We start from the raw sequence: 72,089 nt of genomic DNA on the forward strand, positions 1-72,089 counted from the left end.
ATGCTCCGAACTGTATAATAATTCCCCAGCACCTGTTCGACCAATTTCTTTCTAAGTTATGACACTTCACACACACATTATAATTATCTATGAACGTCCAGTTCTAGACATTTTTCTGCACTCATGACAAAATACAATCAGCAATTTACAAATAAATTTCTTGAATGACTTCTTTGGCGAAGAATAGGGGCTCTGTGAACAACAATATATTATCGGTCGTCGTTCTTACGCTACGTTTTTTTTTTTTTGTTTTTCAGTACTGACACCCATAATGCCCATAGAAACGGCCGATAGTCATCGTCGTCGTCGTCGTCATCTACAGACGCGGAATCAGATATTTCTTGGCGCTATATGCTGGACTTTGCGACCTTTCTGTGAATTCGCCCCGTTGTTTTGCATAAGCGATTGGCGATGTATGCTCATTCAGGCAGGACAAAACCTCGCGTTGTGTGATGCTAAGCTTACAAAGTCAACCCCGAATATACCTGATATTGCACAAAAAAGATATCAAAGCACTTGATACCTGTTCTCAAATAAAGACGGAAGTTAATGCCGACAAAGTAGACACTTTTGTAAATTGTAGCTTGGCGTTAACACCGCCAAGCTGTCTAAAAAATGGGTCCAAATACGAGCGAAATGCATTTGTTAATTAAGCTGAAGAACACGTAACCGTCGGTTTACAGCGAAGCTGACTATGGTTAAGGTCCAGCAGATCATCTTCGGTGACAGACCTATCGTCGACCAACCATTTTTTAGCGTCTGGAAAAAAATGAAGCCGTTCCACTCAATGTGAAGGCTGTCGGAAGCGCTGACCAGTGATTCTCCGTAATGGGCTGTAGCGCCGTTATCAGCTTACTGCTACAATTCAAATTTCCCGCCTTCGCAGCGCTCGCGCGCCCCCTGCCTGAAACTCCGCCAGCGGAAGCTCTGTGCTTTTAGATGCGAAGCATCTCATGGTCGGGGCTATGTCCCTTTCTTGTTGTTGCGCCGTCCACACCCCCACTACGCATGCTCGGCTTGCTAAACACCCGGTGGTGTCTTACGCTTTAATGGCTCCTGGAGCGACAGTGTTGCCGGTGTCTTCCTGGGCCGGCCCGAAACGAGCACGCTTAGCCTTTAAGGGCTCCTGGAGCGGCAGTGTTGCCGGTGTCTTCCTGGGCCGGCACAAGACGAGCACGCTTCACGCGCCTTCGACGTTTCATTGTCGTCGGCAGCGGCGTGCGTCGGCGAGTCTCGGTGGGTCATGATTACAAGCAGCCCACAACCACCCGGGGAACGTGCATCGACCTCATATTCACCACCTTTAGGGTTCATACACTACAACAGCCGTTAACTTTACATTTCACAGACCATAAGGCGGTCATAACCAAAGCGGAACGCCAACCACAGCTCGACCTCACCGACGTTGTACATGATGGTGATAATGCTTAAATAAAAACAAACTCATACCACGTACAACGTCTCTCTCTCTCTCTCTCTCTCTCTCTCTCTCTCTCTCTCTCTCTCTCTCTCTCTCTCTCTCTCTCTCTCTCTCTCTCTCTCTCTCTCTCTCTCTCTCTCTCTCTCTCTCTTTAATGCCTCTCCACTCTAACACCCCCCACCCCCCGCCAATAAAATTACACCATCTTCCCGTAGGGGAACCCTGAGTAGTATGCGAAACAGCCATGGGGTCGACGCAATTTCCCATTTCGTAGTTCCGGTAAGTGAAAAGTGTGGCAGTTACCATGGAAACCAAATGGTAAATATAACGGTAGCTACGTACCTCAACCTAACGGAAACGACGAACTGAAAACTAATGGGCACTTGAATCGACCCCATGGCTGCTTCGCACACTATTCATGGTTCCCTTACGGGAAGATGGTGTAATTTTTTTGTGCTTGCTTTTCCTCCCGCACATGCCGGCGTGGCACTACCACTTTTTTTCGCTTATTATCGTAAAAACAAACCCAACGAGCGTTCCTAACTAAATAAACGTGGGCGCTGTCGGTTAATTACGTATATTTTGCCTCAAATGTACCTGCAGTTTTCTTTGCGCTAAACAATGGAAATATGTATGACAAGCGCCAGTGGTTCACGAGTTTAGAACGCTTATGACTATATAAACCGCTTGGATTTCGAAGCTTTTCGGTTCCGCCGCTACGACAGTCGCTACGACGGAACGCCATGTGACTCTACTTGGGTCCAGCGAGCGAGCTACGACGATTAGGCGAACCCCTAAACTCTCTGCACTTGAGAGAGAGAGACAAACATTTATTATACTGGTGAGCAGGAGGATGTTCGTAGGGCCTCCACCCAGTGAGAGGCATCCACTTGAAGATTCATAAGAAATAAAAACGGTACAAGGTCCATCATTTTTTTATAAAAAAAACGGCTTATACAGCCCCCCAAAACGTCTTCCAAGCAGTGCATTTGTGTTTAGAGGTGAAGTCGACGTTAAGAAGATCGGTGTAAGCTTGGTTTTTGTAAGCTGGCTTTCCGACATACGGTTTGCACTGTGAAGCATTGCTATCTACGGAGAGAGTACATCTCTATTCCGTTTTATGCTCCTCTCTACCGCTGCCTCCTGTTTCCGAAGTCGTGCATACTCCTGGTCCCGCCCGACGTCTCCTGCCAGCCCACATTGCGGAATCTCGCGCGCTCTTCGGCGGCCACCTATGCGGCGCACTAGAGCCTGCGGCGTCATCGGCGTCGCCGCGCTACAATAAAACGTCATTGTTTTATGATAGCAGCGAATCGTGTGTGTCCTAATTTCGGAGCGTAGAGATTGCGTGTCTGTCCAAATCCTAAATACTACAACTAAGCCCCAACATAGCAAATCCAGCTTTGTGCGACTTCACTACACAATGCAAAAGGGCTCTGAATTTTTATTCGGGTTTGTTTAATTTTTTTATTCATTCACCGCTTCTAATAAAAAAACAATTTTGATCTGCGTTTGAATGTTGACTTTAAAAGCTGTATTTCCGTCATTGCTTTCATGGCCATCATTGCTGTCATGCTGTCGTCTCTTGGATCGCATACAATGTATACACCGTGACTATTGGTTCTTTGATGCGATACAGACAGCGCAATGCTTCTACGGATAATAGAAAGACGCACGTATTCACTCACTCCTCTAGTTCGAACCCTGTGGGGTAATGAATCGTCGTTTCGCTATTTTTGCCTTTCACTTTCGATCACGTGACCAGAAAACTTACTTGATGTATGGTGGAATGCGGCGCTTTGGGTTCTTTGTAAAAAAAAAAAAAAAAAAGCTTTTACTTCCGTCCTGCGGGGAAAAATCCTGGTGCGGAAAACTCTGAAGAGCAAAAAAATGTATTTTGTTTTCTGTACACATACCTGCAAAGAGCATACCCAGAAGAAATTCGATGCGAAACTAAACAATATTCCGCCTGAATGTTCTATTGGCAGTATTCACACCGCAAATATTTATTTACACTAATTATGTGAGGGAAGTCATCAACATCATCATCATCATCATCATCGCCAGTCTGTCTGCGCCCACTGCAGGGCCAATGCCTCTCTCTTATGGATCTCCAATTATCTCGGTCCCTGCTAACTGCGACCAATTTATCCCCGCAAACTCATCTGCCCATCTAACCTTCTGCCACTCCCTGCCACGCTTCCCTTCTCTAGGCATCCACTCTGTTACCCTTCTTGCCTTAGCATTACATGCTCTGCCCAAACCCATTTCTTCTGAGTTCTACTAATATGTCCTTAACACACGTTTGTTTCCTGACCCACTCCGCTCTCTTCTTGTACCTTAATGTTATGCCTATCATCTCCCGCTCCATTGCAAGCGTAGTCGTCCTCAATTTAAGTTGAATCCTCTTAGTGAGCCTACAAGTTTCTGCCCCGAAGCTGAGAAGCGGTAAGGTGCAGCTATCATACACTTTCTTCTTCAGGGACAATGGTTGGATGCCGCTCATTATCTGAGAATGCCTACCGAATGCGCTCCACCCCCCCCCCCCCCTCCCCGAGAGGTATACCAACGTTAGCTAGAACTTCCGCATGCTGTGGGCGCAGTTCTTTTTTTATATATTTTACATTCAAAGAGGGATTCAGCCCTACATGAAACAACAGAGAATTGGTGAACTGTTAGAAACCCATCTATGGTGCAATCGCCCCGTCCAAGCCGACTTCAAGGATTATCATTAGTTGTTCTCAGCAGGATGGTACAAGGATCGGTAACGAATAGCTAGTGCTGAGAGATGGCGCCAACTTCGCTGCAAACGAGCAACTGTTTTTTTGAGGTTGAAACGAAAACATGGAAAGCGCTGTCCTAGCGACAGTTATAGAGGGTGAACTTTCTATACGTCTTGGCAGGACCTGAGACCCTTTTTCACGTCAATGCAATTTCAACCCTTTTTCACGTCAATGCAATTTCAACCCAAAACCCTTGCGCAGCCGTCAAACGCGTGATCTGGCACTTAACATCGTATAACGCCCACGCAACAGTTGCTCTGAGGCCCCTCGCCGAAGTGAAGCGCGTTTCTCAATGTAGCACAACGTTAAAATACGACCAGCATCTCAAATACTGCCTGGGCACCACCATGAGCGGTGTGCTTCTTACTCGCCACTCCGAGTACAACACGCGTCGTGCGTACAGCACTCGCATCGTTATCGTGAGTGAATCTCAAAAAGGAAACAAAGGAAGTCTGTACGAAGCAAAAAGCCAAAGCCTCGGCGGCACACCTGCCTCGGTAGCCGGCAAGCAGGCAGGCAGGCAGCCACCACCACCGGTGTTTCGCCGATTACGTTACGGCTTTGAGGCCTGTTTTAACGGAGCCAACCATGCATTCACGGTGGACGGTCTCGCTTCCGCCGTGCGCGATGCCTTCGCTCACGCACGCATCCCGGCGTCTCCTGCCGTGGCCGGACGAGGCCCAGCGGGGCACGCGCCCAACAATGGAGAACGGTCCCCGCACGACTGAAAAAAAGACGGAGGGCTGCTCGCCTTACGAATATAGCGCGGCGCGCGACTGACCGTAAAGGGGGGACGAGCGAGGGGGTAAGATGAAAGAGAGACAGGAGGCGACCGCAAATTCTCACAATTAAAGCCAGATGTTGCCAAGTGCGAGAGAAAGCGCCCACGAAGCAATCACAGTTTCTCCCTTTCCCGAACCATATCTCTCCATCCCGTAGAGCGTAGCGTAATGGCTGCTGGGTGCCGTCCGCTACTGTCGTTGGTTTTGGGGCTGCTCTATTGCGCCTTTGTTATTTGCTTTATTGCGCTTTTGTTATTGGTTCACATCTGAAACCCGTTGGTTCGTCATTCACCAGGCAGAATTGCTGCAGCCTTTCGCTTCTACTTGTTCTTTCGACACGGGGGGTCCACACGATTGCGGGAGTGGTCCTGTCGCTTGGCGTGCTTGCGCGTACCGAAGTTATGTTGCTGCGACACGCGTTGTCTCGTTCGCACGGGCGTGACGTCGATGATGGCAGGGGCGTGGATGGGGAGAGCAGATGCTGGGACGTGGGCGCGACGACGACGAGCGCTCCGGGCCACTTCCTTGTCTTTCAGCGCGAGCTTCGAAAAAAGCGGCGAGAACTGTGGGCCCGGCCATTTGGGCCTTCTTTGTACATGTAAACGAAGGGTGGAGCTGCCTGTAATCAAGACGCGGGGAATCCGAGACGTGTCGCCTTCTTGAAAACATGCAATGGTTTAACGAACCCTTGCGTGCTTCCAACCCAGCCCAGCCCTTCTGAACCTTAAGATCCGGGAGAAAGTGTTGTTCGGAAACGTTTTTAAGTGGGAACAGGGCCCGTTACACACGTGCAGTTGCCACATTTGGGCTCTTGGTGAGTCTTCTACAGATGACATTGGGGCTTGCGTTCTTAGGCAGAAGATTGCAGGATGAGATAAGAAAAAAATGGCAGGCGGTTTGGCAGGATGAACCACTGTATATCGGGCAAAAGCAGCGCGCAATCAACCTTACTTATAAAGCGTTTTGCAATACTACACATCGACTATGTACCGCACTTATTGGGTGACTCTTGTAATACCTTGGGCTGCTGTGCACGCACATAAAATTCAGTGTTCGGAGGACAGACTTCTTGTGGTAGACCCTTCTTGTGCTTGCGCCCTAAGTAATTGATTTGTTGATTCGGGGATTGCTTGTAGCGTGGTCCTGCATGCAGCAAGTTTATGAACAGTTGTCCGAAACATCACTGCGGTTGTGTGTCTCTTTGCTAGACTAACAGCACCAACTGATGGGTGTGCACCGGCTTAGGCCTAAAGTTTCGCGTTCAGGCTTAGGGCGCCAACGGCTACCCGCAGACACCGGCGGCCGCCAGTGGCGAGCAAAACGCTCCATGTGGTTGCCGCTTTAGACCTCAAAGCGTGACGCAAGGTCCAACGTCAGGCTGTCGCGTGCCTGAATCACCCCTTAATTTGCTGTGCATCTACCGTCACGCAAACGAGTTATATACGGGAGGCTTCACTAAACAAGCTTCACGAATTTCCCGCTTAACTGGCAGATGTTGGTTTATAGTGATATCGCACTAAAATGCACATATATCGCGGGTTATTAGGAGTGCGACGCCGGGTATTGTATGTATTCACTTTTTCTCTCAAAGCCGATAAGCCTACGAACAACTGAGAGTGGTCTCTCTTCAAAGAGAGAGAGAGGTAGAGATAGAGATAGAGATAGCGAGAAAGAGAGAGAGAGAGAGAGAGAGAGAGAGAGAGAGAGAGAGAGAGAGAGAGAGAGAGAGAGAGAGAGAGAGAGAGAGAGAGAGAGAGAGAGAGAGAGAGAGAGAGAGAGAGAGATAAACTGACATATTATGAGCGAAATGATACGGGCAGACTGCAACAAGACGTCATCCGCCGCGTGTCGTTACAGAGTCAACTACAGCACAATTACGCAAACTCCTTCCCCAGTAGCGATACAGGCGGTTCACTGACGCACGCATTTTCCTTGCGGTTGATTGCAAAAGCTTAATGAATTTCAGGCTCTCGCCGGTCACGATTCGTCTTGAGGAGTGAACAGATATGAAGAGTCGAGCGCAGTCAGGGGAAGGGGTATTATGTGTTGACAACGTGCCGCCTGTCCACGAGTAACGGTCATTTAGAGGTAGACCCGTCTGCGTTATGTAAGAACATCCGCACGACAACTGAGTCTCGTAGACGACAGTGTCCACATAGGCGACTCGGCATGTCGTGAGGCATTTATGAGTCCTACGCAATCAACAAGAAGGGGAATTCGTGCGTTAGTGAACAGTCGGTACCACCTCTTAGGAAAGGGACCGCAGAGATTGACTCACGTGGGGGATGACATGTTGTTGCGGTCTGCCCATATCATTTTGCTGATAATACATGTTTATTCTTTCTTCACCTTTTTTTACATATACCTTTTTGCCGTAATAAATCGCACTCGGTTGTTCCTCAGCGCTTGTGTAATGGGCATTTTCGTCTTTCGTCACACCTTTGTGACGTTTTCCATCGGAGTAACATGTATACCATTTGTCCTACCCAGCCACTGCTTTTCGTGAACGTTGACATAACAGAAAGCACACCTACCGTATAACAAGAATTAGCCATGAACAAAGCAACTGATTCAGAAACGAGGGGTGGCCTTTTATGCAAACCGGGATAAAATATTACGTGCTATTCAAACGATATGAAATTAAAGATGCGGATTCAATGTCCGATAAGTTTTTGATCGACACAACTCTGGTGACATCCTTGGTTTTCAGGGCATCACTTCTACCAACACTTGCAAAAAAATATTCCTCTGGTTTTTTTAGGTATATTTATTTTATTATTGAACATTTTGATTCATATAACACAGTTAATAAAAGTCATCATGTGATCCAATAGCATACACTCTAAGTCCCCTTGGGATGTCTTCACCACAATTCTCGAGAATGACCAATCTAAGTGACCAAAAGTGAAAATGAGGCGAACGAAGCCGAACACATGGTTTGTCTAAAAAAGAGCATGCGCGCAGGGACAACATGCAACGAGTGCAAGGCGTTGCGTTGGGCAACGTTACTGCGCAGATACCCCTTTCTCACTCACATTCTTTTCTCGGTAACGTCATTCGTCAAATTTTCACACAAAGCTAGTTCGATTGGCCATTCTGGAGCATCATGGTGATGACATTCTAAGGGGACTTCTTAGGGCGTAAAAGCTTTTTAACCATAGAGTTTCAAACTAATATACGCTAGAGGGGACACTGGCGCTAGTGTCTATGCGAGCCACCGAATGACGGCTTCAACCCCCCAGGAGGCGGCCATGCATGAAGGATGCGTGATTTTCGAACTTGGCTTGCCCCAGCCGTTATCTTGACTAGACTCAAATAACTTTTTTTGAAATACAAAAGCGTAGTGTGTGAATTATTAATCGGAAAAAAAATCAAATTGTTCTTCCTGTTAATTTTATACCCAGGTTTAGAAGAATTCTTTTATCAGACAGGAAGATATTTGTAAAGTGTATACATATCGTAGCTTAACGGAGCCGACGATTAGGCCGATTAGACGGCGAAGTGGGTTTTTTTTTTTTTTTTTTTTGCTTGGGAGTCGGCGATGGCGTGCGGCTGAAGCAGGGTGCCTGTACTGTATTCCACAAGTGTTGCTGGAGACATATGGGCCCCGTGAATAGGGAACTATCCTGTCTGGTGCCTGCGCGCACCATCGAATTTTCGAGCTCAGTAAAGTTGATTCTCTCTCTCTCTCCGCAAGTTTGCATGGTCACGGGCGGGGACAGCAATTCTGCGTGCGGTTTGTTCACGCAAATAATTACAGACAGCTGATTACCGGCGAAAAAGGGCAGTCTAGCAGATGACAGTTGCACTTGAGAAATCGTTCTGTGCATGCGACCTACCCTCGCTTGTTTCGCCGCTTTCTACCGTGATAAGGTGCTGACCACGATCAACGTGGTGGTGACCCACCCGCAGGACGAAGCTCCCGCGATATTGTTTTGTGAAGAAAAATTAGACGGCTGTACACATAAATTACCGCTGGTATAGCTAGGTTTTTTTTTTTTTATATGGCTCAGCCGCTACCAAATTCGTGTTGTTCTTGGAAGCGTTGTCATGAACGGGACTATAGGATGGAACAGCGTGCTCGTACCGTTTACCTTATGTGGAATCTTGATTTCGCGTCCGTTTTCAGAAATGCCGTAGAACATGACTAGTTCTAGGGTAGGGGCTACACGGTGAGGCTATTGCCTTCCGCGTCCACTTCATTTCAACCAAGCAGTCTTTGATAATTGCAGCCACTGGAATCGAGCGCTAAAAGCAATTGTGCCCCATAACGAGGCCTAGACGCTTCTGACGCTAAAACGGAAACTGATGGCGCAGAAAAATCCGAAGCCAAGTGCACATAACAACCGCCAAGTTTCAAGTTAAGCCAAGTTCGAAAATCACGAGTCTACGTCGCACAATCAGCTCCAGTTATTAGTATGTTAGTATATGTTAGTATGTTAGTATGTCCAGTATATGTTAGTATGGTAGTATATGTTAGTATGTCCAGTATATTAGTATGAAACTCTATGTTTTTAACAATAAAATTCGTCGCGATATAGAGGGCTCATCCCTTTTGATCGCACTAATGATTATAGAAGTCAGTTGTTGCCTCACTGTCTGGCACTAAATATGACTGTATGAATAACTAAAATGAAGGCGCCATCATCGTAATGGTGCGCGAGTTCCCACGTACGCTACAACGTTTTGGTGGCCCGCTGCTCTCTCTCCCTCTCTGCAATGTTCTTGGACCCCGTGCTGATATCGCTTGGGAGCCTGTTGTGAAGGCGCTTTGACACAATTTGGCCGCCAATGTTGTCTTGAATGCGCAAGGACGATAGGTTCGCCAAATAAGTGGCCGGGAACTGAGTCTAATCTGCTTGCAACAGGGTTGATATGATCAGAGTGGAGTAAAATCCAATTCGCTTGACATATTTAATAAAAACGAATTAATAAAAATAAATTTTAAAATGCACTGACGAGGAAGGCACACAAGCGATAGGAGCCAGCGCTACTCGAAATGGATGTTTGTTTTAAAGAGACCCAGCAACCGTTTCGATAAACGCTTTCACTCTTTCCTTCGCGTCTGGAAGCACTGCGAAAGCTACAGTTATCGCCAGCACGGAGCGGCACTGCGTGATTTGCTCATCGCACCAGATACGCCTTCCGTTTCTACTTTGTCTTTGTGGATTTATTTTTAAAGTTGCTATAGGAAAGCCCTAATTGCTGCAACTGAAGGAAAACCGCCCAACGGACGCTATATGGCCTTAGTGACGTAATTCGAGCCGCCGAAGAACGTCAAGACCGGGAGAGAGAGAAAAAAATTTTGAGCGAGTTTCCAAGGTATCTGATGGGCATAGATCCGTAATGTTTGACTGAGGTACTTTGTTACCCCCAAATCTAAGTACTGGGTATGTTGGGGGACTACATTCTGCAAGCATTTAAGATTTTAAAAAAAGTTGAAAAAATTGTTGCAGGGTCTCTTTAATATGCCGCTGGTGTTCAATGTAATATACTACGCATGCGCGCCTACCCTTAACACTGCCATGCGCAAATATGCACACAGCGATGCACAGCAATAAAGGTCTAACACAAGCCACATTTTTATATTTCCATTTTTATTTTTGTCTTCGTAAGATAACGCAGTACTGGTGCCAATGGTCACGTGACCTTCTAAGCTCTGACGTCATTTTATGCAGACGCGATAAAAGGATAAAATAAAACTTAACTTCGTTTCTTTGACAGGGTCAGGAGATACAAGCTATACTTGAACTAATTTGTCATTAGTTCGCTAAAGCTTATTTAATTGAACTTATTGTGCTTCATTTAGTATAGGAAGAATTAGTTCGGAGCGCCTGTCGTTGTCTCTCCGTGGCACCGTTCATTTCACGCTTAGGCGTATTCAAGCCCAACTTCATCTAGTAGACATCGCCGCAAAAATGCGTTGGCCTTTTTGACCATGTGCTAAGCGAAAGTTAAGCTCCGTTGAGAAAACAGAAACACCTCTACCTCTTTCTGTAGAATTTATAGACATGGTGTCGGGAAATTTTTAGCCTCGGTACTTTTTCGGTGGCATTGAGGGGCTGTGCATGGTCGACAACGTCAACACAACACTTGGTGGCATCCTCGGCCAAGTGAAGGTCACTTGTTCTTTTTTTTTTATTTTGTACTATCAGCGTTTTCGGTAAATAAGTCACCGTAAATAAGATAGCCTTCGATGCCGGCTTCGTTATTTCTATGGTTAGAACTGGTGGTGAGGCACGTTAACAAAATATGATAATTACGCTACTTGAAAGGAACCAGTCTACTATTTACACGTATTTTTCCCTAAGTAAAGCCACCTGCGATTGCATGGCAGTAAGCGAAATGACTAAGGCTATGGCGATCACCGTTTCCAAGCTGGAACAAAAAACGTGGTCGTCAGAAGGCAAAGGAACTACCGTGTCCTGCAATATCCCCCTTCTCCCCATGACTTCAAGGCACCGGACTCATTCTTTTTATTCGTCATTGCGTTCCTTTATGTGTGGCTGTTGATTTGACAGAGACAGCGACGTGATTTCGTTTCTCTGCGAGTGTGGGACAAAACTGGATTTTCAGCAGCACCTTTGCCGATGACTCACAGTAGCGCCCACCAGTTCGGTGACCACCTTGCAGCCAGCCAGCGGAACCGCGAGTGCCTCTCGACCGGAAGTGGCCACATCATTCCACTTCCGCCGCGGTGTGCCAAGCACGGTCCTAAGGGGAACCCGTGCGCAGTCGCCTGAGCCGAGGACGTAATGATGATGCGCCATCCGGTCACACACTCGGTTCTCGAGTCATCCTGGAGAGCTGAGCATAAAAAAGGAAGCCGCAATAGAGTTCACTTTCCCCTCGTTTTTTTTTTTTTTAGTCTCTCTCCCTTTCCTCACGCATGCTGTGGTTATGCTTTCCGAAATCGCAAACAAAAGCTCGTAGAACGAAAGACAGAAAATAAAACAAGAATAAAAACAACGAATTGACATCACTTTCCCCACCTCACTGGCAGTATCACCAGCCATATTCTAGTAGATGAAAGCTGCACTGCGTGGGAGCAAAAAAGAAAAGGTTACCCAGGTAAACAATAATAAAGCACAGGCAACGGAATGGCCTGCCTGAAATGTGCGCGGAGGCGTAAATGTGGGGGCCCGCTCCGTTTCGCCTCTGTGCTACTTACCTTACCCACTGCTTTCTTTTCTTTTTTCCTGTGTCTATTTTTGTTCTCCTCTCATTCTCTTTTGCTGTTTTATTCTTTCTCCCGCAGCGGTGCCCGCGCCGCAGACGGCTGCGGTACGGCGGCTGCCTTTTGTGTTCCAGACTCGGCGCGGTGTGCCCCACGAAGCGCGAATTGTCATTGACCGTGAAAAGTGAATCTGAACGCTGGAGAATTTCCGACTTTCCCGGATTTCGCCGACATTGCCTCGGTTTTTCTCGCCCCGCTGACGGGAGCGCACCCCCATTCGAACGAAGTCACCCGGTCTCTCACGGTCGCCGCACCCTTTGTCGCAGCTCTCGACATGTCCCTGGTTCGTGTCCCAGCGACCAGCGGGCCGCGCGAGGCAGAAAACGCGCCGTTTGCGTGGCTCGAAAGAGGATCTGCTTTGCGAACGAACGCTTAATCGGGTCTTTTTCAGCGCATATTTCTAAAAAAAAAAAAGCGCAAAGAAATGGAAAGCGTTTTCAGGTAAGGTTGCGAGGCAAGCACACGCTACATCCTGAAAGGCAAAACGTTCCGCCCTGTGACAAACGAAGCCACCTGTTCAAACTGGCTCCGCTGTGCCATGGCAGCACAGCGAGACAGATGACACCACATAACACCTAATATTCTCAGGTTACCTTAATTAAAGTATCTTCATCAGATATTCGCCAACTGGCGACAGCTGCCTACTCGCAGAGTCCTGCTTCGTTCGCATCGTCCAAAATTCCTTCATCGGCTCTTATTTATGTATTTATTTTGTTTATTCAGGTACACATAACGCCCTCCGCAGGAAGGTATTGCATAGAGGGGAGCATTCGTATACGTAAAAAAAAAAACAAAGCATGAATGGGTGCTAACGAAATCATAAATTATAAATGTAGAAAAACACAAGCAATCAGAACTTCTCAAACACGGAACTACAAAACGCATGACTACAAAGAGAGAAAAATAAAATCATATGTAAGCAAGCAAAAACACAATTAGGTCGCTTCATTTCTTAACAAGTCTTGAAATTTTGTGCATTCCTAATTACCAGCCAAACTATAGATTTCGTCTTTCTTCGTGTGAAGCCTTTTTTTGGTCTATGTAAAAGACCTACGCGACCCGACGTTGGAGCTACTATAGGGCATCGATGCAGGCCGCTTACCTCTTACGTAAACGCTCTAAAGGCGCCAAACCGCAGTGAAGTTGTAGCATGCGCCTTCCTGAATCCAGTCGCCATTCGCTGCCTCCAACCCAGACTCGCAGGCGCCAACGATTTTGGCCTGTTTGCAGAGTAGATGCCAGCGATGGGGCGGTGAAACGGCTGTAAAAAAATGTCTTCTAAAAATTATAACCCCTTCCCTCTGGAGACAGGGGTGCCCGCGAAGTTTGATCCCAGTGACCGCAAAACGAGAACACTTCTCGCAAAATGAAAAGGCGATGATCCAAATGAAAACGCAAAATAATCGATCGACCAAAACGCAAACCTTTTCATTTCGCTGAGTTTTACCCGAAAGCAAATGTTTGGTAGACGTTATTATAGGTCATTCTTCTGTGATTATCGGGAACGCTTACGCTCTTCCGAACCGCGCACGGCCTACCCATGCCGCGCTAGACGGGAGCGACGGACCACAGTTGCGATATGCCGTGATGCGAGCGACGAGGTTGATTGGCTCCCATTGTTACGTAATATAGTGCGGTACTTGTGCGCGCACACCCGCTCTAGCTGCGAACGGCGAGCGAGAGCTGCGCCCGAGAAGGGGAATCCCCGGGCGGGTTTCAATCTGTCATTCAATCTATAAACTCCAACACAGTCAACACTTTATCCCTGGCCAATCACCCCCCGTCAGTACGTCCCAAACACTTCAAGGGAATCATCACCATCACCACCACCATCACCATCGTCGTTGTCGTCATTAAATTAAGTTGGTTGGTTGGTAGAAAAACGTTTATTCAGAAAAAGGGAGAGGGGGGAGAGAGAGAGAGAGAGAGAGAGAGAGAGAGAGAGAGAGAGAGAGAGAGAGAGAGAGAGAGAGAGAGAGAGAGAGAGAGAGAGAGAGAGAGAGAGAGAGAGAGAGAGAGAACCTTTAATAGGAAAGGATGACCTCTGGTCACGATGGGGGAAAGGAATGGTGAGGGAGGGTAAGAGAAAATAAACAAATGCTAGTCGTTCTCAGTAGACTCAATAACTGGGCCAGTTCTTGGAACCTGCAATTCATGGGCCAATTAATGGTGATCGCAATAGGTTTGTGCACGTTGACCAGTTCTTTCCGGGAGGACCCGGTCAAACAACCCGTGCCAGACCACTTTTAATTGAATACACTGCTATTTCATGTAATAGTTGTGCATCAGTTTGTTGTGGATCGGGATGGGGTTGGGGCGATTTGAATGTACGGTGCGTGGCGAAAGCTGAGCACCACCAAACTAGGTGTGTGAGGTCTGATGGAGTGGCGGTACGGCAGTAAGGACATCGAGGGGGCAGGTGAGGGGTATACCACTTGCGAAGTGTTTCGGGTGTGTACGCTGAATTTGCAATACATTTGTTAATAAAAATTTCGCCTAAGCGGATAGTAGGAGGTAGGCGGATGAGGTAGCCAGCTGGAGTTAGGGCTTTTAGACGGGTGCGTCGGTCCTTCTTGTGCTGGGGAATACGCATCGCTGGGGAGGAAGAGGGGGATCGTGACACCCTTACCCCAGGCACCAGTGGAGGATAAGAGGGGAAACTCTCCTGAGCGGCCACATGGGCAGCCTGGTTGCCTGAAGAAAATGGTTCGTGGCCAGGTACCCAGTCGATGCGGATGTTGGTGCTGTTCCGTTGGAGGAGTTGAATTTGAAACAGAATTTCGTGGATGACAGGGTGGGTGGAATCATACGATCGCAAAGCTGTGAGGGCCTCGTACGAATCTGTGAGTATGCGTATGGGAGGTGGTAGAGGTGGGTCACAGTCAAAGGCGATAGCTGACACTGCGTTGTTAATAGCGTACAGCTCCGCATCGAGGCTGGAAAGGTCTTTGCCAAGTATGGTAGTGTACCCTGAGAGAACAGGTGCCTCAGGGCATGTCCAAGCAAGGCCCGCGCCGTGATGGTTTACGCTTGCGTCTGTGAAAATGTCCAGTTCGTTCTGAAGGCGATCCCTTTGGAGGCGTCGGATTCGCCGCTGTTGCAATGGAGTATTAGTACGCTCTGTAGGTTTGCTATGCGTAGAAGTATCAATTGCTGGTCGCTGCCAGGGTGCTATGGGGACTGGGTAATCGGAAAGTACTGGTGATGTTCTGGCGTCCCACGCTGAAAGGCGTGTCCCTGGTGTGTAAGGGGTCTTTTGAAGTCCGCCTGGGTTTTGGCCTCCTGAATTATGGCTTCAATAGGAGGAAGAGGTACAGCTTTCTCCAGTTTACCAATGGGTGTATGCTTTGGTAAGCCAGTGACTGTCCTGAGGGTCGCCCGATGTAGCACCTGAATGGTTTTGATGTTGGTCTTGTTGAGGTCGTAAGCCGTTGCGCCGTATGTGAGCGGGTCGGGTCGCTTACAACCGTATACTGCCAGAAATTCGTTTTTTTTTTTTTTCAGGTGCGAGTTCTAGACCTAGCTGAGCCAGAGTGAGCTCAAGGCCGCGGCCTGTAGCTCAACAACCTGGCCCTCTAAAGAATCAAAGTAGGCCGCTTCCGTTCAGACCGTGATATCATCGACATATATGGTGAAGCGGGCGCCTGCGTCAATTTCAAGTTGTCGAGCTACTCTGGTCATGCCCAGGTTGAAAAGTAGAGGACCTAAGATCGACCCTTGGGGAACACCACGGTCGAGGAAGTAAGTCGTAGGTTCCCATCCAGGGTGCGAACCGTGAAAGAGTACCGGCCGGCTTTGGAGAAATGCTCTAATCCAATTTTGCGTGCGGGCACTGGGGTAGGCTCGAGCAAGTTCCTCTAGAATGACCGGGTGGCTAACGTTGTCGAACGCCTTTCGCAGATCAACCACCATGAACAGGTCAGGAGTGCCGCGATGGTAGTGAGGGCGGTTAATTACCCTACGCAGAAGCCAGAGGCTATCATGCGTGCCAACATTGGGCCGGAAGCCTGTTTGGGCTGGGTGAAAATACGGTTGGACATATTCCAAATAATATGTGAGCCGATTGTTGATAAGGCACTCAATCAATTTGCAAATAACGGGCGTGAGGGAGATAGGCCTAAGATTTTTGATTTCACTGGAATGCTTGTTGGGTTTGGGGATAGGAAAAATAAGTGTTAGTTAAAGGTGTTCTGGCACTTGTCCGTGCTCCCAGAGGTCATTGATCTGACATAAAAGGTGTTCCAAGGCCTCAGACGGGAGGTTTCGAAGGTGCTGCCACGTGACACCGTCATGACCGGGCGCAGAATAAAGCCGTCCCTGGCGGATTACGATGTGTAATTCGGCCATTGTAAAAGGTAGCTCCAAGTCAGGGTCAGGCTGAGGAATATCAATAATTGGAAGTGGAGAGGGGGGAGAGGTGGAAGCATGGGGAAAGAAGGTACTTACCAGTCGCCGCTCCACTGTTTACGGGTCTGCTCTGAGGGTTAGGGTAGCGAATAAAAACTCCCACCTCCCCTCGCGGGAACCCCTGTGTAGATGCGACGCATAGGCGGAGCGGCGAAGGGAACGCGTTTTATAGCGCGCATAACGTTGAGGGGACTGAGTAAGCCGGTCCCAGTCGATGACGACGTTGGCGTACTTGTAAAGCGGCGTGGACTCTAGGTGTTTGAGCCAAGCGTGGATGTTGCTTCGCCGGAGAACGGCACACCGGTTATATGCGCAGCGCGCCCGAAGGAGAGGAAACCGCGGAAGAGAGAGTACTGCACATGCGCCGGCCCCAGCGCGTCTGCCGCGGCTATGACGCAACGTGCCGCGGCTATGACGCAACACAATCAAACACAATCCACTTTAATCCAATCCAATCCAAATCCAATCCAACCGAATCCAATCCAATCCAATCCAATCCAATCCAATCCAATCCAATCCAATCCAATCCAATCCAATCAAATCAAATCAAATCAAATCAAATCCAATGCCCCTCGCGAGAGAGTGTTCGTTATCGGAGAGGAGAGGGGGTGAGCGGCGGAGAGCGCAGCTCGCGCGGCGAGGAGAATGGCAGAGGGGTGGACAACGCCGACAACGACGACGACGCCGGAGGGACAAGGCGAGTGAATCAGATGATCTGCATCTAAAAGAGGGGTTCGTTTGGCAGTCTTCTGAGTGAGGCTGCGGTGCAGACGCCAAAGCTCCGGTAGACCTCTCGCGTGACTGAGGGTGTCACAGACAGTTGTCCAGTGATATTGGTTCAGCTCTTTTGATAAGCTGTAATAAGTTGGTACTGTTTCCGGATCTTTTGGAGATCTTTCTGGCATTTCCAATTAGATCTGTAGGTGCGAGTGAGCTTATGTACTTTTTTCCAAAGGTTAGCCATGTGGTTGTTCATGTGCGGTGTTTCCGCAGCACATTCGATGTCCACCTGTGCCCGGGTAGATGTTGTGGTGATTAAGGAGCAGAAGTCCCTTAATGAGGTTGGGGGAGATGCATTCATTATAGCCTCCCGAAAGGCAACCCAATCAATGCGCTTCATGGCCTTCCGTCGGCGGATCTTCTTCCCACGGAGACGGATAAGTATTGGGAGATGATCACTGCCCCAAGTTGTAGTCGCTAAAATAGCGTCGCCGCTTATCCCTAGATGCGATATCCTGTTCTAAGTTGTTGATTTCGCTTTCAATTTGCCCATTCTTACCCTCACCCAAAGTTTAAATCGGCAAACACCTTTTGTTTTTCAGGTAAATGAGCGATTTTTCAGTTGGTAAGCCTGACGAAGTGGCGTTTGTCGCCTTCATAGCAATGGGCTCACGAGATCAGGAGTGGCTACAGCAGTATCTGTGTCTGTTAGTTGATGGCGCTTGGAGTAACACGCGGCTATGGACGGAGAATGCGTACATCCGAACGCTTTAAGCGCGGAGTGCGTCGCGTGCGTTTAACTAAAATGGTTTCAAACTACATGCACGTGGACTACGTATACTTGTCAAGTTTGCGTGCGGGAAACTCTGTACGCACGTGAAAATAAAGCTTTATATTACCGATACAGTTCGAGCTTCTGTGGCACGCACATATTTGATGTCCATGTCCCTGACATTAAGCGAGGCTGCACTGAGAAGAAGTTCACAAATATAATCCAGGCTATGCGAAGGGCTATGCGAAGAAACTTCGTTTCAGCTTAAGGTTTCAATAGATTACAACACACGTGAAATTGAGGAAATGGCTGTTCTGATCAGCTGGCACCAAGTTTTCGGCGTATTACCCTTATAACAGCGATAAAGTTCGCAGTTCTTTACTCGCAAACCGAGTGGCCATGCACTCTCGCCATTACTAGTAGTGCGACCGAATAAGAAATATTTTTAAAACATTACCGAAATCCTCCCAAGTCTTGTTACCAAGATTACTACCACTGGGGTAGACCATATGCTTTATCGCGTTATTATGAGAAACAAACCCCGGACGAAAAGGAAGCTAATGCTTTTTTTATACAAGAGAAAACAGTCAATGGAACTACAAGCTATTAGTTTCCTCTCGTAACTGTCGCTACAGCCCAAAAGCATTCATTTCTACGAAGCGAAGGGGAAGAAAAAGCCCAAGAAGCGCAACTTGCTTCCAAAATCGCGATCATTTGCAGGTTTTTCCCCCGAGTGATTATTGGTGCGTTCGCACCAATAATTACGACGAAATTTCGGGTGTTAAGATGGGCCAAAATGGAGCCGTCTTGTTCGCCTCTATCCTTATCCGCATCTGCCGACCCTTAAGCACCCGTTCTCGCCCTCGTCTTTTCTTTCCTCTTTTTCAAGAACAAATTTTCGGGGAGCGCAGCCGCGTCTTCCGTGCAGGCGTCGTCGCTCTCGATACGAGAGCGCGGGACGATTGGCCGGCTCGTTCGACCAGTTCCGTCCCTATGCACGCACGGCGTCGTTAAGTCCTCGCCGGGGCCCACCGTAATGGCGTGTCGGATTAATGGAAAGTCGCCTCGACGAGATCCCCCCGGACCTCGGAGGGGGTGGCTGAACCGCCAGCTTCTCATTCCCGCTAAGCTGCTGTCCCCTACCCTTCCCTCATTCCACTCTCTCCAACATTTCATTAACAACGCCGAGAGATTACAATGCCTACAAACCACGCCTTCTTTATCAAAGACCGGATTGGTTAAATTTTTCGCGGGCACAAGCCTAGATTCAAAACACTTCAGTGCTGTACCCGCGAGTTGGCGAATACCAGGACGTAGAGAACGTGTTAGCAGGGAAGTCAGCAGGCCTTCGCATCATGTTGGTGTGTCGGGCTCACTCGCCACCGCGGCAGGGCAACAAACAGGGTCGCATAAATAAACACAGAGAGACCAGCGCGACCCGATCGTTGAGGGCGTGGCAGGTGTTCGGCAGTGCTGATGCTGCAATTTCGGTCTCTTGTGCCCCTGTCTTGCTCTCCTGTTACCCTCCCTCCCCCCTTTCTCCTTCTTTTCTCGCGCTGGTATGCCTACTAATTACGCCTATTATGTGGCGGCCCTGTCACCCGCCGCCTGCGTGTCGGTCGCGGTGCACTGAATAAGAGACACGCTGTTCCCCGTCCGTCATTAGACGCAATACGCGGGCGCTGATCCCCACGATGAGTTGTTTGGTGTCGTTCCGAAGCGGAGAAGGCTCCGTGTGTCGGCTCTACTTTGCCTGGAGGAAGCGACGTAGCTGGCGGCGCTGTGCCCTGCACTTTTTAGAGCGTTGACTGTTACGGGGAAGACATCGGCTGTTCATCGTGTCCGCGCCACTGAATTTGAAATGATGTCCCCTTTCCCGCGCTCATTGCGCCTTGTAGATGAGCTGGATTTGCGGTCGCACAGCCAAGTCGTATTTCCTCCCATCCGGGGTCCATAGTGCGTCACTATTAGCTTTATAACTTTTCAAGAACTAGCTGTTTTATGGGGATGATGTCGGCTTTCAATCGTGTCCGTTCCACTATCGCCATCATCGACCACGAGATTTGCCTTTAAAGGGTGCTCCGCCGGAAGCAAGTTATGCTGCGGGGAAGGCAGCGAATCAGGGTTACCAGTTAAAGAAACCATCACAGCTCTGGTAGATAATTATAATATTCTATGATAATTCATATAATATTCTATGCCCGATGAGAAAGGCCCTATGAGGCAACGCCACCGCTGATTTCGTAATCGTATTACCCATGTGTAATAGTCGGTGAGTTTATTTCACCCCATTCTTTTCCGTGGGGCCGTTCCGTTGGCGGCGCAGAGAAGCGGAATTTTCAATTTTCGACGTACTACAGGTGCCAAATAGGGTTCGGCTCTAGGCATGCTAATTCGAACTTTATATCGTTACCTCCTCTCTTATGTCTAGTTTGGCCGTGATGCTGCGCTGACGATAAAATGTCGAAAAGCGTACATGTCGAAAAGCGTAAAATGTCTAAAAGCATAACATTTCCTCCGGAAGCAGCGGCACAGAGAAGTGAAAATCTTAATCCACGAACACCGAACTCCGGTATTCGCGTATTCATAATGATCTGCGAACTGCGCAAGAACTGCGAGTCCAATTGCGCAAAAATTTTACCGAAAACGATTGCGTTCCTCACGAAATAAAATCAATGGAGGCAATACGAGATATTCAGAATAGAAAATTTTGACGAAATCCTATCGCATTTTGCAATTTAGAATAAGACAAACTAGAAGAAAGAGACGGACGTTACTAGCATTTTTAATATCATGTGTGTTGTTCGTTGATCGTGGCAAATGTTTTGAGGCACTTCTAGCACTCACACGATTCAGTGAGAGCAAGAAATGCCTCGAAGCGTGCCAACTCTATCTCTATTTTTTGTACTTATCTAGGATAATTTGGAATTATTAAATGAAAATTCTAAATTATTCTAGATGTGTACGAAAAACCGAGATATGGTTAAGACGCTTTGAGGCATTTGGAGGTCAGTGGGGGAGGCCTTCGTCCAACAGTGTACCTGAGTAGGATGACTAGTATGATGATACTGATTATGATGATGATGATGATGATGATGATACAATAATTTACCGCAGTTTGAGTTAAACCCGCGGTATATTGGTTCTTCCGCCATGCCGATATTTCGAGTGAAAAAGGGATAATGATGACGAACAACGTTGTTCGGGCCAACTCTAAAAAAGCAAAGCAGGGAGCGGGAGACCCAGCATAGCTGTATGTTGTCTTCAGTGTTCAGTGGGTCGTGTAAGAAGCGGAGTCAGGCCGGGCGTGCAATGCACGGAACTTACTACATGTGTTACACGAGGAGCAGACGGGCAGCCGCAGCTGACAGGGCGAGAAGGGGATCAAGACAACAAAAAAACTTCAGTTATGAGATTAAAAAATTTGGGGGGGGGGGGGAGCGTGATTCCGATGATGGGTACCTTCATAGTGAATTGCGCTTAGTATACCGACGAAACGTACGCTAACAAGACTGGGACGAGGCGAAATGTTGGGTATACGGGTGGTTGGAACATGGAAGGCTATGGCAGATGTTCTCGTATACCGCAGTGGGCACCAAAGAACTGTTGTTAATGAGGAAATTTATAATACCAGGTTCTTCTTGACTTGAGCTGTATGACGACGGCGACGATGACGACGACGACCATGATGATGATGATGATGATGACGATGGCCGCACTCCTTTCTCGCTTTCTTCCTTGCTAGCTTGCGCAATCAGGCACATTTTTCTACGCACACTACGGCTCTTTCTGTGAGAGGGGCTCGGGAGTAATTTACTTCTGCGGCCAGATTAACGGCAGTAACCAGAGATAAAGATTAAAACCCGGAAGGACGACCCAATGTCAACTTTCTCCTATTCGCAACACGTTCCGCGCAGGTGAGAAAAAATGGGGAGAAATACGATTCCGTGCGTGGTTTTAGTATGGCAGCGTATGCTAATCCCGGGAAAGCCTTGGGGCAAAGTACATTTCGAACGCAGCGACGGAGTTGATCTTGGCCCTTTCATCTTGCGCAACCCGGGATGAACGCGTATCTAGTATACATCTATTCACCTGGGTTCGACTACTCTCATCCGAGGAAACTGCGAGTGACCCGCATCTCGCATGAAGCTAATAAGCGGGTTTTACTAACCGAGCACCAGGGTTAATGTGGTGCTCGGTTACCAGCTCCTCGTGTATCTTTAGACGTGCAACCCCATATAAGGAACTACGTGGGCACTAAAAAAGAAAAGCAAATGTAATCGCAGTACATACATTACGCTTCGAACGCTTACGTTGGTGCATACGACAGGAGCAAGGGCAATAAAAGCTGGAGAATCAATTCCGGCGGAATTAAGGAGGGAAGGAATAAAGGTAAAGGAAAGGCAGGAATGTCCACCAGGCTGTGGCCAAGTTTGCTATCCTACACGTGGAGAAGGAGAACGATGGGAAAAAAAAGATGGAAACTATAAATGAAAGGAGGACGGCGGGATTAAAAAGTAATGGCTGCTAGGGCACACCGTTATACCGAGCAGAAAAGGAACAAAGCAAAAGATAGCTCGTACTTTTCTTTCTTCGAAAGAATGATAGCGGAGAATATGATGCCAGGTAGTGGGTGCGTTCGTGTTCACGGGAGCACGCAATATTGATAGCGAGATATCAATCATTGTACAGTACTATATCTTTAACTGCAGCAACCGGCAAGCCGGTCAAATTATTACAGCAGGCGATTAGGCTGGTGCGAGCCAGCCATGGCTTCACTATCCGCGGTGGTGGTGGAGACTCCACCACCGCGATCACTGAAGCCGGTGCCTGGTTCATCTAGTTAGTTACGTGGTAGTTGCTACGCTGCTGGATGGCGCCACCAACAGGAATGTTTCTGGAAGGAATTATGACGCTTTTCTTCGCATTTTAAGAAAAATGACAAGATGTAAGGAGAGAGGACTTGCCGCCATAATTATTTATTTTCAAACAGACGAACCACCACCTGTCGAACAAAAGTAAAAATACCCATTGAAAAGCCTAATTTTTCGGTTCAAGCGATAAGGAATGTAACTTTGGGTATCCCTTTAAGATACTCTTGTGACAGAAGCGCGAGGGGCATCCTTAAGATGGCAAGTGCGCTTAGGCATGGCGTTGGTATGCCTTGGGAGGGCAAGCGCCGCTCAAAGTAACCATGCCAGGCCTATAGCCTACAAATTATGCTATCTCCCCCCACCCCAACCTTCCCTCCAACCCCATCGGGTGTCTTTGGATCGGGCCCTAGTGTGAACACGGTGTACCCGAGGCACAAGTGAACTGATGCTTCTGTTTGAAGGGGTGCTTAACTAACTGTCCAAGTGATAACGAGTGCTGTGATTCCGCTGCTTAGAAAGTGAGCCTGCTTGCGATCATAGCGGTTGTCTCTAAAAGCAATTCGCTTCCTCGATAAGTTCTTACACACCTACCCGAAAACCAAAAAAAAAAAAAAAAAAGGTTACTCGCTGCTCTCTTTCTGGTCTTGTGACGTCGTCACAGATGACATCGGCCGAAGTTCATCGAAGTATTTTTTTTCATTTAATTTTAATATTTTTGGTCGAAATTCGACACTTACGTCCAGTGGCCCGATTTATTTTTGCTTGGTTCACGAGGTAGCTGTACTTAACCTCATTATTCCGCTCCGTCACTATCACTGCAAACATTAATCCCTAAAGCTCTACTTCATTAGAGAAATGTGCATCGGAAATGCGTCCTGAAGGAAAAGGAAGCAGAAAAATCTCATTTCCTCGAAGGGGGGGGGGGGGGGGCGGAGACGGCACTTAGACTGCCGTCCAAACTCTCCTCTGAGACTCATGCGAATTGCGCGATGCCGCGAGGAGACCCCGGTGAAGACACACATACACACACGCACCTGATTGTTACCCAAATCACGAAAGGACGCAGCAGTACAAGAACGCGCGGGGGAGAAAGATAGCCGCTAGAAACAAAAGGAGGCGATTGGAGTAAGAGAGACCGCGTGCTTCTCTTCTGCACGCGGCAACCGTCGCGCCGCTCGGTCCAGTCGTCCTTGGGCCAGACCAGCGCTGCGACCCTCGGTGCCACGCCGGGTTTTCCCAGCACTCGCGCGCGTGCGGGCCTGACATCAGCCGCCCAGAATAAATGCGACTCGAAGACAGCCTCGTTACGAGAGTGGGCCTTCGACTTACAGAGAGGGAGCGGGGGAAAGGAGTTCACGTGCTCTCACAGATTCCAGCCGCCTTACTAAGCCGACGGCAGTGCGACCAAAGCGCTTGAGTGTCGTCACAACGAATTAATTCCGCTCGCGCGATCGCGCGCAGGCGTGTACGTGGTGTATGGGAGCGCGCGGCTAGAATACATTTTTTTATCCGGCCCTTTTGAGAACAAACGCTGCCGGCGTTTGGGGAGACGTGGATAATTGGCTTTCTGTGCGTGCCACCAGGCTTGCGTGAAACGAGACCGGAAAGAAGAGTTGTCAGAAGTCGGGGGCTTTGCCAGGGGTATTTATGAATGCGCAGCGCTCGTCTTTGAAGACTGGGGCCTAGTTGTGAAATACAGGCAGCGCAGTGAAACAGAAGAAGCTTTGAAAAACCTTCTTCGTGGTTACTGGAGGGAAAGAGACAGGGGGTTTAGTGATAGGTGTACAGGTCGATCGGATGACGGGGCTACGGGTTTTTTTTTACACAACACTCAGATACGAATAATGACGATAATGTAGTTGAGGGGGACTCGAGGGCACGGCTGCAGGCTCCGCGAAAACATTGTCTCATTTCCTCCAACGGGGATGCGCTGCTGGCTTCTTTTCTCACGCTTATCACTTTCCAAGAGTGAGAATTGGGTTGGGGTCAGTTCGAGTAAGAATAAAACTTGTACACGTTGTCATAACTGGCAGTGAAGCTTTGGCGAAAGGGGGTTTCGGATTGCGTACAGCTGCATTCCACGCCCCTTGTTTACACACAGAGTATATCCAGATACCCATTGGCTATTTTCAGAGGAAAAGATTCTATGTCCCTGGCCTTCTCTGTCATCCGTTCAAAAGGCGATTAAGGAACTCCTACGCTTTCTACGGGCGACCAATTTAGACTGAAAGCCTTCAGTGGCAATCAGTGAACGTGAACGTTTAGTGCTTCAGCGCTGGGCATACCTGTCTGCTCCAATTTTCCTTCATTCCTTCCTTTCTCTTTTTTGCCTATGTTCCCTTTCCCCCGTGCAGGATAGCAAACTCGGCTCTAGCCAGGTTAACTTTCCTGCCTTTCTTCTACATCCTTCCTTCCTTCCTTCCTTCCTTCCTTCCTTCCTTCCTTCCTTCTATTGGCGGATCCAGAGTGGGGGTCCGGAGGTCTTTCTGAATTTATACACCCCAGAAGATGACCCCTCAGGTCACACAAAAAATCTACTTTATGATGTTTTTCTATTTCTTGTACTTTTGGTTTTCCGAAATTTCGGTGAATTAAGAGGACTACTTTCCTTCACCTCCTCCTCATCATCATTATTATCATCATCCCTGATAGAAGCTGACCCCCACCCCCTCTTCAGAAAAAACCTGAATCCACCCCTGCAGATACCTACTTAACAGGGAGAGACAGGAATTTGACATAATCTGTGATGAAATCACACTCATGAGCGACATCAGACGCCCGTAGTATTGCTTTACGAGGGATGCCAGGGCTCATTTTAGTAAATATTTTGCCGTACCACCAAGCGAACCAGACTACTGCTTTTTACAGCGGAGTTATAGGCCAACTCCCTTTTTTTGTGTTTATTTATTTTTTGTTTTGTGTCCGCGCGTTCGTGGGACCAGATAACTAACTCGTCAGCTCCCGGACCAGTGTGCGCACACCCTCTTCCTTCAGTCCCCTATTCGCCTTCGGTGCTTCATATTGCGATGCAAGATGGCGTGTATTGGCCTACAAAATTTCTTACCTGAAGCGTATTTGTGTTTAGAAATGAAGCCGTCTAAAAGAAGATTGCTGTAACCTTGAAAGATCAAGCTTACACTAATCTATTTGGAGAATATTTATAACAAAGTTTTCAATATTTCGTAAAAAATCGGAAATACATTTTTACTGTATTTGTAATCTATTTATAAAATACGAAGCCCATTTCAAGAGTACCTCAAGTGTACTCGTGCGTATTTCGAACATTGCTTTTCGTTACGGGCTTCGTAAGCTGGCTTTCTCACATGATGTCGCGCAGTGAGGCCTACTCAAATAGAAAAGAAATAGGTTGTGATGCACGCGAACGTGGCGGCAGGAGACCGTCGATGACGATCGGGCCGCGGCAGCCAAGGGTGAGCGCGATGCCCGTCTGGAGCCTTCATACCGCAAGGCAGAAAGTGCAAGACGTCGGTGTGGATACAATCCCGCTTAACGCTACCCCGGTGCGACGGCGCTGTCTGAGCGGGAGTTTCTGGCCAACCTATCCGGCGTCTCTGTGCGGTGTGTGATCGTTTGTAGCTTTCCTGGAAGCCTCAGTCCCGCTACAACGGTAATCCACAAACAACACCACTGGCCATCCTCCTTCACAGAGCGGAATGTAACTGAATAGTCTTTTTTTTTTTTTTTTGCTGACGTGGGTTGCCAGTATGATTTTAATAAGTACCTCTAAACACCCTTTTTTCTTCTTTTTTTGCTTCATGCCAAAGCTATTCTTAATGTGGATGTAAAAATAAAATAAAGGTGTGGCCAAGAAAGTGGGTGTAAGTACCTTGCAATACCCTAACAACAGCCACGTCACACTTCACTCAGTACGGTGTAATCATCGTCTCCAAGTACGTGAGGGATATAATGTTTTTCGGTACAGCCTTTCAAACAGAATGCGGATGGTTGGAAACTATAGGAGCTCATAGTTGCAAGCCATCGCCATTTTGTTTGAAAAGGCCTTACCACGTATGTTTAGGGTGAAAACCAAAAATATTTAGGCTATACCCTTTAGTTTGGAGTTTCACACCACCAAAAGTCTTTAATCGAGCTTCGTGAGCTTTCCGAGAAACCTTCAAATCCTCAAATGAAATCATTCGGAAGTGACAATGCTGGGAATGTTTTTGTTATGAATCACTATTATGGGTACCAGATGCGTAAAATGCTTTCAGGTTGATCTTTCAGAAACCGCAAATTACCGTGTGTTTAAAGTATCAATGCGCAAGAATTTGCGGATTTAATCAAATAGCAATATTCGATGAAAACTTGGCTTCAATTATTGAATCAAATACCAGATATATTCTGCCTATCTTATCACATATTTGTCGCAATACTGTGTTTTTTTTTGGGAATGGTGATATACTTTGACCTGAAAGAGCGCTTACTAAAAAAATAATAGAATGCTGATTATTGCAATTTATTACACTGGCGTGATTAATTTGCAGATGCCAAGTTTTGGGGGCTACAGCGTGTTAAGCGCCAGGATACAGCATGCCGGTCGCTGCAAACCCGAATATTCGCAGTACACGCCGAACACCTGCTCAAAACATGAAAGTCGAATCTATCTGACACAAAATTTCTGAAACGGGCACGAATGAAATAGAGCGCAAAAATATATTCAAATGCAATATTTCGAGTTTCCTCCGAACGCTGCTGCTGAATAATAACATCGTTGAAAGGGCCGTTGCCGCCCTCTGCCCTGAACGATCCAAGAGAACTGGAGCTGATATAATTAGTTTGCCCGTAACATGCCGCCCCAACTCGGTTACTGGGAAACGGGCGTACGTTATCGGGGCAACCGGTTTTCTTGGGGGCAGCCGGTAGGCATGCATCGAGCGGATGCTGTCCCTGTTGGGCAATCCGGCGCCGATTTTGAAACTGTTGTAGGATTACTATGTGACACAATGTAACAAATGTCCGGTAAGATTGGCCCACAATGGTGGAAAAGCCGGGGACATTATGGTTGCGTACCTCGATCGGGGAAACACTTGGTGGAGCCCGAAAGGAAATACATCGCGCCTGGATGGTGTACGCAGCGTGGGTGGTACACACACTTCATCAAGGATTGCCTGCACTCTTTTACGACCACGCACGAGAAACAGAGTGTCAGTTAATTATCGGCTCACAGCTACTTGCTGACGTTTGTTCCGTGAAAAACTCTCCCGCCAATTCGTGCGTGCTCTTTTTGTATGTGAAATCTTCTTATTAGGTTACTCGCCAAACTATTCCTGACCCGTCACGGGCAGTCCTCACGGAGGATGGAAAGGAGAAAGTGGTAATGGAATGGAAAACGTTTTTTATTATCGCATTGAGTGCTACCGTGGGCGGTGAAAGGGCATCCTAGTCTCGTATTCCATGCTGTGCTGCGGCGGCCCGGGCACGCGTCACAAGAGACTCCCAGTCCCAATCCGCGAGATGGCCACTGCGCAGCAAGCTCTTCCACTGCGCAAGGGTGTGTGGGGGTAAGATTTAATTTAAAAATCTTACCATGATGGTGGTGGAGTGGCCAGAGAAGACTGGATTATAATGGCTTGGTTGGCTTGTATTGGATTACAATATAAGGTTAAAAATACCGTGCCTATTCAATACAAACGTCGGTAAGCGAATTCCGCAATTATTATGGATTTGCTAAATCGCTTGCTTAGCAAATGGTTTGCAGGAGATAACGTTCAGCCGTAAACCTTGAAAAATGTAACACCGCAAGCGAAACATAGCGTTTCGGCGTACTTTCCACGTGTGCAAGACAACTACCCCGCAAGCCATGTGACATTAGCCATTACTTTGTAGTGGTTCAGCCCCTTAGGTATGAGCCGAGCTAACTTCGTTGAGCAACCTTCCAATGCTGGAAACATTTCCGGGCTACTTATACAAATTTGCGGTTAGCATTTATGTTTTTATTTCCCTCCCGCATGGGAACTGAGTTGCCCACACTCCCCATTCCACCTTTCCCTACGTTATTCAACCCACTCGTGATGTGAACACGGATAACCAATCCGTGTGCCAAGGAACAGCGTTGCAGTACGGTGTGCTCCCAAGCACACAAATGCCCGCCCATTTCTTTTTCATTTACAGTCAGTGTACGTTATGCTGTTGCATGTGGTTCCCCAGCGAACGAGCAACACCGTCGGAATCGCTTGTGTGAGTCCGAAAAAGATGGGCCTTGAACATTGTCCATTCCTTGGACTGTGACTCAATCATGTGAAGGCGGCACTGTGGAAAAAAGTACTCCTTGGCTTTCCTCATGGCCTCAGCGCAAGTTGGAGGACTCGGACTTCAGCGCGTTTTACAAGGAAGCTGTGTATGGCTGACGTTCCGTGTATTTTTCTTGTCTGTCAGGCAAAAGCAAAGTGCGTCTTCTCTTGCCCCGTTTTCTCCGGCTCCGCGAGGTGGTGCTAGTCATGCATTCTGGAGCAAAGTTGTGAGGCTTCCCGCGTTTTTGAAATGCGAGGCGTTCGACAGAGGGAGCAGGTGGAGTGTATTCGTTCGTTTGTTTGTTTGTTTGTTTGTTTGTTTGTTTGTTTGTTTGTTTGTTTGTTTGTTCGTTTGTTCGTTCGTTCGTTCGTTCGTTCGTTCGTTCGTTCGTTCGTTCGTTCGTTCGTTCGTTCGTTCGTTCGTTCGTTTGTTTGTTTGCTTGCTTGCGGCATTTTACTTGGTTCCTAACTTGCGTTCACTTGAAAGGTTTCTAAAAACTTTGCCGCTATGCGATTCGCATCGGCTGTGTGCACTCTCGCATCACCCTCTTTATGTCGTAGTTGCGATCGCTTGCAAACACACTTTCCTTTCCTTCCGGTCCCCCGCGGTAAAGGCTACCTCGCCGGGTGGCGGGCGCGTCGAAACGACATGCCTGTCTAGTTTGGCTACTAGGGGAGCAGCGGTAGTCGTTAACGCCAATGTATATAAAAACAAAAAGGCAAGGCAATAAATGTGTGTCCGCACCTTCCGCCACGATGACCACCGATCGAGACATTAGATAAGTTCGAGCTTTGTTCAAAATTCTGTGCAACCTCAGATTCTCTGATCATCTTCACAGTGGAGAATAGCTCATGATTTTTTATATGCATATCCGGAGACCGTTGTAGACCGTATAATCCTTTTATGCACAGCGATTAATTTATTTGTTTGCTTTCACCCGCCGAGGTGGCTCAGTGGCTATGGCGTTGTGCTGCTGAGTACGAGGATACGGGTTCGATTACTGGCCGCGTCTGCCGTTTTTATGGTGGAGGCAAAAAGCGAAAACGGCCGTGTGTTCGAGATTTCGGTGCACTTTAAAGTTCCCTAGGTGGTCAAAATTAATTCGGAGCCCTCCACTACGGCGCGCCTTATCGCCTGTGCAGCGTCGGCACGTTAAACCCAATAATTAATCAATCAGTTTTTTTTTTGGTTTCACAGTGTCGTTCTAATTGGCGATATATGTATATATTGTAGTGTTACACTCCTTACTCCTACCCAACCTTATTTGTTTTTCGTTCCCGCGTTTGCACTAGCACATCATTCATCACCACCTGACATGGCAAGCCCTGCTGTTGGTAGGGTTGACTGCTTCAAGTTCCACCAAAGCTTGTTTTCTCCCTGTCGCTGTAAGTTGTATCACCTGGGGTGGATGGCGTGCGATTTGTTATTATGGCGGTGGTTTTCGTTCAAAACACTTGATGAATTATGTGCGACGCTAAAACAAACAAAGCCATATTTTTCAGAAGGTGAAAGCCAGATTGGAATTTACCACTGCAAGCTGTAGTGTATATAGTGTATTGTGCACCCTGACCATGAGTAATACGGAAAGTTCATAATGCTGTCAGTCCTTCCCATGAGTAGAAACGCAGCCACCTCACAACATATAATATATGTCTGCTAAAATTGGCGACTGCGGCGTCCAAATGTCGTAAAGTGCAATGGAACAACAGTAATTTATGGCACCACTAAAAACAAAAGCTCGAGTGCGGTTGGAGAACATAAACAAGCCCAGAATGGGGCAAAACAGGACGCGTACGCTCTGCGCTCCTCTCATAATGTTAGCGGTTCCACATGTGGCAGCCGTATACGTGGTCTTAATTGGATGGCACACTCGCTAGGTACGGCAAAAACAGGCCCCATTTGCCCCCCCCCCCCCCCCCCCCCATCATTTCACTCTACTTTCACATACGTTTTCTGTGCGTTGCATGTGTAAAAGTACGCCGTCAAGCGAAGCTATGCGGTACGCGACATACCGCACAGCAGGCGGCGTCGAAGTTAACAAAGAAAAAAAAATGACGGCAGCAGCGGCAAACCTGTTCATGACGACATCTGTCCCACGCGTGCCTCGGCTTCCAAGCACCGGTATGAATTGTGTGCTTGGGTGTACGGGGATACTCGGCAGCGTTTCATGCCCATGAATTGTACGGTTCGAATAATATATAATATAACAACTGTTGTAGGCGCATCGTTTCCGACGCAAGCAATCCGCTGTGTTTTCCAGCAGTGTCGTTCATTGCGCGTAATGAAACGCCGTAACGGGAAGGACCGGTTAACTGTTGCTGTGGCAGCCGGTAATAGTTATGGAGGGCGCTGGCAAATGCGTCAGCATCTTTTGCCGAGTACCCCACAGCCCCAGCCGTATAACGCCCTGGAAGGGCACGAAAATGCGCAATTGGCGAAGTTAACACGTGTAATCGTTATGGTAGTGTAATTTATCTAACTGGAAGAAAAATTAAAAAGAAAAATCACAGGGCCCCTCGAGCTGGGAGACCGGGGCACTCCTCAAGGCGGCGTACTGTCTCCCTTTTTGTTCCATCTGGTCACTTCTCAATATAGAGGGGGTTGAACACACCATCTACGCTGATGATGTTACCCTGTGGGGTACCGGGGGTAGTGATGGCGAATTGGAAGCTCTATTGCAAGAAGCTGTCAGGGCCGCAGAGCTCTACCTCGTCCGTGCGGGTCGTAAATGTTCGTCAAAAAAGTCGGAGTTGCTTTTCTATAGCCAATCCAGACCAGGGTGCAAGCCCAGGGGTTGGGAGCAGGACAGGAGGCCCAACATCGCGCTTTTTGACATGAACGGCAATCGCATTCCGGAGGTCAATTCCATTAGAGTTCTGGGCTTAATTATCGAAGGAAACGGATCTAATACCTTAATGTTACAGAAGATTACCGGGGAAGTGGAAAACGCGTTACGAACGCTTGAAGTTTGAAGTTTATTAGGAAGTCTCCAAATAAGTTTACGCATTCTCAACAGGAACAGAGGTATAAGCGAGGAGTGCCCCGTCAGGCTTTGTGTGGCCACGCTTTCGTCCTGTGCCACATTTCTTACGTCGCGGCTATGCTCAATTGGAAGAAAACCGAAGAGAAACACCTCGACACCATCTTTCGTCGGTTTTTTTAAGTAGCTTTTGAACTTCCCATCAATGCATCGACGGATCTCCTACTGAACCTAGAGGTTCACAATACGTTAGCAGAAATCGCAGAAGCCCAGCAGACCGCGCAGGTAGTTCGACTGTCAGGCACTAGAGCAGACAGAGACATTCTGGTCACTCTGGGCATCTTTACTGAACAGGATGAGGACAGTGTCAGGCACATAAGCCCAGAAATCAGAGACTCGATCGTGGTCCGTCCTTTCCCCAGAAACGTCCACCCTGTCTTTAATCAAGGGAGGGGACTGTCTCGAGCCAAGGCACTTGTAGCTGCGGCTCTGGAGAGCCCTACGCAGTCAGCTTTTGTAGATGCTGCTCAGATAAATGGAAGACAGGCCTTCTCAATAGCGGTCATCGATGCTCAAGAGCGGATGTACAACTCACTTTCCGTGTTTACCAAGAAACCGGAGGTTGCTGGGCAAATGGCCATTGCACTTGCTCTGCTTGATCCTCGACATAAAATTATTTATAGCGGCTCTAGGGCTGCCACTCGAGCCTTCGCCATAGGAGTGGTTGATGCCAAAGTCTCCAAGTTATTGGATGGGTACATTAGTACTCATTTCATAGTCTGGTTTCCAGCCCACATGGGCGACCTAAGTGGAGGACAGCGGAACTTCAATGAATCCACACACGAGGCGGCGCGAGGACTCATCAGTCGCGCCCCGTCCCAACCACCCCCATCCCCCCAAAGGGCTTTTAAGGATCAACTTCAGACCTACAACGAGCTCAACAAGCACTTCCACTTAAATCAACGTGAATTTGAGCTCCCAAAAAAAGAGTTCAACAGGGCGCAGTCATTCACTCTCCGCATGCTACAAACGGACTCGTACGCCAATCCTTGAAGGATGAGCCACATCGACCCGGGCTACGACGGAACTGCTACGTGTTCAAAGTGTGATAGGCGTGTGAACTTGGGTCACGTGCCGTGTGGTTGTGCTACGCAAGCCCGCTACCTTGAGGATAAGGTCAAGTGGCACAGTGCTCTCAGGAGCAGCGAAGTTCAAGATCAACTCTGGGCTGTTCAGAGGACCCGCGTGGCGGCGGGGAGTCTCGGGCTCCCCGTCCCGACGTGGGAGAGGCCCCCTGTCAGGTGTCCTTCAGGACCATTTTTGGAAATAATGTTTTACCACCACCACCACAAAAATATTACAGATTAAAAATATCAAAATGAACTAAGTCAAAAATGTGAACCAGGCATGCAGCTGGGCACGAGGGTTTGCGAGCACATATCTCCGCTGTTTCCCCCACACCGACGCCTTTTTTTCGATAACCAGAAAAAAACAATGCGCGCCAATCCACCCTGTGAAGGTGGTTGGAAAGCGAAGCTCTAAATGACTGCCCCAACGATTACCCATGCGACGTCACTTGAATTCATACGTGTGGCTCAACAAAGAGTGAAACCAGAGACAAGTGAAATGCGCTTAAACACACCCTTTATTATTTCAAAGAGATATTCTTTGCTAAGGTCAAATCAATGCATGATCCATGAATGGCGGTTGGTTGAGTTTTATTGGTGAAGCACATGAGTAGAAACTCTTTTTTTATAAAATGAAAGGAAGCTCAAACACGGCGTTAGACGATCCCACTTACCCTCAGTCTTTGTCACCGCAGAGAGAGACGAAGGAGAAGTGAGATGACATGCGTTGGTGTGAGCTTCCTTCAATTTTTACGAACTCCTAGCGTATGCGCAAGGCGCGCACACGGCCGCTACACGTGTGATGGGCGGAGCGTACAGCGGTGCGAGATGTCGCGTGACGCTATCAAGTGGCATTCAGCGAGAACGCTGGGGGTAAACCCGCAGATGGGCTCAGTGAGTGCCCCTTCTGTCTACCCCGTCTCCGCATGGGCTCGTAGCTCAAGCGGTAAGACAACGGGCTTTCGCTCCGTTCAGGTTCGATTCCTGGCGGTGCCAGTAACTTCTTTTATTTGTTCGCGGGAGTTGTCATTTCTGTTGACACCAACGGTCGCGACAGAACCCTTCAAAACTTTCACCCCACCTGGGTTCCCCGCTTCTCTGCACAAACTCACAAGAGATTCTTAGGTACTCTTAATAAAACACCTAACCATCACCAGTCTGGCACCCAAAACACTGCGTCTGCCACCGTGCACCGCGCTGACCGCAGTGCCACTCAGCAATCAAAGCTCGTCTCTACCGCCTGATTTCGTTTTGCCCCAATCTCAGCCCCCAAAGATCCTACTGTATCCATACACCCTAACTCCGCGGGCACTCTCAACCTTCGCCTACTGCACTGTTCGGATTCTCAAGCGGCCTTGCTAGAGCGGTTACTTAGAACGAGCAATCTGCTCTCCTCCTCCAAACCCGATGCCCACAAGACTCCTCCGCCTCCCAAAAGGCTCACAATACCAAGACCATATTAATTCCATAGCCCACCTCGTCTTACCGCATACATTAACCTGCTTCCCCAAACAGTCCTAGAGCCCGCCTTGCCTCAAATGAAGGCTTTTCTCCCTATATTAAACAACGCCATCACAAGACGAAGACAAAAAAAAATGTTGAAAACAAACCGAAACACTAAAAATATCGTAAAAATCACCAACGTGTAACGCGCTTCATTTGCACTAAAAGGCATAATTTGTGATTTTAACAATGTAGTCCTTATACAGCGTAAATAAACCCGCCTCGCAAAATGGTGCTCACCTTATGCGATTTCAATAAACATGGGAAGAAGGCATGCCCAACAATGTTCGACAAGTAGTGCAGTTAAAATCTCCACACCCAAGCGAAGGGCACAAGTCTTACGATGAACTTTGAAAGAGGGCCGAGGTAAACGCGAAAAAGTCATTGAAAAAAATAAAAAAACAGCACTCACTAGTCGAGAAAAGCGGGACACCATAAATAAAGAAAAAGGCGTGGAAGAGGCTGGTTCCGTATGAATTAGGAGTAAGATAAGGGGCGTGGAGGCAGTGTGAATAAGATTCGGCGGAAATGAGACAGCGCGAGTTATAAATAATATCTACGGCTAACCTAGGAAAAAGCTATCGTTATTTATGCAGCGGTCATTTTTATAGATACGTTGGAGTTGTCCCATTTGATATCGATCGATAAAGGAAGCCCTCGAAATTCCTGAGGCACCGATTTGTACGGCTGTGAGTCTCTCTGTCCGTACCAGCAGTGACGCACTTAGTACTCTAAACGCGTCGTCCTCATGGGCTTGTACACGCCTTTACGAGGGCGACCACTCGTAGGGACGCCAGCACCCCGAAATTAAATAGACATGGGGCGGAGATATCGGCGTCTACCTCTCCTACTAGCTTTGCCAGACAATTTTAAGATAAATGGTCCGTGAAACTGTTCGCGAAAATTCCCGCAACTCTGGCTCGATAGGGGACATCGTCAATTGAAAATCGGGTTTGCCATCCAATTTCCCCTCAACCGATCGAACTCTCAGGGGTTGCGGCCAAATAGGGTTAGATGTTATTGCGAGGGACGCACCTGTCCCTGCAGGTTATCTGCTTGACAGCTGTCCGAATGGATAAGATATCGTCTTCTCTTCAGACTGTTTTGGCCGCGGGCGAAGTCCGCACTAGCCGTCTGAGTATGCGAGGCGAAGTACTCTGACAAAGTTCCGTTTTGGTGGACTGTGCTTTCGTTCTTTACATCTTGCGCGAACGTAATACCCATATCCTTCAAATGAGGAGGCACCCATTGATGGATGTCTCTTCATTGATTGATGATGATTGATTGATTGAAATATTGATTGAAATACGGCTCCGGGAGCCACTTCTTCCTCCACACAACTCAAACCGTTCGTATAATACCTTTAAGTCTGCCTTTTGCACCTACAGTTGCAAGAAATCCAAACTGTCAAGAACTCCGATCAAAGACACTTGATAACGATCATGCTTACTACGATACAACACTCGATTTCAAGATAAACGTATTTCAAACGGAAATGACTGCTTGCTTGTGAAGACTTCGTTTTCTGTGGTTTTCTAACCCTTGCTCATCAAGAGGCCGTATCACATTCTGGTTTAGAATGAGTATCATTGTGGGCTGCTAAACATGTAATGAAAATTTCATTGTTCATTTTATTGAGAGCCACCGGCACCTGTTCTATACTCGTACTGTGCGGGCAATGAAAACCAGGACGACAAACAGGAAACTGAAATTGAAAACAAGAAAAAAATGAAAAAAAAAGAGAATAATGAATCAAAAAGAAGGAGTATGAGTGAAGCACGAAATGAAAAAAAAAAACAGAGCCCCAAATAAGGAAGGAAACGAACGAAAAACAATCGAAAGTAGAAATAGAGGCGAGGAAACGAACAAAAAACAATCGAAAAGTAGAAATAGAGGCAAGGAAACGAACTAAAAACAATTGAAAAGTAGAAATAGAGGCAACACTAGTGGGAGGAAGAAGAACGGAAGAAAAAAAAGACGCGTAGAGAGAAGGAAGGTATAAAGAAAAAATAACAAGGCCGAATTGAGGAAGCAAAGAAAGACAGGAATAAGTATAAAAACCACTTATTTTGTTATTGTCATGAAAGGGCATTTAGAAAGCCGGTAAAAATTATACTCTTTCTGTCACCCCGCCTCTAGTCTAACTTTTTCTGTGTGCGTAATGTGCATGCGTGTTTAGTTCAAATTGTAGTTTGGTTAGATCAAGTCGCACCTGGCTATAAGGCGCTCCATTGTGGAGGTTATGGACCAATTTAGAACATTTATGGTTTTTTTGTGCGCACGGAGATTTTAGGTGTCCGCTGCCATAAAAAAGCGCGAAAAATGTTGCGGAGCTCTTCCCAAATTTGGCGGAAGCTGTCAAAAAACACCGTTATATTAGACGTCGTATGTACTGCACTGCTCCCGCGAGAGCCATTCGATAATCACTTCAGCTTCCCCTTGCGTATGGCAGGGCGCCATATTGATCCATCTTTCCCAATCATCCAACCATGCCGCTTGCCCTTTCGGCGTGTACTTCACGTGCCTTCATCGCTTTATTTCGCCTCTTTTCGGCGACAGGATCAATTGTAGTTCCTCATCTAGTGCAGCTTCACTGCAATGCACTGACGCAACCAGTGTTGACGTCACGCCTGTTGACGTCACCCAAAGTGACTACTTAACGTCTGGTTACGTTTTGTCTGGTAATTGCAGTGACGTCACTTCCCATTCTATTTTCTTCTTTGCCGGTTAATGTTTGCTTAGGCTACCCCAACCCCGCCTACGCCCATAAGAGAAACATTTGCGAACGAGTGGCATTGCAGCGTGTGCTCAGTAACGTGGCTTGATGTGGCCTCCTGCACATCTCTGAGTGTCTGGAGACGAACAGGCCTGTCAGTTAGGCACTCATCAATATTAACAGGCATCAACAGACCCTCATCAACATTGGTGGCCACTGTTAGCTGTACTCAGTTTCCGGACGTGCGGCGAGGACGACACACGAGATTTCCAGTCAGCTACGTTGCTGTACACAACAGCCACAACCGCCGGTTATCGAACTTGTGTCGTCATTCAGGGCCGCACGGAGTCTTAGCTACTGAGTTACCAGGATAAAGAAAAGCTTTATTTTGTTTTGTCGCGTACTAACAACGTAAAGAAAGAAGTTCCTCTGAACATGCAAAACAACTTGTCAAATAACCCGAAACCTCCTAGCTTACTTGTTTATTTCCAACCACGCACGAACCTTTGGCCTGATTGACGCTTTCCTTGAAAGTGATTGACTCCAAAAGAGCTGAATTCCTAAGCTATCAGCCACTCTACAAGTTTTCCCACCACGAAAATATGTTCTTGTGTGACGCAAGCGTTTACCGATTCTCTGCAGCGATCTGAGCGCGAATCCAGAAACTTGTGGAAACGCGTGCTCGAACTCGGCAAATCGCGGCGCCCTTTTAATAATAAAGCACCAAGTGGCCAATTAAGCAAAACGGCCCCTAAACCCACGTGACTGGGACGCGTTATAGTGCACGCTTCGCATTAATAGAACACAAAGACAAAGAACCGCTCTGCTAAGCAATGACTGGGCAATCGCAGAGCTACGTGGAAACCGGAGACTGCGGAGGTGGAGTCATCGTCATCAACACGCCCCCTGCTGGGTTCACAGAGCTAAGCAACACACGCCAGCAAGCCAGGCTGCTTTTCGCGGCCGCACGTTTGTCAGCAATATCGTCCAAATTAATCCGGTATACAGCCAGCATGCTAACGCACCAACTCTAAAAATATCCTTTTCAAGTTAAATTGCCAAACTCGAAAACATTACTCGCAGCTCAATACACGGAGGAGCCCTCCGTAGCGTTCACTTGGACATTAATGTTTTCCCATTCAACACTCGTAAGTGCTTAGATTTACTCAGCTTTATTTTACTGTGTGGTGTGTCTCGAGGGCGCGCACTTTACGGTGTGGTAATAGCGTTTGTTTTCTCGAGCACCCGGTCGACGTTCGTGGCACGTGTTCGGCTGCTATCGGGAGAAATCGCTCGTGTTTGACGGCCTCCACTTATCCTGGAGAGGCGTTGTGGGGACAAAGGTTGGGATCGCGAGCGTTGCTCGCAGTGCGCGCGTCGTAACTCTCGTTTAGCAGTCGCCGGTCAACCGACCTGATAGCGAGAGAGCCGAATGAAGGCTCCACTGACGCATAGGGCCTTCGAACAAGACATTATGCGCACGTTATGTAACCTATACAGTTAAACGAAATTTAAGTCGGGCGCTTAAATCTTCACTCACAACCTATTACTGTTTGTCATGCAAAGTTTCCAAAGTCATTCGGGAAGATTGTTTATTCTAGAAAGAAGTTCATGTCTCGCGAGTCTAAGGAAACAAAAATTTATAACCCGACCGTTCCAACCAACGTTCACCGTAGCACCAAGATTGCTGTGCGCCCTCAGTGTTTCGGTGTTCGTATTTTAATGGACATAGTACAAGGGATATCGCCTTCAATGTCCTATCATGCTCACTCATACAAACGTTGACGTATATCGCGATATACTAATTGTCGTGAACGGTTTATGTTCACTCTCTATGCGGGATCATATACCTTTAAAGGACGCGCCTTCTTTGAATCGCCGCAGTTGTGTGTTAGATAATCAGTCCGCAGATTTATCTGTAGGTGTGCGGTAGTGTAATTCTACAGTCCTACTAAAGGTTGTTTTGTTGCAGCTTACGTTCCTGGATTCTCGTTCATACTGAAATTATTGTTTTCCTAAGTTGCTACCGTCAATCGACCACAAATAAAATGGGGTTGATTTTCTTCTGTGCAGCCACAGTCCAAAGGGGCACGTTTAAAAGAGTAACTTGCACTCTAACTGGATTCAGAACGTAGTCTTTCGGATACACTAAAGCGTGAATTCATGCGGCTTGATTCGCGCCCCTTTTCAGCTGAATTTCCAGGTATTGCTGGCGTGGAAGATTGAAGGAGTGATGAATCGTATATCGCAAGGGAATTGCAGTTAACAGGGGTCTCGGAAGCAGCATTGCATGTTTAAGTATGTCCGATCTTAGAGATCACTTCACGGAATATAGCAGAGAGAGCTCATGAAAGCGCTGGTGACCGAGAAAAGAGGAGGGAGAAAGATGAAACTGCCGTCAGGAGCGGCCAAGAGCGCGGAGAGCGCCTGAGAGGTGGGGCACGAAGCGCAGGAAGCGGAGAGCCTTGGTTGCATAGCTATCCAGGGAGATTGTTGGCACGTTGCTCAAAGCTTCTGTCTGCGGCGGCGGCGGCGGGAGCGGCGGCGGTGGCATGGCCAGTGAACAAGCGGCCGAGAAGGCCGAGCCGGTCGAACGCTTTCGAGCCGCACACCTTGTAGGCAAGAATGCTCGAAAGAAGTACGGATGCCCACCGGCGTATCACCAGCAAGCGATTAGCTGGAACAACCATGTATTTGCTCTAACGTGCTCGTTATCATTTCAATACGTTGCTCGACTGCTGGTCTTCACTGTTACGCTTTACTGCTAAAACTACCAGAGTGAACGCCAGGCAATGATTTAGTGCTGTAAGGCTTTCCCTTTAGCTTGCGGGTGTTGCTTCGTACCCTCTCGCTCACTCTTTCCATCATCTCTCCGCCTCTCTCCAACATTGCGGCCCCCTCCCTCCTTTGTCAGAAGGAAATTCCAAGGAACCTGAATTCGTCAGGGGAGCTGCCTGCCTGCACCCCCCTCCTCTTCCCTTCTGCCTCGCCCCCGGCTCCGTTCATCTCAACATGTAGCCCTCGGCACCGCCGCCGTCGTCAGCCAAGAGAGGCGTATCATAAGAGGGGAAAATTGCAACCTCCGCCGCCCGTCGGCTATTGAGCCCCCCGTGAGCGAAATCCGCCGCCAAGGAGAAAAGGAAAACGCCCGATGAGACAAAAAGAAAAAGATGAGGAAGGAAGAGGAACAAACATTCAAAACGAGACCAAAACAAGAGACAGAGAAAAGGGGGTGTGTGTGTGTGCGAAGACGCGGGGGAAGGAGGTGGGGGGCGGGGGGGAGAGAAGAGAATGAGGCGAAATGACCACCTTGACATCTCAGCAGCTCTCTAGACGATCGCTCCTCACTGGAAGCAAGCACTGCGTCCTGTGTCTATATAGCGCAGGATGACAGTCCGTTTTCAGCGAGGTGCAGCACGACGCCAACTTTCGCTGCTGTTTTGTGTTTAGAGAGAGAGGGTGGGAGTCTGCGACATGTACCACTCTCTTTCACTCTTCTTCGTCACTTCATTTTCTTTTTCTTCGATATCTGTCCCTTCAGCTCGGCCATGATCTCGTTCGCATTGTTTTAAAGCCATCTTTTTCCACCACCGGCCGGCGCACCCTGGACTTCAGCCGGCTTCTCGCATCGCGATTTCGATATCCGGCGTGACCCTTGTGAGCGAATGCCGCCGACTTCGTTGCCGTCTCGTCGGCGAGCTCTCTGGGAGGAGTGCCGGCTCGATGCCCGTACGGGGCCTTGTCCATTGACAGCGGAGTCTCCTTATCTTTGCGTGGCGGTCAACGGGAGACGAGTGCGAGGCTATTAGAAGTTCGTGTTTGCGCTCTCTCCGAGCGTGGGCGTGACGCCAGCTGGGCGGCAGCGTTGCCGGTAACCCTTCCTGGGGGCTTCTGAGGCATAAAAAACCGAACTGACACGCGTGCTCACATTGTTCTAGGCCGACTATCAGCTACCGCGATCACAAGTGACCGCGGGATACAAGCAATACTAACAACGAGGCTTTGTTTCTCCTCAAAGTATGACGTTCTTTTACGTTTGTACGGACTGTGCGGATACCATCAGGCGAGCAAAGTGCGAAGGATTACGCTCATCAATACTGTCAGACTGTTAGGCATCGCGATTTGTATTCTGTTTTTAAATTTGGTGTACCACCTAGTATGAAAAAAGTGGCGCGGCGTGCAGATTTGGCTCGCCAGAAAAACACATTGGGGTAAGCGGGACACAATGAAGCCGCCATGTCGTGAATTCGCGAGCTTGTGGGACCATTCATTTTGTGCCCGCAAAAAAATCTACAGTGCGCGCGAAGCTCTTAATCCATCTAAATAAGAAACCGACACCGCCCAATTAAATCAATGTGGTAATCAGAGTGAGTGCATGAGTGTAAGTTAGCGTATTGTTTGCTGAGGCTTACATAAACGTGCCTGGAATTATTGCCCAAATTGCTCCAGTGTAGCGACACAATGCGGTGTCCTAAGCTGAGAAAGTCAGCACTTTCCGCCGATTTTTTCGTCTCGTAAGAACTCGCGCAGGAGACGAGACGCATCTTTCCTTTTGGAATGGGGCCACACCTACTGAAGTACTTGGAGATCACGAAAGAAGCCTCTGGAAATCACGAAGCCTCTGGAGACCACGAAAGAAGTCGCCCACTCCGACCGTGCTCCGGACTGTTCCTAAGAAAGTCGCCGACATCACCCCGTACAAAAAGCGAGGGTTACATATACGAGATAAGGCAAACCCAACCTCGAAGAACCAAGCTGGTGTCCGTACTGAGGCTGTACTTACACGCCCTTCACTGCGTGAAGACATGAAGCGGGCACTTGTCAGGACATACAGTGTCGATGCAATGGACGACAGAGCTGTTTAAAAGTTGACGCATACCAACTGTTTCAGAAGCCGTTGGTGGCTGCGCAGTCCTCCTACTAACCTTGTAGATGGTGAGGCTTCCGACGGACCATGGGCAAGAGAAGTAATTAGCCAATTCCCAGTTGGCAATGCATACCCGATAATGCGGGGGCGCTCAGTGTGGAGGCACAAATTTCACCGCTTAATAGAACTCACCTGTTAACATTCCTGTAGGTTTTACGACGTCATGACCCACGAACTCAAAAGCCATCGTGGACCAATGCGAAAAGTTTTACAAATACATATGAATGTTCACAACGACCTAGTTTGCTTATTTTGTATAAATGTCACTGTGTACTGAAATAAAAAAAAAATCTCGCTTGCTACGCAGCCTGCGCCATGCATCTATTGAATACTAGATAAACCAAAACATGTTTTATGATTTTTTTCTCGTAGTAAAGAAGTGGCATATTTCTAAAAGAAGCAAACGATGTCATTAGGAACATATCTGTATTTGTACAGCTTTTCGTATTCGTGCACTGTGCTTTCTAAGCCAGTGAGTCATCAATTAGTAAGTCTCACAGGTACGTAATCAGGGGAGTCCCCCTGAAGTTATTTGTGCAGAGAAAATAAAAGTTCGGCTTTTGTGTCCGGATGGGCAGCTCGACTTCGCTAATTAAGGATGCATTACACGAGGGTCATGTAAGCAATGAAAGACGTCCATAAACGTGCAGGCAACTGTACAATCTCGCTCCTCAGTAATGTAAAGCGTGAAGTTGGGAGTGCGATTGCGGTACCCGATTCGTGCGGTCCGTCGACGCATTATGCTGTCGTCTCAATGAAAGGACACCAGTCAGGATTGGAATTAAGACCAGGCTCCTCGCGCGGGACAGTGGTTTCTCCATCCTATTCTCACCTTCCTGAGAAGTGAAGGGAGCGAACGAATCAGTAAAGGTGCTCCTTCTTCCGTCCCTTCAATTGTGAGAGCAGTTTTTCCCTTATACGAACTTAAGCTCCCTTATACGAACAATTTGAGCTGCTAGGTGAGGTTACGGCGTGCGTACTGAGAAATGCGTATTTGAGTGCGCTGGAGAAATAACAACGACTACACAATATATTACTATTGATGTTCTCTATAAAACTGCACTGACAAAAAAGATCAAAAAAGTCTCAGCGTTACTGGGGTGCGTTTTGCAAACCATTAAGATAGGATCACGCGACATGACGACTACATCACTGTGACCAGGGGCCAATTTTTCTCGCCAGACTTAACTGCAAGCAGCTTAGTTATTGGGCAAGAATTCTTGTTAAAGATAACTTAGAACAGCTCGAAACTGCAGGGAGAAAAACGATGCACTTAAACAATGGGCGTAATCAAGCTACAAGGATTGAGCCAACAAGCGTGACTGAATGACGCCACATGCTTAAAGAACGCGGAGGAGTTGGGCACGCAGGGCAACAGAATGGAGAAGCAATGGGGAGAAGCAGCAGGAAGAGGTAATAGCAAATACAACAGACCGATAGACGATGCGATTAGATAAACAAGTTTGCACCAAGAAAAGCAACATATGTGACACGACACAAGGACCGCTGGAGAACAGCCTGGCTCTGCAATGGCCAAACAAAAGCTGCGGCCGCTGACGACTGTTACTTTCCTTGAAATGGCCGGCACGGTGTGCTTTCCCATTGCAGACGGGCGTGTTTGGACGCAATCGTTTACTCGTGTTTGGCGAGCGCTGATGTCGCGTGTTTATATATATATATATATATATATATATATATATATATATATATATATATATATATATATATATATATATATATATATATATATATATATATATATATATATATATATATATATATATATATATATATATATATATATATATATATATATATATATATATATATATATATATATATATATATGTATATATATATATATATATATATATATATATATATATATATATATATATATATATATATATATATATAGTCTTAGGCTATCTTCAGACTACCGACGTAACAGCCATATCGTGAGCTATGGACCTAAAAAAACGGCGTGTCACGCAGTTCGGTTGGCTGAGACGGGCACTGACGTCATTTTTTAAACATATTATGACAGATTCGGCATAATTCTGAACCCGGCCTTAAGATATGCGATGAACTCCTTACCCCCATCGTCGTCACCAGCCTCTTACTGTTATATTATGCGCAAGCGCAGGAAACTGCAACCGTAAACAAAATGGCCGAGTATTGGCTTGCTTAGCTCCAAATGTCGCCGAAAGGCGTAGTCATGTACGAGACATGCCGTGCAACACCCTCTCCGCTCTCCTCCTACTACTCCTCATGCTCTTCCGCTCCTCAGCCTCCCGTTCCTACCGCGATGAATGCAAGCAAAGTTTGCTCGATTGAATTCAGTTTTCCCAAGTTTGCACTTCTCGCTTGACATCTTTTGGGACCTTAAGTTTCTGTTCTGGGATGTTCTTCGACACCGCTTTCATCCGCTTTCCTCCTCATCCTCTCTCCGCTATCACCGACCTTCATCTCCTCTGCGCTCTGTGTTCGCTCTCTTTCACCCTCTCTTCTGCCTCCCGTTCGCTAGGCTACGATATCGCATCCAGGACGTCGTCGAGCTCGAGTATGCACTCTTCGCTAGCGCTATAATGATCTAGCGACAGTGACGTACGCAGATGCCTCCTTCTCGTCCCGAGACCCTTGCGGGGTCACAGTAGTTCTTCCTATTGCCCACCCGCTCTTACAGGGAAGATACTCGGGCGTTTTTTCCGCCCTGCCGCTCTGGAGGCCCAGACAATAACCGACGCAATCCTATCCTTAGTCACTCCTGGTAACCATGTGATCCTCAGTGACAGTCAGAATGCTCTTCGCTTGTTCCAGCAGCGGTTGCTTCCCATTGATATGCTGCGTGCACTCCACACTCATCTGGTAGAACACACCGGTACTATAGATACGCGTTGGACTGGGTTCCTGGACACGCAGACGTCCCGGCAAATGAGCTGCAGGTGCATCAGCTCTCCCGTTCTCCGTCCCGACCGGGAGGCCCGTCGGAGACCTTAATTTCTTTCCACCAGCCCACGCAGGCGCCAGACTCTGCGACAGTTAGTCAGGGAAAGGTACACTATTCCTTCTTTTTCTCCCCTGTTACCCCAGGCAGATGCCTGTCTCATCCTTGAAGCGCAAACGGACAGCCTTCAACCCTCACACGTACTATTATAAGGCCATCGAAGCCCTGCACGGGGCTCTCAGTGTTCCGGCTTTCTCAGTGCGCCGGATATACTTTGGGTCTGTTTCGGGTCGCAACAATCACTTTGAATCCATCTTAAATCCCTTTCTCCCTCTTTCTCTTTTCTCCAAAACTCGCTCGCTGTTCTGGAGGGAAAGGATCGGGCGGCCTGGTGGGGAGCTGTGGTAGCTGACATTCGTCAGGTCCTCCTGTCTGTGTAGCTAAAACTTTTCGAACTTTCGAGCTACCTTTACTGTAGCTAACTTAACAACGACGCAGCTGAACCGCAGGAACGAGCTGTTAACGTATTTTGCAATTGCCGGGCGAAAACGAATCTTGCGAACGTGGTCAACGAGTAAAGAAGTGCAGTCTGGTTGGGTGATAAATTCACGCACTTTCAGATGGCGATACAACTTGTGAAACATTCGTTATATGAAAGTGGAACTGCAGTAAAGTTTCGTGCGCTGCCTTGGAGTTTGAATATGTTGCCCAACTACTGCTGGTTTCACAATTCATGACCGATATAATTGTTTCTTTACTACCAAATAGTTTGGCAGGAGCACATGAGCCAAAAGCGAGAGAGCCGGTAGCAACGGTTATGGTATAATGCGCTGTAAAATAAAAGGCCGCTGCAGAAGCAGTTTCTTTTGACGAGCCATCTGTGAAGATGAGACATCCATTAAGATTGGCGTGAAGTGCTTGTGGAGTTGGTACATTGCGAGTAACGTTAAATACTTCGGCAGCACGGGATCCATATGGTGATTTCTTGACAATGTCGGGGATGGTAAGACCAGCACAAGGGGGCTGCGGTCGCGTGCGCGGAGGATACGTTAAGTCCTCAGTTAAAAATTTCGACGCTGGTCGTGTTCTTATGAGTCCTTACCACACCCGTGAGCATGCCTGACCTTTTAAGCAGTTTATTGAGATGCGGCGGTTGTTTGGTTGCAAGCCTTAAAAAGCCTGCAGGTCCCCGGAGAACGTGAAACTTGGGCATAAGGCTCTGTCGCTTCAGTTACAATCACTAGAAACCTGATTTTAGGCAAATGCTTATTTTGTTTCTTGCGCTTCTATTGTGCCACTTTTATACATAAGCATGAATGAGAGGTTAAGGAGGGTTTTTATGATGATTTTGTAGTGGCTACAGATGTCCATTTTGGCGTTCCTGTCAAAGTGCCTATAAGTGCCTATAGATGGCCATTTTTGGAACAGGCGCCTATATGAACAGTATCCACAAACTGCACTCGCAAGCCTCAACTTTCTCTTGCGAGTGCCGTTTGAGATCGTTATGCATGTTACCGAGCAGCTAGCATTGACAACTAAGAATTTTATTGGGTTCGACTTAGTCCTCTAGTTCAACCAACTCCCGGAAAACAACCTCTAACAGCAGTGTAATGGGACGCTGTGACAAGAGACCCAATGTGGAATCCAAAAATCTGGAGAAGGTGGTAGTTGCCATTGTTTCCACAATTTTTTCACAGTGATTCTTAGGCACCTTCCGCGCGCGCTCCAAACAAATTTCTTCAAACACGTGCAGTAAAATCCTTGTTTTTAGAAGCATAATAAAATCCAACTCTATATTCAAAGCGACGGTTGAGCATCTAAAACGCCTCTGTGACCAGATCATTCGTACATTGCAAAGTCAACGGCGAATCATCACTGCGGAGCCGCATTTTCGTACGCCTTAAAATTCACGCTGCCGGTGGGCTCTAAGAGACGATTTTCCATTAAAGAACAGTTCGGCTGCTGAGCCCTTTTTGAAAATGCTCTTTAAATGTGTAATAGTGAATTTGCCCATGTTGGGACGTCTTGCCTTAACAATTCGGATAATATCAACGTACATGAGAAAACTTCGAGTTGTAACTAACAGCCCTCGTGTCAAATGGCATGCTTATTTCTTAATAAATTGTCGCCGCTTGATTTTATTATTTGTGTCTGTTTTTTTTCTTGTGTAGTAATTAAATTACGGCAGGCAGACATAAAGTGGCGATTTTTTCATCAGTATTCGCAGCTCTCAAGTATTTTTTTCCTGCCTGTTTCACTATATGCGACGCCCGAGTAAGCGAAGTGGCTATTCAACACGAATGTGAGCAGTACGCTTGTTAAGTTCGGGCAACGGATAGGATCGTGATTAGTCGAGGAATTTTATGAGGAAAAACAACGGCTATATGCAACCATTGGCGCCTTTGTGCCGTCATAAACGATAACGTTTTTTTTAATTGCCTATCATAGATATAGATCGCTCACATCTTTGTTTGCAATGGTCTGCATTCATGTAAAAATTTATAGTGCCTATATTTATGACGCTGGAGGCCCAAAACGATGTTTCACCTGCCTACTTTAGGCGCCTAAAACGTGCTTTTTAATGCCTAAAAATCCGGTTTCTAATCATCACCAGATATCGGATTACTGGGGTTACTTTCTTGGGAATTTAGTAACCCGGTGGCAACAAAAATAAAATCGCCTGGTGCCACCAGAGCATATGAAGCTTCATGTCTGACATCCCCCCCCCCTCACCCCTTTGATCCAAGTACATACCGCAGCAAGTTGGCGGTACGGTTGACCCGTATGTTAAAGACAGAATGCACAGCAGCATCAAGACGAGAGAAGGTTATTTATTTATTTATTTATTTATTTATTTATTTATTTATTTATTTATTTATTTATTTATTTATTCGTGTTTTAGCGTTTACAAAACATTATTTGTAACTTTAGTTCTTACAACAGCCACGTTAATGCAGGTCGCTTTTGTTGATGCCTATCATACACACTTCGGTTCTGCGGAAATGGACGCCAAAGGAAAGGTTGGTGCGTACTGGAGACACAGGCGAAAGAATTGTTTTCTATGACCTAGACAGATGAGTTTAGCCTTCGGGTGAAAGGGAGGGCAGCTGATTCTTCCTTTTATGCACTCATGTCCCTTTTGTTAAAAAGGTAGTGGTTACGTCAACCCTTTTCCAAGCGATCCTTGTAGTTCAGTCTACTCTCGACCAGAAGTCCAATCGGCATATATAAATTTGTATAATACAGGGATCCACAACAACGCCAAATGAATAGGGCTTGGAATATTTCCTTGAGGGACGCTTTGCTTAAGTGCATGAGGAGTGTCGATCACTGGAGGTTGCCCAAAAAAAGATGTGCCAGTTAAGAAGGAAATCTGAAATCCAGCAAAACACATACCCGTGTATTCCGAGACAATGAAGGTCGAACACAAGATGCGCATGGCTAACGATGGGAAATCCCGGGCGAATCTCCAAGAATGCGGGGACGGTTATAATTCCCAGTCATTCATCGTGCTCAATTGTCGTGACGAGGTCCAGAATAGGGAACTCAGCGCTACGGTGAAAACACCTGACATTTTTTTTCTGGTAGTTGACTGCCAGCTTCGAAACACTATACTGCCGGCGGTGCTGGACCGTCTGTTCTATCACTTGACTGATACAGTTGATCACGCTCACCAGGCGAAATGATGTCACAGAGATGGCAAGCTCTTTTGGCTTAACAATGGCTGCAACTTTCGAAATCTCCATGAATCTCATACCGTTCCTAATTACCAACTGTAGTTATGTATAGTACGCAATGTCTCAAAGCCCTGATACCCAAGGTTACGCAAGTTGTCGTAGACAACCCCATGTGGCCTTGAGGAACTCTGTATTCGCACTTCGTGTGGCACCGACTTCAGATACTCGATTGTGAAAGCCACGTGTGGAGTGGTGGGGCAGGAGTTAAAAAGCTCGTGTCCGGTTAGTGGCTAGACGTTCTTTCTGTTTTGATATGAAGTTGAAGAGGCAAGCTCACCTAACCGTGATAATAAATTCACGACTAGCCATCCATAGCTTCAGCTTTCGTGCTTGCAACTTGTACAGCAGAATAGAATGAATAACTGTGTTTATCAATAGTTACATCTACAATACGGCCGCCATTTTGGTGCGACTCCAGAACGTTGGTGCCCACTGCAATTAATGTTAAGTAATTCCTTCAAGGAACATGTTGGCTGCTTCCGCCCATGCTAGTGCGAAGAAACGTTCCCATCTTAGAGGAATCGGGTGACAGTTCTTTCTTATATGGTCACTGCCACAACCTCGGCATCAAGGATGCTTGACTCGCCGAAAGTAAAATTGCAAAAACAGTGGTCGTTTAACTGAACGACCATTCTTCTTCTAGAGTACTGCAACGAAAAGCTCTTCATTCTGTACTGCTACGTAAGAGCGGAAGCTGAACGGGAAGAGTTCATACAGTCACTTCTCTCACGGGTTTGACTTCCACGAGTGGCATGATCATCCTGCAAAACAGTGGTCGTTTAACTGAACGACCATTCTTCTTCTAGAGTACTGCAACGAAAAGCTCTTCATTCTGTACTGCTACGTAAGAGCGGAAGCTGAACGGGAAGAGTTCATACAGTCACTTCTCTCACGGGTTTGACTTCCACGAGTGGCATGATCATCCTGCAAAACATCGGGCATTGAAGGCGTCGTTTCACCATGTTTCGTGGTTCTTACGTCAGTAAAGGTAGGGATTTTCGGTTTGGTAAAGACGAGGAGACATAATAAGATGTGCTGCGCTAGTCTTGCAAGCAGATCATCTTTCCACTGCCGCCTGAAATGTTCCTACGGACGCGCTCGCCTTTGCTGGGCAACGCTTTGAATCTCCCGAAGTAACGCTTGTGGACAAATAAGACTTGGGGCCTTTGGGCTTTGACGCATTGGGCGTCAAGCACCAGGCGACTTGATAAAATACTTGGCTATTAAACGTGTTGATAAGTAACACACTTGAAGCACTCACAAGATCGGTAAAAGTAGCAGGAGTGACGACCTACGCGTGCGGCATCTTCGCATTCATTTTTGCCTGCGTTTTCGTTACCAAGATATTCGATGGGAAGGGCCCAGGATATATCAGACGCGATGTGAACGCCTCAGTGCTGATACGAGTCAACCGATTTGAGGGGCAGTTTATTAAGATCTGCCATATTTTATACTCAGTTCTATTATCCACTAATCACTTTTAGTATGCGAGACTAGTATGATTGGACTAAATAATGGTAGCATTGTTCTTTAACGCCTCTGGAATTGCACAGTACTCCAAAAGAAAATGAAACTACAAAGAAGGGTACAGGTGAATGCAAATTAGAAATAAGAGCTACACAATCACCGAGCCCTGAGGTACAACGCAGTTGGGAGTTGAGGTGTAGCTTTTCGCTGCAAGAAATTGTGTAATGGTTAATAGTAAAATAATCGATATATTTTGGTACATTCCAACCAAGGTTTTCTGCCGTGGTTTAAAACCATAAATGTCACTCATTTGCATTAAGAAAGCGCCATACATACTGCTTCCCTGTTTTGTCTTTGTCTCTAGCTTTCATTGTTTCTCACCGAAGGCAGAAACATGACTGCTGATTTGAAAAGTCCGCACTTCGGCGCTAGCTGAGCAGTGACTTTCCGTAAGGTAACCACCATGAGCGCTTAATCTGCTGTACGATTATGTCTGGATGCCCCCTGCACTGTACAAAGGCGGCTGTGAGCGCACCGCGCATGCCTGCAGTGCACGCTATGAATTCGATAAACGAGTGCCGATTTCTTGACAAGTTATCGCCCAGTGCCTGATGCACCGTGCCGGCGTTTACGGAGCCCGCATTGATGCGTCGCCTCCAGTACAAGCAGAAAAGAAAAATAATTGCAAAGGGTGAAGCGGCGGTGAACCTCCTTTTTTATCCACAACCGGATTGGCCGGATACAAAATCTGTCCCTGACGTGTTGTGATCTTCGCCACTTCAACAAGCCGTTATCTTCACGAGGAATTTGTTATACTGTTACCCTAGTTTCCCTCTTTTTTATGGGGTCGGGGGCTTAACACACTGTAAAGATGAGTTGGGTGTTGATAACCCATGCAGGGTGGGAATGAACACTTAAATACGTAGATTGTATTACATGAACAAAGGCGTCGACGTTCACGCGACCTTTCGTGCAAAAAATGGCGCACCACGATACTATGATGTGTAGAACGGCGCTGCTACTCGGACGGCAAACATCAGAGCAGGGCAGCTTGTTGTGGTTTGAACTCATCATATCTTGATGCACCGAATACGGTGCACCCTGAGCCGATAGGCGTTCACATCGGTGCTTGTTTCAAAACAGACCCACCATATTTACTTTTTCTCTCGCCATCCCTTCCCTTGTCGCTCCGATAAACTCTGCCAAAGATTAGAATTCAACGCACCTGACACACGGCTGATGGAGCGCGGAGTATTGGAGCACATCCCTACGCCTTTGCTCAAGCAAACTGAGTGTACTTGTTTTGGGTGTTTTCCTCCGTACCTTGGCCTGACCACGCGCTTGCAATAGCTTTCCAACTTCAGCCGCCACCCGTTGCTTCCCCGTGGGCGCCGACCTCGAACCGTAGCCCTTGCGTTTATCGCGGGCTGTGGATTCGCACAATAATCGAAAGTCTCAGGACGCAAGGTTCAACAGTGTGTTGATGCTCTACGGTCCAAGGGCCATCGGAATTATCTTCCGCTTGGCCTGCTGCAAGGACGATAAAAAACGTTCGCACCTCTTCGCCGTCGTGTACAAAGGGCGTCAAGGTGCGGCTATCGGGCGCCTCCGAGAATACACAAGGCCCGCGCGTTCCTCCTGGCTGCTTGTCCATTTCTGGCCGCATTTACCGAATGAGTGCCACGTTCCGCCATTAAGGGCTACCGGCAAGTAGATATTACGAGACAAGGTGATACCACGTGTGGGCCTTTCGACTCCTTGAAATGTGTTGTGCCAACAGGGTCACGATCTTTAACCTCCCGCGTCGCGGCGATTCAAGCGGCCCGATGCGCGTCGGTTTCATCCTAATCGTCAGCTGCTCTGAGGAAGGTCCAAGTCTGGTGGGCGATAAACAATGAGTGAGTCTTGTGTAACAAAGGGCGCCCCGGTACAGCCGAGGCCTCTGTAGGATGACGCACGCGCTGGAATAAGCACGCAACAAAAAAATGGGAGGGAGGAAGGTGAGAAACATCTCGCTTGCTGAACGTGCAGCTTGGACTGCGTGAAACAACATGGAGGTAAACTGTGACCGGGTGGTGCGCAGATATATAGGTTCTAGCCTTGAACGATAGTGCCGACGTTGCAAGTCTTTTATCAGAGAGACATAATGGCCGTAAAGCAGTTAAAAGTAGTGCTTTAATACATGCAGCTTAAAGCGAATCGTGTCATCTTCATTCCTCGAAGAGATTCTATAGCTGGGACGACTATTACATTTCCTTTATTACCATATAAATTTCCTTTATTTACATTTCCTTTATTTCCTTCAATGCCTGTTGTTTTCCAGAATGACCATGTCACTCCTCGAAGTCAAACCCGTGAGAGAAGTCAGTCTATGAAATTTTCCCGGTCAGTTTCCGCTCTGACGTAGCAATAAAGAATGAAGAGGTTTTCGTTGCTGTACACCACAAGAAGAATGGCCGTTTAGTTAATCTTTCGGCCAGTTTCCTTGCACCTTTGTTCTTGCCAGTGTCCTCGCATAATGTCCTGGCGGGTCAAACATCATTGATGCCGAGGTTGTGGCAGTGAGGCAGTGACTATATAAGAAAAAACTGTCACCCGATTCCTCCAAGATGGGAACGTTTCGTCTCACTCCTCAACGGCGGAAGCAGCCAACAGCTTCCTTGAAGGGATTACTTAACATTAATTGCAGTGGGCACCAACGTTCTGGAGTCGCACCGAAATGTCGGCCGTATTGCAGATGTAACTAGTGACAAGCACATTTATTCATTCTATTTTTCTGTACAAGTTACAAGCACAAAGCTGTCTGGCTAGTCTGCAATTTATTACCACGCCCAGGTGAGGTTGCCTCTTCACCTCCATATCAAAACAGAAAGAACGTCTAGCCACTAATCAGACACGAGCTTTTTAACATCAGCCCCACCACTCTATACGTGGCTTTCACAATCGAGAATCCGAACTCGGAGCCACACGAAGTGCGAATACAGAGTTCTTCGTGTCCACATGGGGTTGTCTACTATACTTGCGGAACCTTGGGTATCAGGGCTTTGAGACATTGCTTACAATACATAACTACAGTTGGTAGGCACGAACGGTGTCAGCTATAGCAGTTTTAAGACTAATATTATTCAGTGCTCACATGCAATTTGCATGAGTGGCTATTATTACATGCGGGTTTAGATTATTTGCTTTTTAAAGCAAGAAGTGGCCGCACATCTCTTTTCTACGTAGATGTTCAAAAGATGTCTGGAAACTTATGTCAGTGAATAAAAGCAAGGTCCGTTCGAATTTTTTTCTATTGCTGTCGGCAAGCAAAATTAAGGGGTGTAGAGATAAAAACTATAGCAAGCAGCCTAACGCTCCCGTGCTTATGCTTTTGAACTTCACCTGTCTGTTAATGCGAAAGCAATCAGCTATTCTGAGCAGACAGGAAGATCACGCGGTGTCCGTTGGCATCAGCTGATTTCGACGGAGCTACCTTCTGATGTTAGGGATTTCGGATGGTTGCGTGGCTGGCAAGTTCTTCCCACGTGTGACCGTCTGGCGAGATTCGGCATTGTGCGTTCCTCCCAGTGCCCGCACTGCGGGCACACTGAAACATTGGAACATGTCTTGTTTCAGTGTCGTGTAGCGGTAACGTTTTGGACTGTGCTAAACAGGTTATTTGGTCTTACACTTAGAATGAGCACACGTTCAAATGACACGTTGGTGAATTTCCTGATGTGTGCTGGTTCATTTGTATTATGGCGAAATCGTGGTGCCGCGTGTCTTCGTGCCCGACCGCAACGGGCGATGTTTCCACTGCTGTGGCATGTACGGTCAATGCTTATGAATCACTTAGACAATGAGTTGGCAGTTCTAGGTAAAGAAGCCTTCTTGTTACGCTGGTCCACGCGTTTCATAGCGGTCAGGAATAACATCCTGAGCATCACTATTGTGCCGTACTGACTTTCAACGAGTTTCTGAACTCTTTCTTTGAACACATGTGAACTTTTTGTGCATTGATTTTAGAGAAGCTTAATTGTTTCACCACCATAGACAATTTTTGTGCAAAGTGTAGGCTGCCCGGAGTACTTGGAAACTGATTAGATTTTTGTTTTTTGTTTTTCGGGCAGCGCTGTTACCACTAGTCGCTGCGAGCTGATATGTGGTTTTATAATAAATTCTCTTCTCACATGAGTCTGCATATTTACTGGAATATTGTGAATGCGACGTTTCGTCTCTTATTACGAAGTGTTCCTTGTGTTGTTAAAGTCAGGCTTAATCTTGAAGAGGCCGTCAAGAGTTTGTGCGGTTTATACTTCCAAGTACCTCACCCCTGCATGATCGAAATGGCTAGACATCCACTACTTTTCTGGATAAATGTAGGAATATATCACAGTTTTCTGTAGTAAACGGGTATATTAAGATTATCATCCACACCTGGGAAATTCGGGATATGCGTCAGGTCTGGCGTCATAGATGAAGCGGAAGCTTAAAGAAGTATTGCAGGCAAAGAGCAAGACGGCGTCATTCAAAATACTGCCTTGTCCCGGAAACAATTATGTCAATTTTGATCACAACTTCACGTAAATAGTCCAGATGTTGAGGAAAATCAGACGACGCAGTGGCAATTTACCAACAACTTTTTCAATGAAACCTTATGACGTAACACAAGTTTGTTAATGCAATCGGCTGCCACCAGTCAAAGCCTCCGCCAAGACATGACTGTGCGCCCGTAGTGGTGCCTCTAGTTCCATCCTGAATGGTGAAGCGTAGTTCGCACACCCATGCATCTGTTTGAGTGTGCGCCCTATTGCTCCCCTGCTGCCGTTGTGAAGCGGGAAATTTGAGTATTTCAGCATTTCCATCTTTTTTTCCTGTAAAAAACATCTTTTGGGGATAAAATGAAAGTGACTAAGTTACCAAAACTCAGCTCTTTCCTTGTAAGCAAAATTGTAATTTGTCTTGTGGCCCCTTTAAGCCACAACACTAGCCATAAGGCACTCCAGAAGAGTTTCCAGTGGCATGACAGGTGCTTACGTACCTTTATTATTTGCCTAAGTATGCATCAAAGTGAACCTTTATCAAGATTAATTCCCATTTTTTAAATCTCCCAGCACGTACCGTCTCGCTTCAGAACACACAAAATCACCGTGGGACGGCATTCTTAAGTGAGTACCTCGCGATTGCGCTTTGTGGCGGTTGGGATAGCTGCTATACAATGGCCGCATGAAAATTCAATCTCGAGTTTCACGAGTGACTCCACGAACTTAGCACGGTGGAGTGAGAACTACGGTAACTTAGAATATCTAAGCATGCGGGCGTTATGCAGAATATCTCAACACGTAAACACTTCTCTGCACATTTATGAAATTAAAACAGTTGTTTTGCAACAGTGACGTAACGCAGGCAAAACTCCCCGTGTTCTTAGCGTTGCCTTGTTTCTCTCAGCTTACAACCTTCATGACTTCCATTATCTTTCACGGAAGCGTATTGATTAAAACAGCAGAGTTAGGAAAGTGGCATCCTCGGAATGTCGCTTTACTCCAATGGCTTTCAAGATATAGTGACTTTGAGAGCTGCGGGGTGTTACTTGCACAACTGTGGTTGCGGGGTTTTGGACACGTTTAGGGTACAGGAAGTAAGGACGGAAAAAGAACCCAACAGAGAAGGAGGGAGGGAGGGAGGGGTAGCAAAATAGCGTCCGGTTGGCTATCTGGTTCATGGCGAGGAAAAAAACTCATTTCAAAAAGAAATAAAGAGTGAACGCGCACACAAAAAAAAATAGAAAGGCCAGGCAATGAGAGGCCAAGGACAGAAGAAATAAAAGGAAGATGGCTGAAGAAAAAAACGTCACTAGTGGCGAAAGCAGGGCGCCGTCCACTGGCAGACACTACCACGAGTCATTGTTGGGCTGGCACTGTTAAACAAGAGGCGACAGCCCTGTCCATTTCTTGTATGTGTTGTCCCTTCTCGTGCTAAGTTTATTAGCCTAAGGCCGGGTTCAGACTGTTGCGGCAACTTTCGTAATAACTTTAAAGAATGACGTCATTTCGTTTGATTGATTGTAGGGTTTAACGCGCCGACGCAACGCAGGCGATGAGGCGCGCCGTAGTGGAGGGCTCCGGATTAATTTTGACCACCTGGGGATCTTTAACGTGCGCCGAAATCTCGTACACACGGGCGTTTTTGCTTTTCGCCTCCATCAGAAAAGCGGCCGCCGCGGCCGGGAATCGAACCCGCGACCTCGTGCTCAGCAGCGCAACGCCTTAGCCACTGAGCCACCGCGGCGGGTAATGACGTCATTTCACGTCTCAGCCAACCAAACTGTGTGACATGCTGTTTTTGTTACGTCCATAGATCACGATATGGCTTTTGCGTCGGTAGTCTGAACGTACTTACAATGTCGCAACGATCTTTGGTGCAAACGTGAGTATTAAAACATTCAGTATCCCTGAGAAGAGGGAGAGAGAGAAAAAACCATTTTTTATTCCCGGTTAGGAAGCCCAGCGAAGCTGGAGTTCTGGTTGGGGTTTAGTTATATTCGACGTTTGCTATGTTGAATTTCAAAGGAAAGGGCGAGATCTCTACGTCATAGACTAAGGACACACACGATTGGTTGTAGGGACAGTGGTGTTTTACTATAGCGCGGCTGATCCAGTCACGGCGTAGGCTCTAGTGCACCGCTCAGTTGGACGCCAAAGAGCGCGCGGCATTGCGGTATGTCAGGGGGGAGGGAGACGCCATGCGTGAGGACAAATATACACGGCTGGGGAAAGAGGCAGTGTATAAGGGGGTCTGCAACCATGTTCTGCCCCGAAAGCAGAGCTTCGGGCCGCACTCCAGCGTCTCGGGCTGCCCTGTCCCACCCTGATGGACCTGCTTTTCCCAACGGGCTCAAACTCCATCCTGCTGGAAGCCTTCCGACTTGTCCTGGCCTTCCTCGAGGAGACCGACGTCATCAAACGACTGTAGCCAAATGCCTGCCGGCCAGCCTTACACACTCCTTATCTCTTTCTTTCTCTCTCTCCCTCATTCTCTGTCCCCATTTGTTCTTCCTATCCCCTTTCATTCCCCTTCTCCCTTCCCCCGGACTGGGTTGTATGCTGGTGAACTCCCAAATGAGTTCCAAATATCCCCAGTCCACTTCTTATTCACTTTCTGCATCAATAAAGCACTCACTCACTCACTCACTCACTCACTCACTCACTCACTCACTCACTCACTCACTCACTCACTCACTCACTCACTCACTCACTCACTCACTCACTCACTCACTCACTCACTCACTCACTCGCTCACTCACTCACTCACTCCCTCACTCACTCACTCACTCACTCACTCACTCACTCTCTGAAACCATGTTCCTTGCGTAGATGATAATGCTTCAATTGTGCGACACACAATGTGGGAAAGACAGCTTGCAAAAACCAAGCTTACACCGAACACATTAAAGTAGGGCTTCGCCCCCAAACACAAATGCATTACTAGAGAGACATTCTGTCAGGGCAAAACAAGCTGCCTTATATCAAAATATAGAACCCTAGAACCTGCTTTTTATGAATTTGTTTTTTCATACGAAGAAAATTGTTGGTCTACGCTCGGTTTGCCGCCCGAGACGATCTGTTGGGTCTTTGCCAGAGAACGCCTCGTTTTAAAAGTTTAAGTGCGGCTTCGCTTGTACCAGTGCATGGCACAAACACTGAAAGGAAGCAAAGCGTGGCTATAAATTTTTTCCAAAATTTTCTATCTCTTTTCGTGCAACTTATGTTTTCTTTTTGCCCTTTTTCTGATTTATTCATTTTGATGAAACTTTACCTCACAGCCTCTTCAGACTACACAGCTTTCTGTTCAATCGCGAGTACCATTTCCAGTTTTTTCTTCCTTATACACAACATAAAGACTCGAAATCGTCGTGCATTTCCTCTTTAGTTACATCTATATGCGTTCATGCACGGCGCAAGCCTATTAACTGACACAGCTCCCCCAGTCTGGGCTTCTGTCTTTCGGAGCGATGTTGACAGCAGACATACAGGCGTAATTGCCGGCTTCCGCGGTGAGTCCCCGGCAAGCTTGCCTCGCCGTACACACCCACCGACGAGCTAAGTGATATTCAATAACAGTCCCGAGCCGGCAGTGGCTGTCCTTGCTCACGACGCTCAAGGATTGCAGCGGAAAAAGCGCGCGAAAGCGCGCTGATCCCTGAAAGCGCGCGTGAAATAGCCCTTCATAGAACCGCGCTTTCTCCGCGCAGTGTTTCGTGTCTGGAGCCAGAAAAAGGGCCTGCGTCCGACGGTTATACAACAATCATGAACCCCTAGGATTATCTGTTATATAGTATACGAGCTGTAATCTCGAAAGCCAGGGGCGAACCTCCAATTTTCTTAAGAAGGGACGAGAGACGATCCATAATTGCATCGCGACGCGGGTGCGTTTATTCTTGATGCGTACCTCGGAGGATCGGATGAACCGGCGTAATCAAATCAGTCGTCCCAGGAGAAGCACGGGGCCGACTATTGTAACGGACGCGTGCACGCTCTCTCTCTCTCTCTCTCTCTCTCTCTCTGTCTTTCGAGACGCGTACTCTGTCATTTCGCAAGGGAAGATTCTGTGGAAGCGACTACTAATATCCCTTCTTCCGGGTTAACAGGTACTTGAAAGACAAAAGAAAAATTATATTGGCCAACTCACTTCTACACGATCGACCGACACAACACCCCTGAGGAAACAAACTTGAGAAAGCGCGAGCCGATACGGAGAATGAATCAGCATCTGTGGAGTAAAACGAATGGCTAAGTTTCACGGTGGTTCCTTAAAGGGCACAGAAGATATATCGCACGCTTCATTCGAGCCCCACGATCCCACCTTTGTCCGTTCTGTCTGAGCGCTTGATCGAAGAGATCTAAAAGACGTTCGTCGGAAAAGGGATTTCTCAACGCCTTGGATAGCTTTAGGACCACCCTCCCAGTCAATTATGCGTTTCGTCGTGGGCCGCATACGTCTTGTGAAACCCGAGTAGCCGTCTCTCGTGCGCGTTGCTGGTACCACAATCGTGGAATCTTATTGATCGATGCGACTGAGCTGCACGCGTGTGCGGACGCTTAAATGGCGTCTCTTAAGTGCTTATGCTTGTACCTCCGTTATCTCTATGCCACCTTTCACCAAGATTATTCGTGGAGCTTTGGCTAGCAAGATGCGCTCCGCTTTCCTTACGGCTTGATTTTGTTTTCTAGTCAGGAAAGCTTGAGTTTTTACTATCTTCTCAAAGATATACGGTATTAAGAGCACTGGTTATTTTTACTTCTAAACGTTCTTGTGCTCTGTTGTTTCTTTTTTTTTCTGTAACATATATATTCCGAAGCATCAAACCTTAAGAAATATTTTGGAAGCACTGTTTTCCTGTAATAATACAAGTCTTTCGTTGTGGCTGCAGTTATAATGTGTTTCCACAAAAGATACACTAAGTGAACGGCACAATTTTTGCAAAAAATGATGTTCTACTTTATAGAAGTGGACAAGCGTTTCACGTAACCAAGTTGAACAAGGTTCTCGATGCATATGTGAACAACATTTTTTATATGACTTATAGATCACGTTGGAGCAGTGTTCCAAGCAAACACTTGAAAAAGGTTTCTAGATCTGTGGTTCTAGAAAATAGTTCTAGATATAAATCTAGTTTCGAATTGATGGGGGACTTGTGCCTGAACCGCCGTATTTAATTTCTTCAGTTATTGTCATTAGAATTGGCATACGTGTCTGGTTCATTACCTACGTTTGTAATATTCAATCAGCTTCTATTCGCAAAAATTATTTGCAATTATATCAGAATTTTTATTCGTTTACACGTCCGGTTTATAAGTTCTAATTTAAAAAAAAAAAACTTAACGAACTCCTTCCCATCTGAAGCAGAGATGCCCCGAAGCTTGACCTCAGTGAAAACGAAAGCGACCAACACCGAAACGCAGTGACCGCAAAACGAAAACGAACGCCCTTCTCCCAAAAGCAAAACGCAATGATCGGAACGAATACCCAAAGATATCGGTCAAACACAATAAAACCATTTGAATTCGCTGAGCTTTAGTCGTACGCAAATGTTTGGTATACGTTATTGTAGATCCTTCTTCTGCTATTATCAGGGACGTTTGCGTTCTTCAATGGCAGCCCGCCCTTCCGCGGAGCGAGGCATGTGCGGCCTGCCCATGCCGCGCTAGAGGGTGAACTCCCCGACGAGAGCGAGTAACCGCAACTGCGGTGTGGCGTGATTCAAGCGATGACGCTCATTGGCTCCCACTGTGGCGGGATATAACGCGACACTTGTGCGCACGCGCCCTCGCCAGCTGCGAACGGAGAGTTCCAACCATCGATCTGTAAGGTCCAACAGGGGCACAGTCAACCCTTTATCCCTGGCCAATACCCCCCGAGTGGGTGCGGGCCAAACACTACAAGGGCATCATCATCACCCTCGCCATCGTCATCGTCGTCGTCCTCGTCAGAAGAGCCCGTGGATAAAGTTGGCTTTGACGCAAGGTGTTCCGGCGTAGCCACCACCGACGGCGCAGGTTAGCCAATACAAGCTTCACTTAAAAAAAAAAAAAAACCGCAGAACCGGCGCTTTAAACTCGCATTCTGTTGCCATCTCGAAGAAACAATTGCAGGTTGGCGATTACTTCCAGCTCTTAAATCAAAAGATATAGGGTCTCTAAACTTTGTAGTTGAATGATAAAAATCTTGCCTTTAGGCTGATTTCATAAAAAGCTACGATGCTGAAGAATAAAAATTTAACGTTACGTTTTCTGTTGTTGAACTGAGAATTTTTAACGTTCTTAAACATAGGTGCGCCTTAGATCATTGATCGCTTTGAGACGTTAACGGGGGGAAATAAATATTAAACTAAGCGTGTGTGTTTAGACTGCACACAGTTGAAAAACAAACGAAGAAGACGTACGCCATTGTAGGCTCCCATCCAGGCTCATCGCTCACTGCAGAGACGACAGTTTACCCGGCGCGATACGACGCTACTTGAAAAATTATGATTCATCGTGTCAATTACGCGGGATTGCCGTGTCCTATCAGAAATCCAACATCAACAAAGTCCCGTGGTTCTGCACAAAGATCCTTGATAAAGGACGTCTTAAATGACCGATGGAGCTACATATTAGAGGCAGCACCGGATTCTTGGAGTATAGTCTTGCTTGATAATAGCTACAAGAAAAAAAAATCGCGGGAAACAATTAACGTCCGGGCCCCTCCGCAATCTGCAGGCTTCATTGCGAAAGGGTGCAGCCCAGCTCGGCAATCTCGTTGTTTCCCAAGCAGAGCCCACCGTGCGATCTCAGTTGGTGCTTACGCGGCTGAACGGCTCCCTATTGTATACGCTCGCTCGCCACGTGCTTTTCTAACCTTGTCCCTGACGCTGATTCGTTTCGGCACACTACGCGCCATCGCACCCCATTTGAAGTCCCGTTAGCTTGCCCAAGCCTACCGGCATTACAGGCAGTCGCTTTCGGATCTTGTGACAACTGTGCGCTCCTAATCGCCCGCTCCCTATCAACTTACGCAAACGAGACGCGTTTGGCATCGGCGGAGATGAGGGAGCGCGGAGAAAAGGCCGCAAGATAATTGCTCCTGTCGGTTTTCCATCTTGATGAAACACGATGAGGTTAGAAGACAATTAGTGTGTGCGAATGGCTGTTGCGTTCGGGGTGCCGGGCTTGCTTACGACGACGAGCATGACTGGTAAAAAAAAAAGGGAATAGTAGTTTCTCTCCTTCAGCGTTCTTTTACGCCTCACTGGGTTTCTTTGGTATGACGTTGGTCGTTCGTCAAGGCTTTACTTTATGTCCACTGCTTTTACAAAGCTACGATAATTAGTTACCCATGCGAGTGTCTTCCTCCGTCTATTTTCATCCGGACCACTCCGTTTTCCATCAAGGGTTTTGTAACGACGATACAGACGTCAGTAAGACTGATTTACGCAACGTTGCTTTCTGCTGCAACTCCTCCATGATAAGGGCAAACACTGATGAATTCAAAGTAAGTCCTCAGCTCATGCATTTGTCTAGGCAATATATACGCGCTGAGCATAAATCTGAGTATCATATTGGCATACGAATGCGCGTATGAGATCTTCGTCAACATGATCAACTACATGTTAACGTAAGGATTCGGCAATCCTCCCCGTGTTTCAGGTACCTTGATTTAACTTCATGGGCAAATAAGAATACTTTCCTCTGAAAACTGATTTTCCATCATTATTTAAAGAAAATTTCAGCCCCCTTTAGACCCTAGCCATTCTATTGCATTTGTCTGCATAGGCTCTCGAACTAGTTCATCATTAGTTTGTTTAATTTACATCACTCATCGGAACCCGATATCCGGCACAGCTTCAACAAAAATCAACATGTCGATACCATGCTTGCCTTAACATTTAAAGGTTCTTGTTCCTTTTTAAATGAAGTTTTGATTCATCAGCCTCAGAATAAGTAGTTTATTTCATCGCCTGCGCATTGCTTTACTCCGCAAGATTTTTTTGCCCAGCAAGATTTTTATTGATTAGTTCCACAAAGACATGACGATTGCGCAGGCATTAAATGGATTTCCGGCTACCGTCTGATCCCCGCTCCGGTGCGCACCAAGATGTATACTCAAGGAAGGCAAACTGGCATTTTCTGGCCTATTTTCTCTCCATTTCTTTTTCCGGAGTGTTGTCCGCATTTCGTTTTTACATTCTGAATTCCCCTTTATGTTTCCGTGAAGCCGCTTCTACAGCATGACTAAATTTTTACTCTTCGGGTATTCGTGACTCTGTCGCCGCTACAGCGTCGTACATTTTGCCCGTCTGGGGCTGTTACACATTCACCTTGTTCGCTGTCCTTACACGCTGCATAATGACTCACAAGCTTGACCTACAAAACACACTAACGAAATAAATAAAAATTGTTTACAGAAGAACAGCGAAATGCTGTGGTAACGGCGAAAGCGGTCACGCTGCCGTTGGAAGCCTTTTCGAACCTTCTCGACCCCTTCAGAAAACCCGTTGAGTTTTTCTCTGCATTACATTTTGTGGGGAGCCCATTGCGTTTTACACCAAGGAGCCCCGTCTGCAGTTTGGAGATGTTGCGCTGCCGTACGGCAAAACTTAATTCTGCAGGGGGCTGAAAGCAACGAACCGGAATTTCGTCTTCCAAGTTTTTGTCCACGTTTCGCGCAGCTATGTGTTCCATGGCCAAGTACGAACTTGCCCAACAAAGCATTCTTTCTGCAGACGGAAGGTTGGCTTCAATCCGCGATAGTCCGTATATTTTCTGGCGAAACTTTGACAGAAAACGGAAGAGAAGCAAAAAACCGGACACGCCGCTGACTTACAACTGAATTTTTGCGAAATGAGAACACAGATATATGCAAAAACGATCTCCAAGTAGCCGAAGGATAAGGATTATAATGTTTCACTACGCAGAAATTGTTTTTCTTGTCTTCTGTTTTGAGTCAAAGTTCGAGCTGCTTTCCTCCAGAGTCTTTCTGCAGACACTGCGGAGTGCGCACGAGACCGACTTCCTCAGAACCGTTCATCAGCGTCGCTATGACACCTGAGAGAAACCGCCCAAAAAGACATGTCGCATTCGTATAACATCAGCATCAAGTTGCAGCCGAGTCAGTCTAATGCCACTCAACCTGAGGAGACGTTAGACGCCGAGGAGCAACTCAACGGCGCCAGCGGGTCCGCCAAGCCCTTTTGTGTTCAAGCACCCTCCAGGCGGCCAAGGGTGCCCCCGGCGCTTTTCGCCGAGCGCACTTTTGTTGCCGTACTGCAAGCGGCAGAAGTGGCAGAAGTTCTCACGAGGTCCTTCCGAAGGAGGCAAGGGACAAACCGGAGCGGTCGCAACTCGTTTCACAGCTCCGTGGCTTCTCGAGGGCCGTTTTGCTCGGCTCTCGCTTTATTGCCTGTCCCCGCTGTTCCTCTCTCGCTCACATTCACCGTTTCTTTCTTTCTTTACTTCTTTCTTTCTGTCTGTCTTCCTTTTTCCTAACGCGCACGCGCGCCGTTCCCAGGCGACTTCGAATACGCGCACTCGTAAACGGCCGGGTCGTTCCCACCGTAGCTACAGAACTGCGACAGCAGTACGGGAGATGCCAGTGGTCTTGCTTGACCTCGTAGGTTTGTCCACGCGTTGTCATTTCAAGTAATGAAGCCGAATGCTTTCACGGACCTCGGGGAGTTTTGATTTGTGCGTCCATTGAGTAATCAGAATTCATCCGAGTCTCTGCTTGATGTGTGCTACATGCATGCTAAATTTCTTTTGAATATCTTTGGAGCGAATCTTGTGGAATTCCGCTCCGCATTTGCTGCGCATGTCGAAGTGTCATCCTAATATTAAAGAAAAGCACTGGAAGCCCTGAAATACAAATGAAGTTGGGCCTAAGTTTCTTACAAAAATGAAACCCAAGATATGTATAGCGTGGGAACTTATTCATGCCGTTTTGTGGTTTCATTTGAGGCAAAGTGTATGAACCAAGCATGTTCTTCTGGCTCTCAGACTTCACTATAGACTTCACGAATGAAGCAGCCCAAAATGTTATTTTTTAAGCAATATTTTACGGTTGAGTGGTTATATTTCCCAAGTCCAGGAGTCGGAGCGCTTGTGCTGAATTCCCGGTAATCAGAAATTGGGCATAATTTTCAAATTCGGGCTAAAAACACCAAATGTTTTACAAAAATTTACAAATAAGTTGAATGTTACTAAAGACATTTTATATCCAGTGTTGATACTTACGTACAGTAAAGTTCTGCTACATGGCGTTTTGAATGCATCATCATTTATTACGATCTCACTAGCCATTTACAGTTCCGTCTGTCAAATGTTTGTCAAATCAATACGCAAAACTCCTCTGATGATCAGTAATGTACTCGCATCCGTATCTCGCCTTCATGGCTCAGGTAACGGGGGAGACGGTGAAAAGTGAGAACGACGTTTGGTCGGAATGGGCAAGCTCGCTGTGAGGGAGAGGGTTGGCATCATAGCTATAGGTGACCGGAAAAAAGCGCAAAGGCTAATGGGTACATTGTCTGCTCCCGCGGAGCCCAGCCACTTCCGGTTCGAGAGCTCTCCTGGCCTTCCGTAGGCCGGCAGCTTTCATGCGCGCGTGTGCTTGTTGTTTATCTATTTCCACCCGGGAAAAAAAAACGCTCATGCATCGCACATTCAATGAATAACAACGATGAATCCTACTAGGGACTCCTCTGAAAGGTAAGCACTCTGTGACAAATAAACGACACGCACACATGCGCGTGAAAGCCGCCGGCGTACGGGAGGTAAGGCGAGATCTCGAGCCGGAAGTGGCTGGAGCAGACGACGTACCCATGAGCCTTTGCGCTTTTTACCGGTCACCTATTTAAGATTATCATTTAGCTACTAGAGGGGTAAGACTCAGACCCATTGTCTGGCCTTTCTCTGTACGGCGAAGCCCTTTGGCGCCCGGTACCCGGGTTCCGCGGCGGCGACGGCGTAAGCGTCCGTCGCCGTCCGGTACCCCAGTGAGCGAACGAAACAGCGAAGGCAGAAAGAAAACGGAGAGGAGCGTCTGGCGAAAGTGTGAGGGGGAGGGCGGCACGAGCGGCTATGGCGTCATCTCTCTCACTTCCTACTCCTCGCACTTTCCCCAGAGGCGCTCCGTTCGCCACTCATCCGAACCACGTGACATTTGAGCGGGAGGTTCAAACACGATTTGCAACAACACGATTGCTGCTCCTCCGCGCATGGCTCATCCGAACCACGTGACATTTGCGCGGGAGGTTCAAACACGATTTGCAACAACATGCTCGCATACGGCGCCAACACGCTACGAGATAACAGCAGAGAAGAGCGCGCCGCCGTGCTTTTGCTCATCACGCGATCACTTCCTGAGACGCAGCAAATATGCGCCGTCCCGCGGTGCGCACAAATTATGCATTAGGGAGTAAACTAATAGTCAGTGCATTTTTAAGGTCTTCGTTTCTTGTTATAGTAAAACAGGGCGATGTCTGACTCCGAGAGAACATTCTTCCGTGCATAACTATGCATCCCAACGCGTACTCATCGTCATAGTTATCATTCTTATGATGACTAACATGGGCAGAGAACGGAAGAGCAAGCTCCAGATTCTGCATCCCACAACAGGCAGTACGGCTCATCCTGTTTCTGGGATGTACTATACAAAACTAAAAGCGAAGTTTCGGACACGCTCTTCTCTAGAGAGGGGGGCGAAGGAGGCCGCCTAGTGCTAGGCACCACTTTCTCTGCCCAGCCCTCATGGTCGTCGACGGGAGGAGCGGGGGGAGGGCAAGCTACATTACCACTTGCCCCCTCCTTTCTGCCCTCTTCCTCTCCCCCGAGATGCAACTGGTTTGCCCCCTCAAGACAAAATCCTGCCGTCGCCCATATTTGCCCTATTTCAAGATTCCTCTCGCTGTAAGGGATAGCAATGGACCATGGGTGCATCTGTCGCCATAATTCATTTCTCCAACTGCTTCGGAAGAAGAATTAGCCGTGATTATTAGCGAGCTGTTTTTACCACGGATTTGTGCCAACTTGCCCATGTTTACCACGTTGATTCATGTGAGAAGCATTTTTGCCAAGGGGGCGCAGTTCGCGCCAGAAATACGACTCCGCTCTAAGGTTCGTGTTTGGAGGAATGCGATCGACAATTGCCCTTCCCGAAGGCCAAGCTTGATGTTCCCATCCATAAATTTCCTCCCTTATAAAAGCGGGAAATGATCAAGTGCCAAAGGCGCGGTGAAAGTGCCAACCTATTGCCGCCGCTTAGTGTGCGAAAGCTCACAGAAAAACCTCTCGGCCCGCTCTCAGCGTTACGGTATTCGCTGTAATCTGAATTCGACGCACAGAAAAATAGCTCTCGAGGGGAAATGGGTTGTTTGTGCTATCGAGGTCAAGAGAGGCTCAGCCGGCCGATCGTAAATCGCAACCGGGTTCGTTTATGCTCGGCAGCTGTAAACAAACGTGACCTTTCAGCGGGGCAACAGACGCCTACCGGGCTGCATGCCGTTTGGGTGCGCTTCGAACGGGCAACGAGCGGGCTTCGTTGTCCGGCGGGAACTGCGATTGATTGATTGATTGATTGATTCATTCATTCATTGATTGTAGGGTCCAACGCTCCGACGCTACACAGGTGATGAGCCGCGCCTTAGTGGTGGGCTCCAGATTAATTTTGACCACCTGGGGATCTTTAACCTGCGCCTAAATCTCGTTCACACGGGCGTTTTTGCTTTTCGCCTGACGGGAACTGGAAGTGGGCTGGCACGACATGAGGGTTGGTTTGAAGGTGCCATGAAGAGAAAATTCAAATTTGGTTCGTTAAGAAGACTGATGTGTCCCGATAACATTGACGCAAAGTTTACCGCAAGCTTCAAACAAATAATCGCGATATTAAGTAAAACATGCGAATCAGTGGCGACTCCCTAGCCACTTTTCGGCAACTTTTTTATGACGTCACAAAACCTTGTTTGTGTGATCGGCGGCCGCCGATGTAAGTCACCACCCAAAAACATGCTTGGACGATTGTAGCGGACCTATACTTACGTCTGATCGCATCACTTGAATGCTAGCGTGTAGTTAACACACCGATATCCTTGTTGTTACTTAGAGGGCCCTTATTAACCCACTCCTGCCTATACATTACGTCACTCTAGCGCAGAATTTGGGAGTTTTCATTTGCGTTTTTTTAAGCAAGAACGTCACCCGCGTTGAAATGAAACTGAGTTAGTTATCAAAGGCTAGTTGCATTTTGTCTTTAAGGCCCCTTTAAGAAAAAAAGAATACAACGGCTTGAATAAATTAAAAGTAGGAAAATGAGAGGTCACTGTTTAGAAAACTTATGGCTAGAAAATTAATTAAACAATGCACACGCGAATTTTTGCATTCTTCAGTTTTCCTGTCTTCCTCCTCGGAAATATGCCTGGGGAGATGCCAACCAGATGCGCTGAGTTACAGTTGAAACCCATCCTTTTGGGAACAGATGTAGAAGATTTTTCGTTTTTATGGATCTGTCTAGCTGAGCAGGCGCTGTAAAAATATATTTGTGGGCACCTGGAACTGGCCTCTGTCTGGTTCTTCTATGCCACCAGTTGAAGAGAGATAGAAAGAATAAACATGATTCGAAGGATATTCAGTGCATCCTCCACACTAGACGGAGGCTGTTTCCTCTTCACGGGAATCCATATGCTGCTCTCGCCTCCCGGCCCCTGGGGACCAGCCGTAGATGATCCTCCACCAAAATCCTTCATCTATCGTTTCAGGTTAGGGTGGGGATCTTGGAGCGAGGCGCAGGTAAGGGGGGCGGGTTTTTCCGACTGAACCTACACGCAAAATTGAACATGGTCACCAATTCAGTGCGTCAGTCAAGAAATCGACAAAGCACCGCAGCCAATATCGTTCTAATAATGCTGTGTTAGTCACGTGGGGCCACGTAAGACACTGGCTTGAGCGTCGATGCTGCAAAGCTATACGCTCATGCCGGAGTCACCGCGCGTAGTGCAGCAAAACAGCCTATTTATTCATTCTAATCACGCGCGTTCGACAGTGGCTGCTTATACAGGCGGTTCTGTCGACTCTCACATTTCTTCGGTGCCCCGACAAAGCTCTTGAGGCCCACGCCCGCTTAATTGATTGCTAAGCGATCGCTTGGTGGCTTGTTTCTAAGCTTAAGCCTGTTTTCTTATCTCTCCGTGTTGCAATAACGGGCCCCTACAAACAGGGCCCCGTTGGCCAGCCGCCTGGACAGCCCCCCCCCCCCCCCCCCCCCCCCCCCCCGAAGCTTGCTGCGTCGCTCGTCATCGCCAGGGGCCTCCTGTTCGCCCCGTCGGTACCTTCACACCTCAAGGCGGCTCGTATTGCAGGTGCGGCAGTGAGTGGCCTACACTTCTCCAGCGCAGTGAAGAGCGCTGGTCCCTGTGGCCGACCCTGCGGTACACCACCACAAAAGGCGTGCTGTAGGGATCCCTGTAGAAGAATGCCTATAACCCCAGTAGCCAGTTATACTGGAGAGAGGCCGACTTTGGTCGACGAACGACTTGTTACGGAGCCCCCTCTGTTGGAGCATGGAACGAGAAGAAAACAAGCTTTAAGCGCGAGACACATGCACGACTACAGCATGCGATTGGCATGCGACTGATCGTTACGACGGTCTTCAGGACAAGTCATACGGCGAGACACACGCACGACTACAGCGTGCGATTGGCATGCGACTGAGCGTTATGACGGTCTTCAGGACTAGTCGTACACGTGAATTCGAGAAACATGCTCCAAAGTGAGCGTGCGATGCGTCGTCGGCGTCGCTCCGCCCCCGGTTTTCGCTCCATGGTTGCCTCTCTGTTCAGGCGCACTCCGGGCAATTTAGATATGTGCAAGAGAAATCCGAGCAGGAAAAGAAAACATATATCAACAGGAAGAAAAATGAATAGCGCTATTACGCTATGTATTGCATTTTATCGTTCAGTAAAATGGTGTGCGGACGCTTAGCACCGACGATTCCGCTCGTCTATGCTGCTGGTACCGCTGGCAACATGTGTCTACCAGGTGTCTGTATTGTCAGCGGGAAGCGCGCGGGCCGGCGGATACCGCGCGAGTGGGCTCCCTTCAAAATACTCGAAACTGCCACTAGCGCCTCCTCGAGGCTGTCAAAGAAACCTTCACAGTGACGTCATAATGACGACACCTCGAGCTCTCATTGGATGCGGCCGCATGATTGTCGCAGCGGTGGTACGATTGCATCTGGCTCGCCAGTCGCACGTCGTGAGCCTCCTCCGACGAGCGTACGACGCCAAAACCGGTCCTAAGGATCAGTCGTAACGATCAGTCGCATGCCAATCGCGTGCTGTAGTCGTACATGTGTCTCGCGCTTTACTATTGATGTGTGCAACACGCGTAAAAAAACAGGCCGCCACATCGCAGGCGCAGCTACTTGCTTGGCTTGCTCTACTGGAATGTTCGTTTTTGTAGTTCATGAACTGGACGGAAATGCTCAGGGAAGATCAATGATTTTCGTCTCATTTTCATATAAATATCGTCCGAAACTGGAAAAAGACCCTGAGGCGCAACGTAGTGAAACACCTAATTATTTAAGACAAAGCGATAGTGTTAACGAGGCCGAAATATTTATGTATAGAAGTTTAAATTTTGCCTCTATGGATTTTAAATGCACCTGCCATCGCAACCCAGCTCGAACAATTACTCTTTTGACTCGTAAAAGCATAGAACTACTAAACAAATTTATAAAGTGCAATTGCGAAATGTGTACGAAATCAGTATAAGATCAGTGCTGCAGGTTTTTCTGTGCATTATTTAGGTACATTGAGATAAAATGAAGTTCGGTCTATAACTGATTACCGGAGCGAACTACCACAGTATCAATACCTCGGGTATTTGTTAACTAATTGTATTACCGAGTCTATTTTCGTCAGTTTGAAAGCTATTCGATTGCATAGCATGGCGCCCCTTGTCTCTTTTTTTATGAATTGCTAAACACTAGAGAAGCATCTGGTCAATAACAATAATGCATAATATGAACCGTAAAGAAAAACATATAGGACGCTCGCACTCATACAATAAAAATAACATTTCTCCGTTTGTCAAATCTTTCTTCTCATTCCTCTTTATCTGTATCTCTTTCTGTCTCCCTCATTCTTCATCATGGAGAAGCCTAAACAACCGTCGTTTCGGTAACAAGGCCGCCTCGTCACGTCATCTGACACGCATCGTTTCTAATGCCTACGCATCCGCAAAGAAGTTAATAACTGTTCCAAAAAAAAAGTGCTGGGTGACGAGGAGGACCGCAGTCATTGTCAACCAGGTGCTGACTCGCCGTTTGAGAGTGTATGCATCTAGCAACGCGCTAAACAACGCCGACACAGCGCATACAGCCTTTCGAGTAGCCCCAAGCCGGTTTCTCCTTTATGGCGCTTTCTTAACGCGCGGAGACTTATCCTGACCGCTCCGCGGGACGAGCAACGAGGCGCCGCCACCTTCAATTTTCTTTTTCGCCCTTCGACGCCGCGGCTGCCAGCAGGCCTCCGCGTGGCAGGCCTCTCGAAACGAACGCATGCAGGGCGCTCCAGTCTGCATGCATTAGCAGCACACTCCCGCCCGGCAGCACGGCGCCAGCACTGCTGCTGCTGCTGCTGCTGCTGCCGCCGTTCCACTGCCTGATAGGAACCGGCCGGCACGCGCTAAGGAAACGTCCCGCTGCGCGGAGGAGATCGCGCAACACGCGGACGGGGAGTGTCAGCCAAACTGCAGGCAGACGGCGCAGCAGTAAAGAGCGCCGGTTCCAAAGGCCGACCCTGCAGCACACCACCGAAAAAGGCGCGCCGTAGGGAACCTTGTAGAAGGAGCGGGCGTGGTCGAAGTAACCCCGTAGAAGAACCGGGTCATCTTTGTCGTCGATATGGTGTTGCCTGTAACACAAGTA

This window comes from Haemaphysalis longicornis, unplaced genomic scaffold (genome assembly GCF_048455015.1).
Source record: "Haemaphysalis longicornis isolate Haplotype H1 unplaced genomic scaffold, Haemaphysalis longicornis Haplotype H1 scaffold_31, whole genome shotgun sequence".
NCBI lineage: Eukaryota > Metazoa > Arthropoda > Arachnida > Ixodida > Ixodidae > Haemaphysalis > Haemaphysalis longicornis.